The sequence below is a fragment of the Triturus cristatus genome, chromosome 10 (assembly GCF_964204655.1).
Source record: "Triturus cristatus chromosome 10, aTriCri1.1, whole genome shotgun sequence".
Classification (NCBI taxonomy): domain Eukaryota; kingdom Metazoa; phylum Chordata; class Amphibia; order Caudata; family Salamandridae; genus Triturus; species Triturus cristatus.
The window spans coordinates 1238687863-1238759778 of record NC_140593.1 but is presented as its reverse complement, the minus strand read 5'-3'; the positions used below and the strand labels follow the sequence as shown (position 1 = coordinate 1238759778).

General features: G+C 48.4%; 1 protein-coding gene across 1 annotated transcript; it reads right to left on the bottom strand.

The window, feature by feature from the left end:
• Positions 1-23244: 23244 nt before the first annotated feature.
• On the bottom strand, positions 23245-66400 carry HSD17B10 (hydroxysteroid 17-beta dehydrogenase 10). Its single transcript, XM_085629869.1, has 6 exons — positions 66244-66400; positions 63827-63991; positions 45375-45539; positions 45154-45282; positions 44375-44483; positions 23245-23786 (listed from the first exon to the last, which is right to left on the bottom strand). Exons 1-6 carry the CDS (start codon positions 66265-66267, stop codon positions 23596-23598), a joined length of 783 nt encoding a protein of 260 aa, XP_085485995.1. The 5' UTR covers positions 66268-66400; the 3' UTR covers positions 23245-23595.
• Between the last annotated feature and the right edge of the window lie 5516 nt (positions 66401-71916).

The window sequence follows — 71916 nt, the reverse complement described above, 5'->3', positions numbered from 1 at the left end:
CTCCAAGGTACTTGTATTCCTGAACCGGGTCAAGTTTTGTGCCACCAAGGAGCCAACTTTATGGAGGTTCTTTTTGTTTATTGACATTGTCCTTGTCTTGCTCAAGTTTATTGTTAAATTGTTTTCTGTGGCATAGTTCTGCATTTCTGTTAGTAGATGCTGGAGACCGACGTAAGTGTGGCTAAGCAGAACTACGTCATCGGCATACATGAGGTTGGACAATTATTTCCCTCCAATCCTCGGCAAGTTGCAGGCGTCATGAGCCTTTGGAATGTCAGCCATGTATAGGTTAAACAGCGTTGGTGCAAGCATACAACCCTGTTTTAGTCCCTTTGTCGTGGGAACTTTCGTGGAAATATGGGCCCCGCCGACTAACTTCACCTGCACCCAGGTATCTGTATGTAGAAGTTTCAGCATGTTCAGAGTAGGCTGTGGTATGCCCCATTGTGCCAATTTGCCCCACAGTCTGCTCCTTTCGACGTTATCGAAAGCAGCGCTGAAGTCAATGTAGCATAAATGCAGAGGTAGTTTTGAGGCTTCGGCTGCATCGATTAGAGAGATTGCGAGGACGTTTGTGGATGTGCTGGCCATTTTGCGAAAGCCGGTCTGGTTCAGCGGTATTATCGAGTTCGCCTGCGCCCAGTTTGTGTGCTCCTCTAGTATGGTCCCCGCAAAGTATTTTGTTTCATTGTGTTCTGAAGTCAGTGTTGCAGTCTCCCCTTCTCTTCCGTTCCCCCTTAACATCTCTTCTGATTCTTCCCAAATCTTTGTACAGCTAAACACATCGATCTGGCTTTGAATTCACATCCTGTGAAAAGAAGCAGGGAAAGCTGTTTGTTGTCACTGGGAACGAGCCGGATCCATCATGTCTGGTTGTGGTCTGAACACCAGCTGAACTAAGACTGTGGACAACGGTCAGGGCAGTGCACCTTGTGATGGGATACATGCCCCTTCCTTCGTCAAGAGAGGAGACCCGCATCGACAGCACCTGCCTGGTTAAAGGTAGTCTGGATTTCAACACACACCGCAGAGTGAAAGGTTACTATGAAGATTTTCCTCACCTAAAAAAACCCAGGACTCGCTCCCCCCGTCCAAATGCCACTGTACTGGCTAGCTGCCCCTGTGGTGTGTCCAGTACTAACCTTTTTGTTCTGGGAGCCTAAGTAAAAGAAGGCTCGGAATATTGAACGGTCTCCCTTAGAAGGATACATTCGCTCCAGCCACGACAGAGGACTTTTTTGCTGCTCAATCGGAGAACGTGAAATAGGTGGACTGGAGTTTAAAGTACCATCTTTATTAAGCCCAGTGCCCAAGCCTGGCGTTTCCGAGCACTGCAGTGAGGGCAGAAGGCTTTGACGTGCTGAGATCAGAGGCTTGAAGTCCTGCTTATTCTATTCTGTGACTTCTATGATAAGCAGTCTGATGTCCATGTGAGACTGAGGGGCATATTTACTAGTTCATTTGCGTCGGGCAGCCCAGCAAGCCCCTTTGCCGCGCTGCCCTGCATCAAAAGACAAGGGCAGGAATGAGCTGTGATTCCCCTGCACTTGGAGGCCTCGCACCATGGCGCAAGGGTGTCTGCGTTGTAGGAATGATTGTTCTTAGGCTGGAAGAGACACCTTCCTGCACAAAAACAATCAATGGTGCCGTTTTCCTCCTTGTACGTGTGCTGCAGAATGCATTATATTTTATGTGAGGACACATCTGTAAGAGCACATATGTCCCTGTGATGTCTAGTTCTATTACTAGATTTTGCAAGAGGAAAGAGGAGCCATTTTAAAGCATGTGCTGGACATTGGTGAAAAAGACTTCCCCAGCTATACGATGGCTTCACTAAGAAGAGATGTTTGGTATCAAACATCTCATAACGATAAACCCACACCGATGCCAGTGTTGCATTTATTATTACATGCACCCAGAGGGCACCTCATAGTTGCTTCCTGAAAACCGACCAGCCACTGGTGTGCTGACTGGTCCACGCCAGCCTGCCACCAGAGACACGTTTATGATCCCCAAGGGTGGGGGGCCTCCACTCTCAGGAGGTCAGAAACAAAGCCTGTTCTCACCCCCTTCCACGGTATGACCTGCTGATTAGCATTCGAAGGCGGGGGAGCTTCAAAGAAGCCACCACCTTTGATCGGAGAGTCTGGCTTCCCTCACAGGAGAGGAAGCCGACCTCCCTGGTCCAGAGCGTTTTGGCACCTGGACAGGCAGGAAAAGGAGCTAGTCAGGGAGGTGTGCCTATCCCCAGGCTAGTACCACCACTAAGGTGGGCTACCTGAAGTGGACACAACTTTTCAGAGTTGGCCATCTTGATGATGGCAAACTTAGGGATTCTGGGATAGGGTTATGCCCACTTCCCACAGGAAATGGTCATATAGAGGACATAGTGACCCCAGGGGTAAGTGACCCATTGGCTACTACCCCTCACTCCCCTTAATGCCTCGAAACTGAGTATTTAGGGCACACCCTGGTACCAGATCTTTAGATTCCATTGGACGCAAAAGAAGGAGTGGAAGAAGACGACTGCTGACCCGAGAACCATGACTGACTTGGGGTCCAGCAGCCTCTCAGACAAGATGTGGATTGTAGGTTAGGTTTCAGGGGGCGTCTCTAAGATGCCCTCTGTAGTGCTTTGTACATTAAATCCCATACTGGCATCAGTGTGGGTTTAATGTGCTGAGAAGTTTGATACCAAACTTCTCAGGCTTCAGTGTTGCCAATATGGTGCTGTGGAGTTCGTGTTTGACGAGCTCTCAGCACCATATACTCTTAAATGGCAGCACTGCACTTACAGTGCCCAGGAATGGACCCGGGTACTGTAGGGGCACAGGGCTCCTGCTCCTGTGCCCACACCATAGGCGTAATGCACCCAGCTAGAGGGGTGGCTGACAAATGCCTTGGCAGTGTAGGTGATGGGCATGGTACACAGTGATGTGTGCCATGTCGACTCTTTGTTTTGTCCTGCACCCAGACACTCAGCCTGCAAGGGCAGTGTGTGTGTGTAAGGGTACAGGGCCTCTGAGGGTGGCACAATGAGTGCTGCAGCCCTTAGAGGCCTTCCCTGGCCACAAGGCCCTGGGTACCATTTACCAGGGGCTGACATGTGGCCAGGATTTGCCAATTTGGAGTTTGTGTGGTTTAAGGAAGGAACATAGGCCCTGGGCACCTGATTGGCAGGAACCCAGGGTACACTCAATCGAAGTACATTCAGCAATTTAGCAAAAAGTGGGGGCATACCATGCAAGAAAGATGGCACTTTCTCACAGCATGGCCACCCCCGTAACATGTACAACAGCTTTAAATCACTTTAACACTGCATTATCCCATGAATGTTTCAAATACCCGCCCCCTTCAAGTAAAATGGATTTAGAAATGATTAGTGAAAGTCATGTGAATTCCAGGCAGCACCAATGTTCCCTCTAATTATTTTCCTCTGTGTGCGGCAGAGTAAGGTCTCTGTGCGCTGCAGCCAAGGCTATGTGCGCCAAGAACCTGACCACGCGTGTAGACCAAGGCTTTGAGTGGGATGAAAATACTCGGGGATCTTTCAAAGGGGCGTAACCAATGCAATTAAGGCTGTGGCTTTAAAGCAATTACGCTAAAAATATGTGCATCGCATAGTGTGCCACCCGACTGATATTTTGCTGCTTCTGTCATTGCATCCAGATATATAATACAAGTAACATGACACCTACAAGAAGCCAAGACTATTGTCTTTGTCAATGGTTGTTTTTTGCATCAAGTTGTATATAATATTGAAAATGCTTGCGCTCTTTTGGTTGGGGTTGTGGCTTAATGCTCAAGCTGTCAGTTTAGGAGAGGGGTTTTTAGTCTCGGTCAGCCTAACATCCTGTGATTCTGGGCAAATCAATTAATCTCCCCATGCATACAAAAAAAATATATAAAAAATCATGTAAAGCGCTCCAATACTTTTGGGTTCAGTTCGCACTATATAAAAACTTGCAGCATTTCTTTTCTAAATGCGGGGTAGAAACCATAACAGATGGAGAAAGAATGAGGGAAATAGAGGGAAAGAGAAAGAGAGGGCAGAAAGGAAGAATGAAATATAGGAAATATGAAAAGAAGGAAGAAACTGCGACAAGAAGGAGAGGTCAATATAAGGATGGATACAAAGGTGAAAGGTTTGAGAGATGGAAGAATAAGGTTATATTTGCATGGGTGGGTGCACGCAAGAATGGATTGAAGGATGAATGTTTGGATAGATGGATGGAAACCTGGATGGAAGGGTGAAATGGACGGATGGTGTTGGAAGGCGGACCCCGAGGAGTCGGCGAGACCACCACGGGGGGCCCTCACACTGTACGAAGTAGCCGAGCGCTGCCGAGAAGTTTCCTGAGAGATCCTTCTATCACGTACTAGCACAGTAACACCACCACACAGGACTCAAGGAGGTTGTCTCAAGACAAGCAATTCTTTATCAGCAATAAAAAGGTTACGAGGTCAATATTTACACGAAGGGATCGAGGGATCCACCAAAAGTCTCAGTGTCTCTTTGGAAGGGTAGGGGTAGCGGGACAGTCTTTGGCAGGAGTGCGGTACGAGGGTACCTGGGGCCCAGTTCTTATCCTCAAGCTGGAGGACCTCCGGATCTGGGAGGGGTCGAGCCGCGACGGCGTCAGCAGGGCTCCGGCGTACAGGTCGTGGAGAGCCGCGATCCAATCAGCAGGGCTCTCAAGATGGTTTCTGCTCAGCTCGAGCCGCGACGTCGTCAGCAGGGCTCCGAGGGAGGTTTCAGCGAGGTTGGGCCGCGTCAGCGTCAGCAGGGCTCCGATGTTCCTGGTGGCTTCAAAGTGTTCACAAGAAGGAGCCGCGACGCAGTCAGCAGGGCTAGTGATGGTTCCGACAAGAGTTCTTCTCCGTAGGGTCAGCCGCGATTCAATCAGCAGGGCTCTCGACTCCGGGATACAACTGCCGATCTGTGGCGGGGTCGCCCCAGATATAGGTCTGGAGCCCTTTGATGTCCGGACCCAGGCGCCCGGGGGGGGCGGAGAGGCCGGGTGGAGGTGGCCAGACGCCCAGCAGGAGAGGCGCCAGGCCCAAGGGAGTTGCAGGGCGATCACACCTCGAGAGGGGAGGACAGTTGGGGGTCCCATCGATACTGTCCTCCGCCGGGGGCGATGAATGGTTCCTGCGGCACCCCCTGGCCAGTTCGTGGTGCCCGATGTCGGGGCTTCGCTGGGGTCGAGGCCGGGTTGAGCGGGGTCGCGCTGGCTGGCGCACAGAGTCACGTGGATGCCAACAAGATGGCGGAGCCACGAGAGGTATGCGACCTCGTGCAGCTCAGGATGAAGGGCCTCGGTGCAGTTCAGAAGGGTGGCCCGTGAAGGCCGGGGCGGGGAACGGGCACAATCCCCGAAGGTAAGGACCACGCCACGAGGCCGGGTCCAACAGATGGATGAATGGATGGAGTGGTAAAGGATGGATGGATTAGATGAAAAGACAGACGGATGGGAGCATGAATAGACAGGTGAAATGGACGCTGGATGAAAGGCTTAAAGGGTGGAGAGATTAATAGATAGGAGGGATGAAAGGAGCTCTCCGAGGGAGGACAGAGTGTAATTTCTGATATTTATAGGTTTCCCTGGTCATCACTGCAATCTGACACCTTGGCAGCTATGTACATGGATGTTGCATGTGAATTATGTGGACATTTGTGAAAGTATTCCTGTTAATCCCAGCGCCGATCATGCACTGCAATTAACAGGAATACTTTCACAAATGGCCACAATCAGCTTCTCTCTATTGAGAAAAGACATGCATCAAGTCCAGAACCACGACGTGTGCTTTACACTCGTTGTGAGAAAGTGCCATCTTTCTTGCATGGTATGCCCCCACTTTTTGCTAAATTGCTGAATGTACTTTGACTGAGTGTACCCTGGGTTCCTGCCAATCAGGTGCCCAGGGCCTATGTTCCTTACTTAAACCACACAAACTCCAAATTGGCAAACCCTGGCCACATGTCCGCCCCTGGTAAATGGTACCCTAGGTACCCAGGGCCTTGTGGCCAGGGAAGGCCTCTAAGGGCTGCAGCACTCATTGTGCCACCCTCAGAGGCCCTGTACCCTTACACACACACACTGCCCTTGCAGGCTGAGTGTCTGGGTGCAGGACAAAACAAAGAGTCGACATGGCACACATCACTGTGTACCATGCCCATCACCTACACTGCCAAGGCATATGTCAGCCACCCCTCTAGCTGGGTGCATTACGCCTATGGTGTGGGCACAGGAGCAGGAGCCCTGTGCCCCTACAGTACCCGGGTCCATTCCTGGGCACTGTAAGTGCAGTGCTGTCATTTAAGAGTACATGGTGCTGAGAGCTCGTCAAACACGAGCTCCACAGCACCATAATGGCAACACTAAAGCCTGGGAAGTTTGGTATCAAACTTTTCAGCACATTAAACCCACACTGATGCCAGTGTGGGATTTAATGTACTAAGCCCCCTTACAGCTAACTTACAATCCACGTCTGCTCTGAGGCTGCCCAGGCTGCCACACAGCAGACACGTTGCTGGACCCCTGGGTGGGAGAGCCCCTGCTCTCCCGGGCCTGCAACAATGCACATCCTGGGTGAGGTGAGAAATCTCCTCCCCCAGGACGAGCAAAGGGAAGCTTCAAAGGCATGCCGCCATTTGGAGTTTCCCCAGACCACTGCAACCCCCCACTCTGGTGGGAAGCTTGGCCGGAAACCCCATACAAGGACAGGGGATGTGCCAGCCTGCCCAACCCACCCCTCAGGTGGGGGAGGCGAGGTGAAGCACATCTCCGGGCTCTCGCCATCTTGAAGATGGGAGGCCCTACCCTATCAGGATTAGGCTACTGCCCCCCTCCCACAGGAGAGAGGCAGGATAGGGGGTGTACCCACCCCAGGGCAAGGACCCATTGGTCCCTGGCCTTCACCTACCTGTAACGCCCCTAAATCTAGTATTTAGGGGCACCCTGAACCTTCCTTCCCGAGATTCCAGATAGAAAACTACAAGAAGAGCAAGAAGAACAAGGACCTGCCCTGCAGCTGCTAAAAAGACACCAACTGCTTTGGCCCCAGCCCTACCGGCCTGTCGACTCTCGAACCTGCACCAGCGCAGCATCTCTCGTGGCCAGCAACCTCACCAACCCCGGAGGACCTGGCTACCTTTTGGCTCTAAGCCCCTGGGACTCCCATGAGTAGAGGCTCTACTTAAGAACCCTATTTTTAACCCCTGGCAGCAGCCCGGAACCGCGGACCCAACACACTCTGCACCAGCCAAGCCTGGCCAGTGCCGGAGTGGACAAAGACCCTGAAGACGACCCCACGGCGACTGTGACCTCGAGTCCGGCACCCAAGGACCCCCCTCGACATTCCGGAAGAAGCCTGCAGCCTCAGAACAGAGTGCCACCCCAACCGCGATCAACCAGAGGGTAAGATTTCCGACATCAAAAGGCACCCCTGCACCCGGCGCCCTGCGGCCCCCTGTGCCCAATCCCGGGGTACCCACCTAACCTACAACTATCCAACTTACCTCTCGAAGTGGTGGTGGCACCTGAAGCATCCTCGTCCCCGAGCTTGCAGCCTTTTTCCAAACCGGAACATTCCCATTGATTTCCATTGAGCGCCCGAAGGCTCAAAAGCACCCTGCACCCAGCCGCCCGAGTGGCCCTGGAAGTGCACTCTCTACACTAACCTACTTCCCCACTTGCCCTGAGTAAGTGACCAGGAGCCCAGCTCCCACAGCCGCGTGGCTTGCCAGACAGCAGCCACCAACCAAGGCCCCCCTATCCCTCATAGGATAACATTGGGCCTAACTCTCTCTGCACCCAGCCGTCCTGAAACCGCTGAGGGTGAACCAACTGTACCTACCTGACACTGGGGGACCCCTGAGTCTATGCCCGGAATTTCAACTCTGCCAGTCGAGTACTTACCCTTAAATCGCTAGCTTCATTTTCCTCATAGGGTAACATTGACTGGCTTTTTCTTCAAAAATCTTCTAAGTGTGAACTTTTCAAAACTGCAAATATTCACCAAAAATCAGCCAAGTGACAAAAACGAATTTACTCACCTGCTCCTAGGTGAGCTCCCAGTGCTGGATCTTGGTGCCCAGCCCTGACTCTGAAAAGTGTCCACAACTATACTTACCTCTAACTCATTTTTCTCCCATAGGAAACCATTGTCTGCTTTTCTGTGAAATTTCTTCTAAGTGTCTACTTTTGCAAATTACTTACCTGTTTTTGATAAGGACCCCAGTCCTGGGTCTAGGTACCCAGTCCTGGATTACTAAAGTAACGATAAAGTACTCTACCTGCAATTTGAATTTCTTGCCATAGAGATCCATTGAATGTTTTCCTTGAAATATTTTCTAAGTGCTAACTTTTGAAATAGCTAAATATTATTTAAAAATCATTACAGTTATTAAGTCGACTTTCATCACTTGATTCTGAATACTGACCCAGGGCTGGATCTAGGAGCCAGACCTGGAATTCCAAAAGTAATCTGAAAAGTAATTTATTACAAATAACCTGAATTTACCATTGAGCTCAATGCATTGTTATGTTTAGGAAATAGGATTGTTTATTGCAACCAACTGTGACTGTGTACAACAATTTATTGCTCAAGACACAAGTATTGATATTCAACCTCTCATTCTGAGAAAGTATATTTTTATCCCCTTTGTGGTTCTGAAAATAAAACAAGCATATATATTATATATATAAACCATTGGCCTAGAGTTCAGTTATTGAGTGTGTGAAACCATTTGCTGACTGAGTGTGTACAATAAATGCTTTACACTGTCCTCTGGTACTGCCTTGCTGCTCGACCAAGCTACCACTTTTGAGAGTAAGGTCATACCTAACTTTGACCTCTATCAGCCTCTGGGGGACTGTGGACTCTGTACACCCTGTACCTATTGGGGAACAGTATATACAGAGCCACTTTCTCACACTCGTGCTTTTGGACTTGCTGCATTTGTAATGGATCCTGGCTGTGGCTGATTGTGGGCATAGCTAGAGCTTGTGGCGCCCGGGGCTATCCCTCAGATTGCCGCCCCTGGGAGGGGGGGTTGCTGGGGAAAAAGGACGGCAAGCACTTGAAAGAGAACCGAGAGACACGTAGGATCGCCGCTAATAGTTACCTCGATCATGCAAGTTACATACACATACATGACACGGTCCAAGGCTACACAGTTGAATACACCGGTGACTGGCAGTACAAAAGAGAACACACAGACTGCATGATCTATCTGGGGACTCAGAAAAACCGCATGTGACATCCATCAGAGAGCTGCGTGAACAATTACCTGGTAATCCCCTCAGCACAATGCAAACATGCACATACATGACACTGTTCAGGGATCCATCATCTACAGCTGACCTTAAATGACCATTCATCATGGTCCACCCATTAAAGCAGTGCACTTTGTGATCTGCATGGTACATGTTCTTTGCAGCAGGAACATTAACCCTCTGTGCTACCTTTCCACGAGTCAACCCTTCCACTAGACAAAACTGGGATCTCTCTCTAGGAAGAACATTAATCACCGAAGTTATCGTGACATTTTTATTCTTTCTGAAAATTGCTGGAGGCCAGGAAGGAGGCAGCAAGTTTTTTTTAAACCATAATATACTTGCAAACACTACGCACCCACCTGAAATAGGTACCCAGTGCAGTCACACCGTTTGCACCGCCCTAACCTGCTCAAGGTTCATGTGACCTCAGTGACAGAGTCACAGTGACTAGATCACTGTTGTTCTAGGGTGTGCTGCTTCGTAGGCCTGCCTGCAAGACTGGAGATGAACTTCAGTATGGATTGTGGCGGACAGGTCTTCAAGGTTAACTCACAATGGACACCACTAGGGTACACCTGCTTGTGCTAAGACATCAAGCCTTCTATGGTCTAGTGGGGCCTTCTAAGGTCTAGCATGGGAATGTGATCCCTCATTAGAGTGGTGTGGTGGACTGGTCATGAAGGCTGAACCCAGTTCCCCAGTTCCAAATTCGACAGCTCTGGCCATAGTGCCACATCCTCTCCCCGACTGAACACCATACTGCCCACTGAGAGAAACTTGCACTGCCTTCAGCTACAACCTAATTGTGCCCGCTATAAGACACTTGGATGTGGCTCAAATCAAATTATGCACTTGATAAGAGTAATATGCTGCCTAAAAAAAATTAAAAAAGTAAAAGCAAACACTCATAGGGAATGCAAGATTAAGTCAAGCATGTGAAATGTAAGCAGGAACAACATGGTTACCTTAACGATCTCTCACTCACTATTCAGAAATCAGCGAGTGGTTTTACCTGAAAAGTTAAAGACAAGACTACAGGGCCCTGAAGGGAACCGTTTCAATGTCCATTGCTTGTATCCTTAATAAACGTACGCAGTATGGTTTTAAGAGACCACATCCATAAACAGAGCCATGGTACACATTTTGTTTTCCCATCAACCAGGTATTGCAGCCCCTCCAGGAATGGTCCAGTAAATGGAATCCCAATCCCTGCCCTGAGGAATACTTGCCCCAGTCACATCACGGTGCACGGCAGGTTGGTATTCTCAGACCAGTATATCCCAGGTGAGACTAGACAAGTAAGGGTTGTCCTAGGGGAGGTTACCGTTAGGCCTGTGGCTTTAGTACCACTAAAGGGAGCTGGGTCCCTTAGTCGGCAGAGCGTGCTAGTCAATTCAGAGCTCACCTTTATGGTCTCCTTGGAAATGACACCCCAGCAGTTGGTCTGAGCCCAAAAGAGGCTCCAGGGCCAGTCCTCTCGCAAGGATTCTGGAGGTGCTAAACCTACTGTTAGTACAAGTAGGCCCCCCAAAGGAAGAGAATAAGGAAAAGGTGTAGGAAAGGAGGGTGACTTTTAGCCAAAGTTACAGAGAGCAGAGGAGACCCTGCTCCTGCTGGAGAGGACTCCACGGTTGGGGTTGGCACTGGTGAAGCCCTACCTGCCCCAAAAAAAGTCCTGAGTAGACAGGCAGTTATTTTGTATGGGATGGCGGATCCACAGCTAACAGAACAAGCATTTGTAATGCAATAGGTCTCGCATTTATAAGAGTTTGAGCTATTGGCATTGTAAAATTACAATGCCTTTTATTTATGTTTTGGTTTTAAAACAAATAAAAGGCATTGTCATTTACAATGTCAGTAGCATAAACTCTCATAAAAGCAGTGTGCGGCGTGCAGCAGTGTGCGGCGTGCAGCATGCAGCAGTGAGTAATGCAGCAGTGTGCAGCAGTGTGCGGCGTGCAGCAGTGTGCGGCGTGCAGCAGTGTGCGGCGTGCAGCAGTGTGCGGCGTGCAGCAGTGTGCGGCGTGCAGCAGCGTGCAGCGGCGCGAGGCGTGCAGCGGCGCGAGGCGTGCAGCGGCGCGAGGCGTGCAGCAGTGCGAGGCGTGCAGCGGCATGCAGCAGTGTGTGGCGTGCAGCAGTGTGTGGCGTGCAGCAGTGTGAGGCGTGCAGCAGTGTGAGGCGTGCAGCAGTGTGAGGCGTGCGGCAGTGTGAGGCGTGCAGCAGTGTGAGGCGTGCAGCAGTGTGAGGCGTGCAGCAGTGTGAGGCGTGCAGCAGTGTGTGGCGTGGTTTGTAAACAACAAGAAAAGCGGACATCAAAGGAAGGGTGGGAGGTTACGAGCATATGGGGTGTGAGTTATAACGAAAGTTAATTGTTGTAAGAGGGGATGCAGGAAGTGAGGCAGAGCGCGCGCTGGCGAAAGCAGTCTGCTGCTTTCAAGTCCAATGCCAGATGCCAGCTTCGCGCTTGAATGCCTCACATGCACTGGCCATAAACCGCATTCCTAAGGTCTTGTGCCCCTTACTAAATCTCTCTGAATGCGTGAGGCGGCGCACGCGCAGGAAGTAGCTGGTGGCAAATGGAATGCACGTGGTTGTGCACGTAACCGCCACCCGATCCGCCTGGGAAGCCTTTGGGAGCATTTTCTGAAGCCCCTACATAAGTCTCGCTGAGCGATCGCTTACGCGATAGCCAGGCGAGACCTAAAAAAGAGTTAAAGGAAGGTGTTTGCTACAGAATGTGGTAAACCCCCCACTCTAAGGGCTCCAGCAAGAATTGTGCTACCCTAGGTGATCCCTCACCAAGCTCGTGCAAACTGCCATTGTACCCTGTGTGTCTTGATGCAGCGAAAAGTGAAGTCAACATGTCACACATCCCTGCATGCCATGTCTACAAAGCACTGTATGCAGTATAGGTAAGTCACCCCTACAGCAGGGTGCACCATACACCATGGGCAGGCATGTCTACATGAGTGGAGATCCAAGTCAATTCTTACACACCACAAGTGCACAGGGAAGCCATAGAGAGGACATGGGCTGGATACTCACCATTACGAGGCCATGGAGAGGACATGGGCTGGACACTCGCGATTACGAGGCCATAGAGAGGACACGGGCTGGACACTCCTCATTACGAGGCCATGGAGAGGACATGGGCGGGACACTCCTCATTACGAGCTCCCCAGCTCCATGATGGGCCATAGAGAGGACATGGGCGGGACACTCGTCATGGAGAGGACATGGGCAGGACACTCGTAATTACGAGGCCATGGAGAGGACACGGGCTGGACACTCGTCATTACGAGGCCATGGGCTGGACACTCGTCATTACGAGCTCCCCTGCTCCATGATGGTTTCACTGCACCCACAGATGTTTGGTATCAAGCATCTCGTCTTAGTCAACGCACACCGATGCCAATGATGGATTTATTAGAGGTCCCCTGAAAATCTACTGACTACCAGTGCGTTGACTGACTGGTCTGGACCCGCTGGCCACCACAGATGAGTTTCTGCTCCCCCTGCGATGAGAGCCCTCGCCCTTGCATGCCAAGAACAAAGCCCGCTCTGGGCGCAGGTGTTCACACCTCCTTCAAGCAGGATCTGCATTGCAGGGCAGGAGCCTTTAAAGGCCTCAACGTCTTTGTTATGCGACCCCGCCCTCTCCCTATACTGGTAATGCCCACCCCCCTGTCCTGACACCACAGTTTGGCGACAAGCCAGACAGGAAAATTAGTAAGATTAGGAGGTGTGCCCACACCAAGCTAGCATCACCCCTAAGGTGGACTAGCTGATGTGGACACCACCTTTTCAGATTCCTCCATCTTGTTTTGAACGGAATTAGCCCTATAGGGTCAGGGTTATGCCACTTCCCACTGGAAGTGGTCATATCGAGGGTGTAGATATCCTAAAAGTAGGCAGCTCATTGGCTACTACCTGCCACTCCCTCTAAAGACCCCTAAATTGAGTACTGCGTTTATGGATGGCTATCGGCCTCCGAATAAAGTTATTGAATGGAGTATTTAGGTGGCACCCCTGAACCCAAGAACTCTGATTCGACGGATCAAGAGAAGAAGGATGAAGAAAAATCACTACCTGGCGAGAACAGCAGAAGAGCTGTGGACATTTTGGCGCAAAACCCTGCCCACTCTTAACTCTCTCTATAATCACAACAGAGTGACTTGTCCTGCAAGCTGGAGAACTACCAAAGCCTTGGCTAGCCTGCCAGAACTTTGAAAATCGCCTCCAGTCTCCATTGGAGTAGAGGTGTTACTCCTCTGTAGTCTGCAGGCACCAAAAAGCAGAGTACTGTCCACCGTCTTACAGCTCCCTGGCACGACCTATGCTGCGGACGACCAGGAAAAGTTACCCTTGCAATGGGAGTTCAGCTCTGCCTCCCCACTGAGCGTGAAGATACCAGGACAAACTGGAGCTGTGCAGCACCAATCCACGGGGTACCCGACACCCTGGACCACACAGCAATCCAGATTCCCACTGCACCATGACCGAACAGTTGTCGAGGGACGTCTGCATCACGGAGACCCACTTTGTGACTGGCCCAGCTGCCCTGATTTTGCCCATGCCAGCTGTTTGTCCCTAAACGCGAGGATCATCTTTGCGCACCCAGCCCATCCACCTAACCACTCCGCACCGAGCCACCCAGCCTGGGTACTGAAGAACCGACGGTGCCCCTGTGCTCCAAGACCCCTTGCAACTTAAGCCCCCATTTGGGAGCTCTCAGACTTGTCCCCAAGTCCCTCTTTGCAGCCTGGTTCCAGGTGGCACCCTTCTCCGTAGCGTACAGCTACCAACCTTACCAGGACCCTGCTCACGGCTAAACCCGGACCAATTTCAGAAGAACTGCTGGTTTTACTTTGACTCTTGGCCCACTACAGACTGAAAGCCAGAAGGTGAACCCCTTAACGGACTGTACTTACCGTTATGCATACGTCTTTTACTCCCATAGAATTGCATTGTGCGTAAAGGCCTACGACCTTGAAACATTTACATACCAGTAAAAATTTAGAACAACAGTACTTACTTTTGAACTAAGTTCTTGGTTTTACAACATTAAAAAAAAAAAAGTCTTATTTTCCTAATTTGGTCTCGAATTTAGTCTTTGAGTGTGTTATTATTGCCTGTGTGAGTACGACAAATGCTTAGCACTTCCCTCTGATAAGCCTAACTGCTCGCCCACACTACCACAAAAGAGCATAAATAATCTTTACTTTAGCCTCTGTAAGCCAATTGGGGACCCACTGGACTCTGCACAGTGCACTTCTTTTTAGTACGCTATATAGAGAGCCGGCTACTACAAGCGATTAGGTAAGCATGAGATTAGTAGGTTCTGATCCAGATCCATCCGGTGTAGGAAAGTGCCCCTTTTTGTATGGTTTCAACCCCCCCCCGCCCCCCAACATTTTGCCTAATTCTGATGTACTTTGACAGAGTGCGCCCTGGGTTCCTTCCAACCAGGTGCTATGTTCTTTCCCTAAACTGTGAAGTTGCAAAACTAAATTGGCAACTCTGGCCACATGTAAGCCCCTTGTAAAAGGTATCATAGGTACCCAGGGCATTGTGGCCAGGGAAGGCCTCAAAGGGCTGCAGCGCTTAATGTGCCACCCTTAGAGGCCACACACACACACACACACACACACACACACACACCCCCCCCCCCCCATCTGTTTTGGTGTAGAACAAAGTGAAGAGTCGACATGGCACATATCCTTGTGTGCCATGCCTCCAATCCACTGTTCTGGTATAGGTAAGCCACCCCTTTCGCTGGGCGCACTATACCAGTGGTGAGGATACAGGTGCATGATCCCTGTACACCTACAGTGTCTAAACCAATTCTTAGACATTGTAAGTGCAGTAATGCCGTATATGGTATAGGAGTCTGTCATTACGAACTTCACAGTACCATAATGGCCTTACTGAAAACTGGGAAGTTTGGTATCAAACTTCGCAGCACATTAAACCCACACTGATGCCAGTGTGGGATTTAATGAAAAAATGCACTCAATGGCATCTTAGATATGCCCCCTGAAAAATGACCTAACTCTAGTGTCCTGGCTGAGTGGCTGCTCGCCAGCTGCCACCAGCAGACATGTTTCTGGACCCCGGGGTCGAATGCCTGCTGCTCTCGGGGGTCTGGAACAATGCACATCCTGGGACGGGGTGCCAAGCCTTTGTGAGCTACCCCAGCCCTTTGCTGCTTTCAGCAACTGGCTCCCACCGGTTCTGACCCCCAATTTGGACGGGAGAATTGTCGGGAAAACCAAGTGAGGGAGGTGTGCCCACCTTTGCCAACCCCACCCCTCAGATGGGGGAGGCGAAGTGAAGCACAACTCAGCCCCTGCCATCTTGCAGATGGGGAGATCCAGCCAGAGTGAGGCCTATGCCCCCCTCCCACAGGAGGGTGGCATAATAGGTGTGTACCCACCCCAAGAAAGAGACCCATTGATCCCGACCTGTACCTACCTGTAACACCCCTAAATTTAGTATTTAGGGGCAACCCTGAACCTTGCCTCCTGAGAAAAGAAGAATCAAGATGGACTGAAGAGCCGTGCTGAAGAAAGAGGAGGACGCTAACTGACTAACCCAAGCCCTATCAGTCTTTCCCGGCCTCAACCTGCTCCAGCTAAATCCCAGTGTGTCCTGCAGCCAGCAGCCACCCTGAACCTGCCCTGCCTTCCCAACCAAGACTGTCTCCCGTGAGCACTGGATTTGCTCACCAACGGACTCTGGCTCCAGCCAAATCCGCAAGTCTGCACCACTCCGCACCGACTCCCATGGCCAGAGTTCGACTGGCCCAACACCACGAGGTGGTCTCCCCAGCGATCCTGACCAGGGATCTGGTGATCCCTGACCTACCACAAGTCTCCAACTGACGTCTGTAGCCCCTTTCTGGAGGATTCCCCCCCCCCTCCATCCCCCCCCACCGACTGCGACCGGAGCCAGTAAGAGAAACCAGACGCCAAAAGACTCCCATGCACCCGACATCCCACGGCCTTGGTTGGCCCAACAGATGGTGTCCCGGCATCCCAACTTATGTCTCCAATTGGTGCCCACCTCCAGAAGATCTTCGTGCCCGAGCCTAAAGTGTTGGTTGCAACCGGAGAATCCCCATTAAAAACAATAGGACACCCGATGCCAAAACAGCACCCTACACACGGCCACCCCTGTGAGTGCGCCTTGTGTGCTAACTCGGATCCCCCTTTGCCTTGAGCCTAACACCAGGAGCTTTGCTCCCATAACCTTGTGGCCTGCTCGTGAGCAGCCACCAACCGGAGGCCCCCTTTCCCCCACTGGATAACACTGGACTCGGCACTCTGCACCTGGCTGCCCTAGTGCCGCTGAGGGTGCTTTGAGAGTGCATCTCAAAGCACCCTGGGGGAACCGTTGTTCTAATCCCAGAAAACCAACTCCCAAACCTAAGTACTTACTGTTAAACCGATAACACTGTTTTTTCCTCTAGGACGGCACTGACAGCTTTCTTATGAAAACATTTCTAAGTGTGGAGTTGGTTTGTATGAAACCTTAAGAATCTGCATATGTACAAAAACTGAATTACTTACCTTTTATCTAGGAAATGTCCCAGTGTAATATCTATGCACATCACACTGAGTAGAAAAAGTAACTCAAAAAGTAATCTAAAAAGTAGCGTACAAAGTAACTGAAAAGTAATTTTGACTGTTGGCTTACCTGTAAGCAAACCAATTGCATTTTACTACATTTAAACTGTATTCGACTGCATTATTCTTGCAAAGTATTATTTCACTTACCTGCACCAGGCCTGGCTTGGTTCTAAAAATAAAATACAACTAAGGAATATGCTACTTACCAGTATGCATCTATTCTTGGCATGTAGAGCTGCAGATCTACACACTTGTGCATAGATCGCCATCTGGTGTTGGGCCCGGATGTTTGCAGTTTGTTTTTCCTCTTGGAAAGTCTTTGGAAGTCACGAGTTCGGTGACTCCTCCCTTGGATCGTATTGCGCATGGGCTTCGGCTCCATCCTCAGATTGTTTTTCGCCAGCAGGGAAAGATAGAGCGTAGTAATAACAGTGAAGAAACCCATGTGTGTTGTATCTAAATAAGATAGACTGGAACAGAGGAACAGATACAGGTAGCCGGGGAGGCGGGTGGGCGTGTGTAGATCTGCAGCTCTACATGCCCAAGAACAGATGCATACTGGTAAGTAGCATATTCCGTTCGAGGCATACGAGCTGCAGATTACACACTTGTGCATAGATTATATAGCAGTACCCATCCTTAGCGGCAGCCACCCGTATCTATTGCAGTGGATTGAAATAATGTTTTGAGTACAGCCTGGCCCACACTAGCTTGTTGCTTGGTTTGCACATCTACACAATAGTGTTTGGTGAAAGTGTGCGGTGTTGACCATGTAGCTGCTCTGTAGATATCATCTAAGGGAATGTTCCCTAAAAATGCCATTGAAGCCCCTATTTTACGTGTAGAGTGGGCTTTAGGGGGAACGGATAGCGTTCGTTTTGCTTTATTGTAGCAAATTTGAATACATTTGACAATCCACCTAGCTATCCCCGACTTGGAGATGGGGTTGCCCTTGTGTGGTGGAGAGAAAGAGACAAACAATTGTTTGGTCTTACGGAAAGGTTGTGTTCTCTCGATGTAGTAGAGTAAGGCTCGTTTGACATCTAGTGTGTGAAGCTCTTTCTGCAACGGTCAGTGGTTGCGAGAAGAATACTGGTAGTTCTACAGATTGGTTTAGGTGAAAAGGAGAAATGACTTCAGGGAGGAATTTTGGGTTGGTACAGAGAACCACCTTATTATGGTGCATTTGTAGAAAAGGTTCTTGAATAGTAAATGCTTGTATCTCACTGACCCTTCTGAGGGAAGTGATGGCTACAAGAAAAGCCGTTTTCCATGTTAAGAATTGAAGTTCACATTTGTGTAGGGGTTCAAAAGGAGGCCCCATTAGTCTGGTGAGAACGATATTTAGGTTCCACACAGGTGAGGGTGGCACTCTGGGGGAAATTATTCTTTTAAGGCCTTCCATGAAGGCTTTAATGGCAGGTACTCTAAAGAGTGAGAGATGTTGCCTGTTTTGTAGGTAAGCTGCTATGGCTGCGAGGTGTAGTTGAATGGACGTATAGGCTAGATTGCACCTTTGTAGGTGGAGTAAGTAGCCTATGATGTGTTGAATGGACACATCTAGTGGATTGATGGTGTTATGACAATAGATAACAAAACATTTCCACTTGGCAGCGTAGCACACTAGTGGTAGGGCGCCTAGCTTCTTTGATGACGTTCATACAGTCAGGGGGAAGATTTAGGTACCCGAATTCTAGGATTTCAGGAACCAGATCGCAAGGTTGAGCTGATCTGGGTCCGGGTGTCTGATCTCTCCATGGTTCTGGGTTAAGAGGTGTGGAGAGAGGCGTAATTTTTGATGCGGTACTACCGATAGTTCCAGCAGTGTGGTGTACCACGGTTGTCTGGCCCAAGTTGGCGCTACTAATATTAGTATGAGGGAGTGCTGTTGTAGTTTGTGCACTACTAGTGGAATGAGTGGGAGAGGCGGAAAAGCGTACGCAAATCTGCCTGACCAGTTCATCCATATCGCATTGCCTTTGGACAATGGGTGTGGGTATCTGGCGGCGAAGCTTGGGCATTTTTTGTTTTTGTGGGTGGCAAAGAGGTCTATCTGTGGATGCCCCCACATTTGAAAGTATGGGTGAAGAACTTGTGGGTGAAGTTCCCACTCGTGGAGTTGTTGTGTTTGTCTGCTGAGTAGATCTGCTATAGTGTTTTGTACTCCTGGGACATGTTGGGCTAGGAGAAAGATTTTCCGGAGTATGGCCCATCTCCATATGCTCATTGAGAGAGCTGTGGAGAGTGTGTGCCGCCTTGTTTTTGAATATAATACATGGCTGTCATGTTATCTGTGTGGATTAGGACTGCTTTGCCCAAAATTTGTGTCTGAAAGGATTTTAGGGCTAGGAAGATCGCTAGTAACTCCAGATGGTTGATATGGAGTAGCTTCTGTTGAGGTGTCCATGTGCCCTGCATGGTGAGATGTAATAGATGAGCTCCCCAGCCGGAGAGCGATGCGTCTGTTAGTACTATCTGTGGAACCGGGTCCAGGAACGGACGACCTTTGGAAAGGTTTGTGGTGTTCCACCACTGCAGAGAGCGATGGGTAAGACCGTCTACCAACACCAGATCTGTTAATTGACCCTGGGCCTGGTTCCATTGGTGCGCTAAGCACTCTTGGAGAAGACGCATCTGCAGTCTTGCGTGAGGTACTATGAAGATGCAAGAGGCCATCATCCCTATTAGTTGCATGAACACTCGAGCTGGAAGGGAGTGTTGTGCTATAAATTTTTCGCGTAGAGCCTGAATGCTTGCAATCCTGGCAGGATTGGGGTAGGCGAGCGCTTTTGAGGTGTCTATAGTGGCACCTAGATATTGTTTTATGTGGGATGGTTGGAGATGGGACTTTTCGTGGTTTACCGTGAAGCCCAGCTGATGAAGTAGCTGGATGGTGGTGTGTGTGTTGTACACACTGATTGTATGAACTGGCTTTTATCAACCAGTCGTCTAGGTACGGGAAGACATGAATGTGTTGTCTTCGCAGATGTGCCGCCACCACTGCTAGGCACTTGGTGAATACTCGTGGTGCGGTTGTGACTCCGAACGGGAGCACTTTTAATTGGTAGTGGTGGCCATCCACTACAAATCTGAGGTACTTCCTGTGGGCCTTGTGCACCGGAATGTGGAAGTAAGCATCTTTTAGGTCCAAAGTGGTCAGGAAGTCGTTTTGGGAAAGTAGCGGAAGTACCTGCTGAAGCGTCACCATATGAAAGTGGTCTGAGTGTATGTATGTGTTTAGGGGCCGAAGGTCTAGGATGGGCCGTAGAGTTTCGTCCCTTTTTGGTATGAGAAAATACAGGGAGTAGACCCCCATATTTTGTTGGTTGGGTGGAACGTGTACTATTGCCTCCTTGTCTAGGAGGGAGATTACCTCCTGCTTGAGTAGCCGCAGATGTTCTGGTAACATCGGGCGTTGTCTGGGTGGAATGTTTGGGGGGGTAGATGTTAGTTCTAGGCAGTAGCCTGACCGAATTATCTGTGTTACCCATTTGTCTGAGGTGATGGTAGTATGTGCTCCATAAGGAAGAGCGGCGAAAGGAGCGTCTGGGAGAGTGAGATTGTAAGGCTCCCATGGATTGTGCCGTGTCCGTGTCCTTTTTCATTTTCTCTAGGGCGTCATCCACTTTGGGGCCCAAACAGATGTTCCTGGTCAAAGGGATGGTTGAGGATGGAGGCCTGTACCTCCGGTTTAAAACCGGATATCCTTAACCAGGCATGGCGACGGAGGAGGACGCTGGTATTGATGGCCCTAGAGGCTGTGTCTGCTGCATCTAAGGTACAACGTATGGTGGTATTAGTAATTGTTTTGCCCTCCTGAATTAGCTCATTTGCCCTAGCTTTGTATTTATCAGGGAGATGGTGCATTATGGCTTCTAGCTCTTCATAATGGGCCCTGTCATACCTCGCTAGTAGTGCTTGTGTATTGGCGATACGCCATATATTGCCCGCTTGAGATGCAGTACGCTTGCCTGATGCGTCCCAAGAGTTTAGACTCTTTGTCCGGTGGTGGTGAGTCGCCTGACGCCTGGGAGTTGGCCCTTTTCCGTGCTGTGGATACTACCAAGGAATCTAGTGGCGCTGGCCGTCTGATGTAGGAGGGGTCTGTTGGGGCGGCTTTATATTTCTTCTCAATGTGCGGGTTAATGACCCTGGCCCTGACTGGGTTTTTAAAGACCTCCGGCGCATGTTTTATAACTCCCTTGAGCATAGGCAATATGGAGGTGGTCCTGTGTGCAGTGTCAAATGTATCTAGGAGGAAATCCTCCTCCACTGGGTCGGTATGTAAATCTACCCCGTGGTAGTGTGCCGCCCTTTGCAGTAAATGGTTAAACCCCAAGGAGTCTTCTGGTGGAGAAGGTCTGGAAGGGTAAAGATCGTCTTGTGGGACGTTAGGGACATCAGGGATATTATAATCGTCCCATGGGTCTGGGGATCCTGTGGGAGTGGGGTCCCCTGTAGGTATATCTTGGGGCACATCCCCTATGTCGTCATATGGATCCCCTTGATCATCACCATCCGGGAATGGAGTGGGGGAATGATGAGGTGGGGGTGGAGGAGGGGATGGTGGAGGAGGTGGGGGGGAAGGTAGTCTGAAAGGGGAGGTAGCAGAGTCCTTCCTTTTTGGAGGTGGAGGCGGAGCAGGTTTGTCTAACTGTCTCTTTTTGATCGAGAGCATTAAATGTCCAGTTTTGGGATCCTTAGTTAATGTTTTTTGTAAGGGATCCGGTGTGAATAGTTCTGGAGGGGTTGGTTGGTCCGTTGGCGCCGAAGGAGTCGGGCCCGTTGATTTTTTAGGCTTGTCGGTGCTGGTTCGTTGTTTGGAACCATGCTTGGGAAGCTCCGGTTGTTTAGTAGGCGCCGAGATGGATTTCGGCTTCGAAATGTCGGTGCCGGTGGTCTTGTGGGTTTTTGTTGGTACCGAGGAGGGGGTCGGTGCCGAGGAGCTGGGTATGGACCCCGAGTGTTACGGTGTGGGGCTCGGTGTCTAGATGGAGGCCGGTTTCTTTTTCGGTGCCGAAGGGTGTTTATCGGCTCAGACGGTGGGCTGGCTCGAGCCCGAGCCGCCTGAAGGCATAATTGGCTTCTTTACCGGCCCCGAAGGTGTGGTGTGGGAAGCAGTGTCTCTGGTCTTGCCTAGGCCCGAAGGCGTGACCGAAGCCTTTTTCGGTGTGTGTGGGGGGGGGGGGGTGGGGGGGGGTAGAGTAGTACTCACAACCCTCTGTGCCGGAGTGATGTCCTCCACATCTGAATCGTCGGCTTCGGAGGCGCTGACGAGTCCGTCGGTGTGGTGTTCTTCTGGAGCATCGACACCTTCCCTGAAGATGTCGTCCGGGATCGCCGAAGTGTGCGCCATGGTTCTTCTGGCTCTTCGGTCCCGAATCGTTTTCTTGGACCGGAAGGATTTACACGCTGGACAGTCTCGAGCCTCGTGTTCAGGGGAGAGGCAGAGGTTGCACACCTCGTGGAGATCGGTGTGGGGGAATTTTGACCCACATCGAGGACACTTTTTAAATGGAGTCCTTTCCATTAGCCAGGACCGGAGCTTGGGTAGGCCTGAAGGCTGCCGTCGACGACTGGAACCGAAGGTCTTGCCGATGAGAGGCGCGTCGAGTGGGGAGATCGCGATCGAAAACAATACCGCGAATTGGGGTGAGGATTGCGCGTAGATCGTCGAACTGGAAGCTGTTCGGAACCGGAGCGCGAAGATTACATCCGAGCCCGATGGCGGAAAAAAAACAATCTGAGGATGGAGCCGAAGCCCATGCGCAATACGATCCAAGGGAGGAGTCACCGAACTCGTGACTTCCAAAGACTTTCCAAGAGGAAAAACAAACTGCAAACATCCGGGCCCAACACCAGATGGCGATCTATGCACAAGTGTGTAATCTGCAGCTCGTATGCCTCGAACATAATATTTTTATACAAACAAATTGGTCCGAGTTCAGTCTTTGAGTGTGAGACACCCTTTCTTGCCTGAGTGTGTACAACAAATGCTTAGCACTACCCTCTGATGATGCCTTACTGCTCGCCCACACTACCACAAATAGAGAGGCAGGTGCTACCTAATTTTACCTCTGCCTACCTTTGGGGTTCCACTAGACTCTGTATATACTATACCAAAATGAGGTATATTGTGCACAGAGCCGGCTTCCTACATCCGGGGGAAAGGAAGGCACCAGTGCGGAGAAGGGGTGCATAGCATGTGTGAGGCCTCCGTGTGTGTGCGCATTACGTGTTTACAGTTTTTTATGCCCAACAAAGTTGCAGTGTGTAGCTGTATCCACACAACGCGAGCCTCAGAAATGCAGAACACAACAGCTCACAGCTCTGGCTCCACATTCAAATCTTTATTAAGAAACTCCTTAAATGATTCAATCTTCCTTCACTGGAGTAACCGGCGCTGGCATGGAATTACCAGATGAATCCTCTGTAGTCCTCAAGCTTTTAGATCAATGCTGTCCATCCAACTGGGCCAAAACCAGAAGCCCGAAGACTCTGGAGGAGAAGCGGCAAGTTCATAACTTCCATGGACGGTGGGGCAGCTTTACAAAGTTCAGTAGTCAAAGAAGTCCAGCCTCCTTTTGAATATTCGCTCCCTTCCTCATGAAGGCCTGACTGGAATGTGACTGCACAGTTTAAAGGACCCGGCTCCCTGTCCAAGAGTACCAATTTGCTTCTCAGGGCTGCATTCGGATGGCGCCATCCAGCCGGATTACCTCTCCATTCAGCATGGGGTTCTCCACAATGGCCTGGACCAGGTGAGCGTACTCTCCGGGGTCCCCGAGGCGGCTGGGGAACGGTACCTGCCTGGCCAAGAACGTCCTCACTTTCTCAGGGAGGCCAGCCATCAGAGGAGTGGCAAACAAACCTAGGGGAAAAAAAGGAAGAGGGAACAAGGTCAGCCAAGCTCATGGGTTCCCCACAGTAGAGTCCATCATCTTTCTCGCGCACCTTTCGTTTCATACACATTGAACATAACTGAGCTTTCCCCTCAACATTTCATCTGGGGCCTATTTCCCACCGTTTTCACATCTTCCTTTATTAACGAGTTACAGGTGAATACAAGGCGCACACTTTTTATTTTGGTACAGCACTGGTATTTTATAAATATTCAAGACCACTCCTTTGGATTCAGATGGTGCTTTTAATTTAGGCTTTTTAAACGAGCAAAGGCAGCATCCCAGCGCTGTGCCTTTGCGACGGACCCGCAACGTTGCGATGATTAAGGTAAAAGTCTAAGGGTGCCTGCGAATTCAAGAAAAACAGAGGACCAAGTGTACATTGCCCCAGAACTCAGACACTGGCTTTTGTGAATGAAAGTACACAGAATCCCGCTGGCATCAAATATAGGGCCTGCCTTCCACCGTCACAAAGGAGGCCACACAAGATCCAAATATTCTCCAGTAATTAAATTCACACAGCAAAATAATAAGCCCTAGATTTGAGGCCAGTTCTTATGATAAAGATGGCTGCTTTGAGAGAAAAACTGAAATTCTTAGTATCACACCAAAATAAGCACAGGCATAGCCAATAGGTCTCTCCTAGGACACCTGTAGCAAATCTATTCGTGTTGCTTATTTTGGGGGTCTTGCAACCGTTTACAGCAGAAACCATTATAGGATGGCCAGCCGTTCCGATGGCCATCTTGGAATGGTTTTTCATAGAGCAAAATAAAAACCATTCCAAGATGACTGCGCAGCAGTCTTAGAATGGTTTCAAAACAACTCAATTTTGGCCGCCTATTGATACAGCACCAGACCGTGGATGGAGCATGTGGGAGGCAAGCTGGCGCCAGGAAATAGCAACCTTTGTAGATAAAGTGACTGAGATTCGGGAAATGGGGAGGGGGGGCAATTAGAGCAAGGACACAGACCGTGGAGAGAGAAAAGAAAATAGTGCTTGATGTGGACCAGTGGGAGGACACAACTCATCCAATCAAAACAGAATGAGCCTGAAATGCTGCTTGGACAGGACAATTATAAGAATAAAGGAGGACGCTTCAAATCAGGAGCAGGGAACCATGATGGACAAGAAATCCACTGAATGCGGAGAAGGGCAGACCCAAAACCACTCTCAGCTTATATTCGATCCAATCGGTCTACTGCCAAAAGCGGACGCGGCCTGTAGGAGAGACCTAAAAAACATATTTCGGTCCAGGACCTTATACTTTCCAAGAGTTCCTAGCAGTGTTTGCATCGGACGTGTGATGGTGATTTGCACACATGCGGAAGAAGATCCTTGGGTAGGATGCTTCATTTCTGCACGCATCACACGACCCTGGCAGGGTGCCATGTCCTGCGCTTGAAAGTAAAGTCAAACATCACCAGAGGTTAGGTCCTCCTCACTCCGCGTACACAGGGATAAGTTCAAGAGAGATCTAAATCTTCATTATCACACCAGGAACCCGCTGCATAGTCTACATGGGTGGAAGAGGAAAACAGCTAGAAAAATGTGTGAGAGTAGAGCTCTGGAGCATATCTAGTGTGGGAGAAGTAGGCTCCATTTTATACTGATCCGCAGAGAAAAGGGAATTGATTAAAAGTGTGTGCTTGCATGAGAAAGAGAGTGCCCCAGATGTGTTTCATACAACTTATACAAAGTTCTAAAGTGAGCAGCTTTGAGAAGGCAGCGCAGCCACTTTACGAAGACAGGAGCGATCAAGACTGATGAGTAACTCGGACTGATGGGCAATGTGAGCAGCTGATAAAGGTGTGCAGTTCCTAGGGAAAGGAGGGGAAGGGGAAGTCTTTTTGAGAAGTGCCCTCACACACCCCGGAGGGTTTTTGTCCACACCCCCTCTGTTTTTAAACTGGTCTGACTGGGGGGCTTTTAAGATATGGGGCACTTAATACCTCCTTACCACCACGCTTCTGCCCCCCTTATTTTTAAACCACCCTGAGGGCATCATTACACCGTAAGTCTCAGCTGCTGTTCAGGGACACTCTTGACCAAGTTCACACCCAACATGGCCGCCTCTTGAACCGGACTAACCACTCACGCAGTAAAGTCCCCGCGGCCTCGTTATAAGCCGCGACCCCGGAAGCAACCTTCATGGGGTCCAGAGCCAGGGTAGGACGGATGCAAGTTGTTCTGTCTTCAGGCGTTAGTATGACAAGTATATTCTTTGCGGCAATCAGAGCGCTCTTACCAAGACGACGGTAAGATTGTTACTTGCTGATTTGTAATATATGACTACATGTCCCTCTTTTCCGCAGTAACAAGAGCAACTACGTGCTCTGCCCCTTGGTTTGGCCCCCCACCTCCCAGGGGGAGGGGGATAGTGGCTGGACCGGGGGCCTCAGTGGAGGCCACCCCCAGGGAGCAGAGCCTGAACGCCAAGGTACAGGATTGGGTAGAGATAAGGGAAGGGAGACAGGGAAGGAGCTGGACCGGCAGATAAAAGGGCTGGTCAAGCTCAGCCGTAAATCTAGGGTAGGAATTTCGTAGGGAGGCAGGGGGTATTTAAAGGTGGGCACCGGGAACAAGGCCCTCTTTCTCCTGGAAATCTCGTCAAGTGAAGACCCACCCACCCGCTTAGGAATAGGAATGGGGGGGTTGGACAATGGGGAACGTTTGTCGCAGAGGCATAGCGGACTTGCAGGAGGTCCTTTGGTGTCGGAAGTGAAGGACAACAACAGAGCTACTTACAAAGCGATCCAAGAGGAATACAAAAACAGGTTGCGAGCGGGGCACCGACCACAAACGGGACAGTCAGGACCCAGGGGGTACTGGCAAGCTCCCCAAGGCCCTTGGTTCACGTGAACCGGAAGCAAACAATTAATTACACAACGATGGGCAGAGCCTGTGGTGTGGCATGGACGAAGTTGGGTACCAGTTACAGGGCCACCTTCGAAGAGATGGGTGGGGGAACAGTCAACCCGGGGCTGGCGGGTGGGAAGCACATAGGCTTGCCCAGGTAACTAAGAGGGTACGCACCAGAAGTAAAGAGTCACCTGGTTGGGTGGGAACAAACACTTACCCGGAAGGAAATGTGTGGACACCGGAAGTGAAAGGTCACCCGGCCGGGGGGAACCAGCTGGTTACCCGGGAGTGTGTGGACACTGGATGTGAAAGGGTCATCCTGCTGGGTTGGAAGCAGACACTTACCCAAGGGAGTGTGTTGCAACCGGAAGTAAAAGGTTACCCGGTCGGGCTGGAAGCAGAAGCTTGCCCGGAGTGAAAGGGAAGGGTTGCGTCCCAAGGGGATAGGTAACCAGGTCGAAGGGAGCTGCACTGAATGTAGGGCACCGTGCATAACGTAGGGGGTAAGGACACAGGCTCACAGGACAAAATAATGGTGTGTAAAGGAACGCTTGTAAGTTGTAAATGCCTAATAAACTGCGGCCTCAATTCCTCCATAGAACACAAATTTGGTGTGGTCTGAATTTATTGGGATTCGGGTGGGGCGACCATGTGGGGGGTGCCTCTGCTGTGCTTCCTTCGTCAGTGCTTGACCTTAATTCTTTTAGTGAGTTTTACTGTTCGTGTGCCGCCCGGATATTTGGTGGCTTTCCATTAAAGTTTATTTCACTTCACATTAGCTTCAGCTGCACGGGTCATTTTTAGAGATATGCTCGGACTTGCCGTCCCTCGGCAGTGACCCCCGCACTTATCTCCGCCTCCTGTGGTTTGCATTCAAATTGGGGCAGTTTAATAATTTACCGCTACAGTTAGTTCACCATGACCCCGCAGATGCAATTTGGCAACCACTCGGTTACCTTATTGGCAGTCTACACCTTCCTTGTTCTTGGGGCAAGTGATTGGCAGAGTGTGTTTACTTGTGCGTGATTTACAGACGTAAAGAGCACAGATCTCTCACATCGTGGCATAATCAAAAACCACGCTGGATGGATCATCACCGATTGATTGCTATCAACTCCGAGCACTCAGACGTTGCTTAAAAACGCTCCAGCATGTCTGTGGCTCTTCCAGATCACGATACCGGCACCACTGGTTGCAATGCCCGAAATTCTCTAGTCAAAATGCCATCATTAGTCACTCAGCACTCCACAGGTGACTTTTTATCGCTCTCAATTACTCAAACACCTTCCCCATTAGAGATCACCTTTGCAGTATGCGGGCGTTACCATCATTGTCACACTAAGCACCATTGCTGGTCTTCACTTTGACCTACATACGAGTGATCCCACAATGATGTACTGTTTCTAACTAGCCGTTGGTTTGCTTGTGGCACTGGCTTTCACTGTGAAGGTGGCACTGGAGTGTGAGGAGCTCCCCAAGACAGGTAGTGTAAATAACTGCCACTGTGGGAAATGGATATGTAGACTAGTAGGATTGTGAGAACCAGGGGCAGGTGGACTGTGTGAAAAGCTGGCACACCTGGCAGTCTGACATGCTGGTGCCAGTGGGCACAGTGAGAAGCTGGAAGTTAAAGGAAGGCGGGGACATTGTCACATAATGTGAGGCGGACACTGAAGGGCAATGTAACAAGCTGCAGGGGGCGCTGTGGCTGTGTGAGATTCCAACAATGGTGGGTAGACTGACAACCTGGCACTGGGTAGCAGGTGAGAAGCCTAAACCGCTGTGGGGACTTACAGACAATGTGCACTCAACCGGCACATTCCATTAGCACAAAGTATCTTTTCTCCTCCCTTAGACCACTCACATGTAGGGGGGCCATTCTATCTGCCTCTTGGTACTCACAACAGAAACAGTCTAGGTACCACAAGGAGTCCCAATAACAGCGGCAGCCGGGGCCGCCCGACTCCAGCGGCAGCCGGGGCCGCCCGACTCCAGCGGCAGCCGGGGCCGCCCGACTCCAGCGGCAGCCGGGGCCGCCCGACTCCAGCGGCTCGATTCCAGCTGCAGCTGGGGCGGCTCAATTCCAGCTGGGGCGGCTCGATTCCAGTTGCATCTGGGGCAGTTCGATTCCAGTTGCATCTGGGGCAGTTAAAGGACCATACTGGAGACCATACATTGAAGGAATAAGGTTTGCCGTGCAAACGTGTCGCAACACAATTTGTTAAATTGGCACAAAAGGAAGTGGTCACAAAGAGTGGTCTAATTTGCATGTTTTTTGTTAGGTCTCGCCTGTGTTGCAGCGCATGCGCAGCTCGCTTCCGAGATCTATTGTCGGTTTTCTGTCCAGCTTCTTTGGAAGTGGGGTTGGTGCATGCCCTGTCTCCCTTAGGCCCCGCCCATCCGTCATCTGTTGCTCGTCATACGCGTGTTGTGTCCTTGCCTCACACTCGAACCTCCCTTCTCTGAGAGGCTTCCGTCGTGTCCCACCACAACAAACCGGTGCTTGTCTGGTGGGTGAGCACTATTTGGTTCTCTGGGATTCCAAGGCCTGCCTTCCCATGCACCTGTGTCGGTATCTGGTCTCTCCCCCTTTCCTCTTCTCTTTGAGTGTGTGTTTCAAACCCGTCCCCTCTACGTCTTTGCTTTTCCCAGGTCTGCATTTCCTTCTCACTGATCCCTTTCACTCTGTGCCATCTCAGCACGGCGCCCGTTTTACGAGCGCCGCACTGGTTTCGCTACTTCCCAACTCCAGAGCAGAGCTGGCAGGCGGACGAGACAGAGGGCTGTGCTGCTTGCCTCAGAGCGGGGGGCACTGCTGTTTGTGCCTGCCCTGCTCCTTGCAGCTGCCCCAGCCATGGATTGGCTCCGATATCCCTGAACAACTCGAGGTATGAGCTTTATCAGCGCGCACAGCGCTGGTTATGCTTTCGTTGCTGTGTCCCTTTCCCTGCTCCATCACCCTACTCTCTCTCCTCTCACTCCCCCCCTCCTCCTCCCTTGCAGTCAGTTTCTGGGCTCCAGCTTCCACGACGTGTTTGCCATGCCTGTCCCTGTTTTAATTGTCTCATGCTGCCGCAGTTTTAATTTGTTTTGATTGCTTTCTGCTGTCCCGTAATCAGATGAAAGCACACTACTAGACTCTGTTACTTTTTTTCCACAAAGTATTATGTGTTTGGAGCTGCACAAGTCTACACTGAAGGGTGGAAATATGGCACAATTTTTAATGATGGAACCAGGATACCAATCCCCATTTTGGCACTTGCACAAAAACTGTAAGTGCGGGACAACTGTATGCTCTCCGCCTTTTTAAACTGTACTTGCGTATTCTGTAAATGTGAATGAAAAAATTTGTATATAATGTGGACTAGTACTATTTCAGCTACGGTGCCCTTTAATTCCAATTTCTATAATCCGGTCACAATCAGGCTATACATACACCATATTGTTCATGCACACGAACTAATGTCCGAGAAGCTCTTTCTACCATCAAATGTTTGTAAACACTCCTACTCATTGGAATGAGGTTCGAGCTGTATCGTATATGTAAAATAATCTAATATTACTTCGCTCGTTCGATTCCAGTTTGGACCAGGCTCTTTCTACTGGTTTTCATCATGGATTCAAGGCAACAACAGAACATCTCCCAAAAAGCATTGCAACCGAATTAGCCAATTATATTGCAAATGTTATTTCATGATTAAAATTAAAAACGTAATATAATAACAAGAGATGCATGTAGAGTAGCAATTAACTCTTCTATGCACAAATAATACATCCCAACCTGCATGTGGGACTTGTAGTTTGATGTGGTGGGGTTGTGGTAGTGCCTCAATGTAAGCAATGTTGGTGGTACCGTAAGATTAGCCACCAGCATATTGTGCTCAGAAAAGCAGATTGAAAACTCGGGATTGGGCAAATCACGTAACCACCCCGTGCCTAGGAACAGCGCCTAGAGCCCCCCAGGAGTGATTAGCCGCCCCACAAATCCAAGAACAGAATGGAAATTGTTTTGTCCCATAACTGGGGTGAATCATGTATGCAGTCTGCTTTTGTTTGGAAAGAGGAGCAAGAAGGCCATTATAAAAAGGAGGGGGGTCGGGGGGGGAGGAGGAGTCTACGAAAGAAAAGCAGGTAGTGTTTTCCCTAAAGAGAAACAAATTAGTTTACTGGAGGACACTACAGAAGAAAGGCTAAGCATTACCTAATCTGATAATCTGCATATTTCCTGGTAAGGCTTTAAGCACACACGAAGACTGTATTTTTGTTTCATACGGAGAGCCTTTACTGAGGTGCTGGCACTACTGGACAGTGTAAACAGTTAATAGATTTACACAGCTGTACGCGTCACTTCTCGCTTCCTTTATTTCACAAAAAGCTTTATGAAGTGATAGGAGAAAATATACCCCATTTAGATCAGGTGAGCATGATGTAGAATATTCTCTGTTTATGGCCCTGCTCCATACGAAATTCAGTTGAATGACGAGTGTGAAAGGCTCAGTGGTCAGAACATCTTTGAACCCGTTGTTGTTTTGGTTCCGCTTTTTTCACTTTGATTTCTCAAGGATCTGCCGCTCTGCTTAAGACCAATGATGCATCCTTGGTTCATCAAGTGTGCAGGTATTGAATTCATGTTATGCATTCTGCAGGTAATCCGGGATTATACCCCCAGTAAGCTATGTCCGCACTTTTAAAGGTTTAAGGCCATTTTGTGTGTCTCGTTTTGCAGGCTCTGAGGCTAGGAATGTGTTTTACAGTAGTCAGGTTGTGCCAGACAAGACACTCCTACGCTCCACCCTATGGTCAGTCGGCGTCAGAGGACACCCAGCTTCTCACAGTGAGGTTAATGGAGGAGATCTGAAGCCCAGTCGAAGCGGAGTGAATTTGTCTTTTCCTACTAAAACCAGAATATTGGTTTCGGCTCTGTTCATGTCGCAGAAGCTCTCATTGATAAAGTGGAACACACAGTCTAGGCAAGAGATGATGTTAAATGTGGTCCTGTGTAGGTTTTCACATCCAGAAATAGGTTTGCTTGTTATCAGCGTACATTTGGAATTTAACCTGGTACTGCTGTAAAGGCTTAATGGGCATACAAATGTTAAACAGCAGACCTGAGAAAACAGTACTTGGCATGCGAACGGTTCGATTTACCTGGTTTGACTTATAATGGCAGTCGCATTATTCATGGTGACCGTATTGTAATTTACACATGCGCTAGGATTCATGCTCCTTCGTCCATTGACTTCTTTGGCTTGGGACTATTCTTCCAGACCTTGTCAATCACATCTCAGATCAGCCCTCACTAATATACAAGTCTTACATTCTGGGGAAAGCATTAGGGCTGCTATGACCTAAGTGAACTTAGTAGGAGACTCATCAATTTATATGAAACTCTCTTCTTGTTGGTGCACTGGACCTATAGAGTGGACCAAGGGGCCATTTAGCATGGCGCTCGAGCTCAGAGGCCGGCCTAGGATTTAGTCAATGGTTAATTTGGACTATTTAACAAGTGTTAGTATTGTGGCTAGGAGTCTGAACAGCTGGGCGTGACCGGGGCCTCCGTGGACGGCTAGCATTAGGGCACAGTGTTGTAGCCCTTGGAACCCGCAACCAAAGCAGTAAAGGAGCCCCTGCTTTGAAGCGGCCCAAACTGTAAGGGCCCTTGCCCAGCCCAACGACGCCATAAGTGTACATGGAGAAGGGTGGCTAGAAAGTAATGAATACATAAATAAAAGGCATCGTCATTTACAATGCCAATAGCTTAAATTCTCGCAAATGCGAGACCTATTGCATTGCAAATGCTTGTTTTTCTTGCATTTGTTCAGGTCCATCTTTCTACCAGAGAAGATGCTCATAATCTCCTTCTTACCGGTGGGGACGTTACCTTTCTCCTTTTGGTTACAAGGCAATGCCAGGTACATCGATGGCAGTGGCCATCAACCCATGCGTGCCTTGCGAGGAGTGATAGTTAGGAGCAACTGGCTAGGCTTCTGGTTGTAATTAAGGCTTCTGGTTGTAATTAAGGCTACTGGTTGTAATTAAGGCTACTGGTTGTAATTAAGGCTACTGGTTGTAATTAAGGCTACTGGTTGTAATTAAGGCTACTGGTTGTAATTAAGGCTAATGGTTGTAATTAAGGCTACTGGTTGTAATTAAGGCTACTGGTTGTAATTAAGGCCAGAAGTTTGGTGCCAAATTCACCCATTAACAACCCTGTTTGATCCTGGGCCCATCAGTTCGTCTCACTGTGCTTTGTTTCCTATATCAGCCAAGACTCAGAACACCTGAAGAGGAGTTCAACCCAAACACGATGCACTATAAACAGTGGACATTCACATACCGAGGTTCTCCCTACGGTACCACGGATAACCCTTACAACCCTGAAGACGAGGACTCCTGCCACAAACGGACCCTGGCGGTCCCAGAGCCGGCAGATAAAGGCATTAACAAACTAAACCTTAAGACCTTGCAGCTCAGGTCCAAGCCTGCCTCAGCCCGTCTTACATCACACATAGATTAGTGGCTATTAGAATGTCTGGAAGTAAAGCTCATAGGCGCTTCATGACGTCAATGAGTTGCTGTTTATAGAGGGGATGCATGGCAGTCTGTGACTGACTCATCCCACCGTCTCAAAGAATGCCTGACTGAGGAGAACTGTGTTATTTCTGTCAGGGTAGGGGGGTGTGCAGCTCAACCTCAGGATTGGACGTGCATTCCTTCTTTCCACAGCTGGGGTACAGTTTTGCATTTTGTTCACTTTCTGCTCAGGGTGAAGGGGACTGCCAGCAACACCGCGTGCACGCTCTCAGCGGATGCCGGAAAATGACACTATTTTTATGAAGCGTGCTACTTAGAATATATTGCACTCAAAGCGTTTGATTGTGATGTGTGTGAATTATTGGAGACAAAAACTGAGAAACCAAATACATTTTAAAGAAAGACAATTTTAAGGATTGTTTTTTGGTTTTTTTTAACCGAGAATTAAAGGAAACATTTTAAAGGAAGAATCATTTTAAGGAAAAATCCAAAATTACAATAAACTTGGGTGGCGTTTAGGACTACGGTGGGGGTTTTGGGGATCAGGAATTATTTGAGTTTGGGCAAAGAAAAGGGTTTTAATAGGGCTCCGGGATGGGTGGATTGTAGGGGTGGGGATTGGTTTTTAGGGTTCATGGATAAGTGGTGTTTAAGTGCGTGAGGTGTTTTGGGATTTCAGGGATGGGTAGAATGTACGGGTGTTGAGGGGTTTTATGGTTCATGGATGGGGGAGCTTATGACTGGTAAGAGATTTTAAGGTTCAATTATGGGTAGCGGCTGGGGTGGTTATGAATTTTTAGGGCTCAGGACGGGTTGCAGTTTAGGGTGGTGAGGTGTTTCAAAGATTCAGAGATCTGTGGAGTTTGGATGAAGAAAGGGGTTTTATAGTTTAGGAATGGATATTTTGGGGTGAGGAGTTTGTATGGGTCATGGATGGCTGGCGTTTAAGGGCGGCAAGGTTTTTAGGGTTCAAGGGTGGGTGGAGTTAGGAGTAGAGTGATTTTATGGTTCAGGGATGGTGGATTATTGGGGTAGAAAGGGCTTTTAGGCTTCACCGTTGAGTGTAGTTTAGGTGTGGCGAGGAGTTTTAGGGCCACGGATTGATGGTGTTTTGGGTTTGTGAGGTGTCCGCGATGGATGATGTTAACGGGTAGCGAGTGTTCAGCGAATTAAAAGCATCCAAAGGAAATGTTTGACAATGTAAAAGATATAATTATGAAATAATGTCCCTTGAAGTTCAGAAATAATATCTCCCACAAAAATGTTTCTGAAAGTAAGACCTGCAACCATTGCATTTACACTTAAAAAATAACCATAGAAAAGCCAATTTGGACCAAACAGACATTATACGAATTGGGTTCTATCAAAAATGTAAACGTTTTGCGTTTGTTGAACAAGCCTAACCTGAGTGGAATCAATATGTATAGTTTAACAAACTAATAAACAACCAGTTGTCCAGTGTCAGCCGCATCTTTGAAACAATGACGCACAGACGCCGCCAGCACAAGTTAATGTTTAATCTAAGACCTTCAAGGGGCTGGAGGTGAGAAACAGGTTGACTGACATGCAGCCAGGAGGAAGGGCAAGGTTTTGAAATAAGACATGACCACGCCATTCGCCTGCCCCACGAGAGTCCCAGGGTAAAGGGCACGGTGCCCGAACTATCAGTGCTGCCACTCCCTGCTGGGGTAGTCAGATGAAAAGTAGGAGTCAGTAAGAGACGAAGATAGCGAGCTCTACTTCCGCACAGCCTCTTGGCACTTCGACAAGTCTAGATGACTATTTGAAAGAGGTAACCTTCAGCTTACACTAAAAAAAGGAACTCTTTGATAGATTTCACTTCTTTTTTCAAGTACATAGTGGGGTTCGCCGATGGGCCCTTCAGCGCTGGGACTCATAAAATTAAGAAAACTCCAGAAGCCAACCCACAGGCCAATGCGAAAGTCCATGTACAGTGTTAACATGTTATCTGGGGCTCTTCATGGCTCGGCAGACAGTGCTTCAGACCACCTCGGCCGGACAGAGGCTTTCCACGAGGCGTCTTTTCAAGAACTAAAAGAAGCACTAAAAAGAAGTACACTGTGCAGAGTCCAGTGGGTCCCCAATTGGCTTACAGAGGCTAAAGTAGATAATACTAACGCTCTCTTTTGTGGTAGTGCGGGCGAGCAGTTAGGCTCATCAGAGGGGAGTGCTAAGCATTTGTTGCACTCACAGGGGCAATAAATGACACATACTCAAGGGATAAATTCGAGACCAATTTAGAATAACACTTTTTTATATATATATTTTCAAACCAGAACTACGTTCAAAGGTGAGTACTGTATTTCTTATTAATTTCACAAAGCTAGCAAATAGTTGAAAGTCGTGCGCAATGAACATACATTCCTATGGGAGGAAAAATCAGGTAGGTAAAGTACAGACAGTTTCAGGGGTTCATCTTGCGGGTTTGGAGTAGCAGGAGGCCAAGGTCCAATGTTCTACCAACAGTTCGTAAGGTGCGTCTCGAATTCCACCACGAGCAGGGTGCTGGTGGAGTGGGTATCTGGTGCACCACTGAGTAGGGGTGCCTGCTGAAGACAGGCTGCACAAGGGGACTTACAGGCAAGTACGAGAGCTCCTAATTAGGGGCAGAGGTCATGAGGGCCATTAGGGACACAGGAGCACAGCCGGTTCATCGTTACCCAGGCCGGGCAGGCTGGGTGCAGAGTAGGTTGGTTGGCTGGAGATGGTGCGTAAAGGTGCTCCTCGCAGTCAGGGTTCAACAGCTGGCAGGGGCAGATTCAGGACTGCTGGGCCACTCACGAAGTGAGTCTCAGGGGTTCTGATGTCCCTCGGTGGCTGCTGGGCTCTGGTACAGTTGGAATCCTGACTGGACTCGTAATTGTTGTTTTTGTTGCAGGGCATCTGGTACCCCTGGGAATGGTGCTGAACGGCTCCAGTAGGTCCTGGTGCCTCCACACTTGAGAGGGAGACAGATATGACCTTCCAAAACAAGAGTACCTCTTTCTGGTCAGCTGCTGCGCAGGTCGGGCTGGAGAGTTTTAAGTCGGTGGCCTGGACTCTGCGGTCTTGGTGTCTGCAGACTGCATGGGAGTAGCTCCTCTACTCCGAGGGAGTTCTTGGCTATATGCGAAGGGCTGGTGGTTCTCTGGGATTCTTAGAGGCCACACACTGGCAAGACGAGACAGTTCCCCTAGCTTGTCGAGTCTTGAAGATGCAGTGTTTCGCACCAAAAGTCCGTAGCAGGTACTTCGTTCTCGGGTTCAGCAGATCTTCTTTGTGCTCTTCAACTTTAGGACCATTGAATCTAAATTTCTGGGTCGAGGGGTGCCACCTAAATACTCAGTTTAGGGGCATTAAGAGGAGTACCAGGCAGTGGCCAATGGGCTAGCTACCTTTACGGTAACTACACCCTATATACAACCACTTCCTGGGGAAAGTGGACATAACTTTGACAGGCTAATTCTCTCCAAACAAATGTGGAGGAATCTAAAAACTGGGGTCCACATCAGTTGCACCAACTTTCGGGTGGTGCTGGCTAGGTGTTGGCACACTTCCTAATCTTACTAATGGGGTTGGCATCTTCCACTAGCTGGAGAGGCCAGGGTTGCATTTCAAAGGTGGCATGGCCTTTGAAGCTTCCCACCCAGAAAGAAACAAGGTGTGACCACCTCTGCCCAGAGCAGGCTTTATTCCCAGCCTCTGAGAGCAAAGGCTGACCCCAGGGGTTCCGAAACATGTCTCGTGATGGCAGGCTGGTTGGGACCAGTCAGCAACCACACTAGTAGTCTGTTGGTTTTCAAGGGGCACCTCCAAGGTGCCTCTGGGTGCATGTATTAATAAATACGACACGGGCATCAGTGCAGGTTTATTAAGACGAGATGTTTGGTACCAAACATCTTGGGGTATAGTGAAGCCAACATGGAGCTAGGAAACTCGTAATGATGACTGTCCAGCCCATGCACTCTTTATGGCTTCCACGTGGACTTACAATGTCTAACAAGCATTGGCATAACCAATAGGCCTCGCCTTTGGGACCATATAAGTGTTTACTTATCCAGTACAATATCCTTGGTGCAACATCATCAACTGTTGCATGGCTAAACACGTATAAGGGCCCAAAGGCGAGACCTATTGGATATGCCAATGCTGGTTTTCCTTCTTATGATCCATTTTTCTAAATCCAGCAGTGGAGAGAAAGGAGAGATTTGTGGCATCATATTTATTTGTAAAATATTTGTAAAGTGCTATAAGGTCGCAGGAACGGCAGAATGCGCTGTATAAAGCGTATTATTAACTTGCGAGGCATTCATTGTCAGAGCCTGGGAGCCAAGATAAATTTACGGGCTATGTAGGCTTTAATGTACAGTCACTAAGTCAAATTCCATCCTATGTTTAAAAAAATCCATTTACAAAAAATACAATATTTTCACCCACTGTGGCAGTTTAACAGAAACACGCCGCGCTCGTTTTTTCAGGTGACTGCGGGCCTTCACGGTGCTCAACAGGTCATTAAGTCAAATGGGCAAGAGCTACCTACCATTCACTTCATTTTACGAGGATAAATGAGTACCAGAGACCGTGCGCCAACAGTATCTATTAAACTGCAAGTTCAAATACCAACGGAAACTGCTCAGCCTTTCATTCTTCAGAGGCCCATGAAACAAGTAAGGTACAATACCATCTATTATTCAAGCACTTCAGGGCAGACCAGTTTGTAGCATTCACAGTATAAAATTGTCGTGACTTAGGAAATATGACTCATATGGACACCACGGTACATGGATAATGGGCGGGGATGGATACTCTAGGATAAAAACTGAGAAAGGAAAACACAGACACTTGGGTCTGTATCTAAATATTGACATGGGCACGATGAAACTGAATCTGGGACAGGGAATCGGTGGCAGTGACACGCGGACAGGAAGTAGATGACACTGGTTACAGCGAAACATGGGACGGAAACATTGGGACAAAGAAGCACTTATTTTAAGAGCCTCTTTAGCACAGTGTCTGGGGAGTCATTATAAAAAACAATTAAAGCTTCGAAAGATGGCGGCAGACTTTCCACGGCAAGCTGCATACGCAAAGCGGCATTTTCGTTGCTATGACAACAAGATGGCGTCGGACTGTCCACAGTCCATACGGACACGCGCATGCTGTTTGCTTTGGACAAATGGCGAGAGCAAGCAACCATCTTTGTCCATGCAGACGCGTGCATGTATGCCTTTGGCAGAATTGATTGCAAAAGGTACTCGCATGGCGAGAACAGCGCATGCGTGGCTATCGTCAGGCGAGACCTAAAAATGGACTTAGATAGTGCAGGGTCATATCTGCTTAGGCAGATATGTCCACACATGGGCTATAGTGCACCCTGCCTTCAGGCTGGAAAGCCTGCTGTAGGGGTGTCTCATGCAGTGTCTGCAGGTATGGCACACATGTGCCATGTCGACTCTTTGGTTTTGTGTGCACCAAGACACGCAGCCTCCAATGGCGGTTTGCCTGATCTTGGTGACGGGTCCCTAGGGTGGCACAATTTGTGCTGCAGCCCCAGGGGATCCTCTTCAGTCTGCCAAACCCTGGGTACCAGGGGTACCATTTAATAAGGACTTACAAGGGGGCTGAAATTGTGCCAATTGTGGAACAGTTTTTAAGGCAAGAACACTGTTACTGGGAGCCTGGTTAGCAGGAACGCAGTACACGCCGGTCAAAGGTGCATCAAATATCAGGCAAAAAGGGGTGTGTGAGGGAGGTACTGCAACAAGTAACCAACTTCCTACAGGCAACCTTTAGACAACATCCAAGAGTTGGAAGAGCGCCCCCTCGGTGCAATCAATCAATCATAGTATGTACGCGCAGGGACGGCGCACGACTTCAGAGGCTGCAGCAGTCATGAGGCATGTTTGACGAGCTCCTTCCTGCGAGGAGGGAGGCGCTGCACCGAGCCTCCGGTTTGAAGGCTGCACCTACTGTCTAATTCACAGAGACAGACAAGCATTGGCGCTTCTGTTAAGCAGATATATATATTTAAAGTTCTAAATAACCAATTTGGATCTGCCGGGTCCTGGCAAAAGTAGAGTGAAATGTAACAAGAAAAAAAAAAACAGGGTGCAGTATGGGCAGAGGCAGGAACGGACAACAAGCCAAACAGGAGTGCGAGAGACATGCACCCCTGTGGAGTGCTGAATGAAAAATAAAGAGTCCCCTCAAGGCAGCTGTAGAAGGATACAACTCATCCAATTAGAAGCAACATACTTCAGCAATGCTCCAGGGGCGGGACTAACAAGAATCAGGAGCAAAACCATTTAATCAGGAACAGAAAACTGAGCTAGACAAGAAAACCAGCCAATCACGAGGAAGGGGCTGCTCCAGAGACCACTATCTATTGTACTGTAGACAATAGGTCTTGGACAACAGCCAGGTAACGCGGTCTATATGCAAGAACTAAAGAGGGGTGCTCTCTTAAAAAGGGCATGTCCTTTTTAGAAGCTCAGGGCTCCACACTGAATTTAGTTAATTGTATAGTTAAATAAAACCATAACAAAACGACACCATGTTGGTAATATAAACAGGAGTTAAAAATAAGACACACACTATTTGAAAAAATGGAAATAAAAAGTAGGCAGATCAGTTAAAATGTCAATCACAAAAGATAATTTTTTGGTAAGTGACAACTTATATCAACATCATTATAGTACCAGAGAGAAAGTGCATAATCCAAAAGAAATCATTAGAGGGACACCCCGAAGTTAATTCAAATGTCATTAGTTGGATCCCAGCATGAAGGGGATCTATGGCAATTCTTTTTTTTATTTTTTATAATAACTTTTGACAGATGACCTTTGGATCTGTGGATTGCACGCATGCAATGGCAGCTTGCATGCAGGAGCAAATTCCCTGGTCATTAAAAAAAGTTTTCAGAAGAATAAATCTTTCTTTTATCAATCCTGAACATACACACACAATGTTTGATTAGACAGATCCATAAAACAGGGTGGAGGCTTAGCCTGCATACATCGAAATACACTCTGTATAACATTCGAAACCCTCCGCCCTCACCTCCAGTGAGTACCTATGCATCAACATCTCTAGCAATCACCGCCCAATATGCAAAGTACACACATTCTACCACCCCCTGGAGACAATCTTTCCTTCATTGAACAATTAATGGAAATAATCTCCTCCAATGGACACCCTAGTTTCCTAAATATTCCAGGAAGATTTCAACCTACACTGGTCTAACCCAAATGATCTAGCTGTCAAAGGTCTAAAATCCTTCCTATTGGAGCACGAGCGGACACAATATTGTGAAAGACCAACCCATAACAAGGGTGAAACTCTGGCCTTCATCTCCAAAGGAAAACCCATCTCAATAGCGGTCATTATCCCCGGTGATTGGTCTGACCATTACTGCATCTTCTTCATAATTAAGAAGGAGGTATCACCGAAGAGGGTCCAACCCAAGGAAAGGAAACAATGGAACGGGAACCTTAGGAATATTAACTCCATGAATCTAGCAACCAGCTGTAGAAAGGCCTTGACTCCACAGTTGGACATGTCGGATGTGCATGTCCTCACGGACTTCTAAAACACCACCATTGCTGGCATACTGGACAAAATAGCCCCTCTACAACTAAACAGCGCCTCCGTCAAAATCTCCAAACCTTGGTTCAACGACAACCTAAACTCTGAGCGCCGCAACCTAAGGGCAGCTGAAAGAAGCTGGAGATCCGTGCCCTCCACTGAACATCTAAAATACCTTCGATCGATCAGGAACACTAATAACAAAAAAATCAGAACTGCAAAGGCTGACTTTTTCCGAACACAATTCAATCAAGCCAAAAATCGCCCCCAAGAAACTATTTGAAATTGTTAAACAATCGAGCAAGACACCCAGCAACTCTGACATGGACTACGGCCTTCCATCTTGCGGCGAGTTGGCGGCCGCCTTCACCGAGAAAACGAAGAGCATCAGTATTTACCTGGAAGCAAAGAAGGCTATTCTCCCATCAGCAGGGAGGGCTGATCCAGCTCACCATGAGAAGCTCAGACCCTCCAATACTGGCACCAAGAACAACGCCTCTTGGTTCTCCTTTACTCCCCTCAGCGATGGAGTTATTTTCAAACACTCTGCGGGTTATCAACCCATATAATCATTTGACCAACCCGCTACCACCACCCATCTTCAAAGACATCAAGGATACCATCCTCCTTTTTGGACAAATATTATCAACGCCTCGCTATCACAAGGCACGATCCCCGACTGCTTAAAAGTAGCGCAGATCTCCCCCATTCTAAAAAAAAAAAAAGAATGCAGACAAAGCTGATCTCAATAACTTACGGCCTTATCTCCACCATCCCCATGCTGGCTAAGCTGCTGGAAAAATGTGTGCAGATGCAACATTGTGCACACATGGAGTATTTCCAACTTCTGGACCAACATCAATCTGGATTTAGAAAAGGTCCCAGCAGGGAATCTGCTCTCTCACATTATGGATGACATCTTGATAATGCTAGACCACAACGAAGCATGCCTCCGACTCTCCTTGACCTTTCTTCAACATTCAACACTGTTAACCACGACAATCTCTTATCCAGCCTTGAACACAGGATGGGCTTTTCAGGGCCAGTATTGTGATGGTTTACTTCCTTCCTCCATAATAGATTCCAAAAATTCAAGATAAAGCAATCCCTATCCCAACCCTCCTCAGTCTCTATAAGGGTTCCACAGGGGTCGGCACCATCACCGATACTCTTCAATTTATTCCTAGTACCTTTGGCAAATGCTTTGAATCCTGCGAACATCCTCTTCCATATGTATGCGGATGACACTCAACTTTATCTAGTAATCACCTCCCCTGAAGACTTCGTCTCACTCAACTCTACCCTTTTGGATACTCAAAACTGGCTAACTGCCAACCACCTCATGCTCAACACCTCCAAAACGGAATTCCTTCTCATTGCTCCACTGCATCACACCCCCAAGATCGACCACTGGCTGAAACATCTTACGACTTTCAACTGCACTCCCCAAATTATCAACTCTGCAAAATCCCTCGGAATCACACTGGATAAGCACCCGAGCATGCAGAATCATATTAGCAATTTAAGCAAGTGGGCTAAACACCAGATGAACACACTAAGGAATATAAAACATTTCTATCCACAGAAGGATTTCAAGATGGCGGTGGAAGCTCTGGTGCTGCCTCGGCTAGACTATGGTAATTCCACGCTTTGTGGCCCCACTAAAAGCGTTCATTAATGCAGCAGCTAGACTGCTCACTGGTTCAAAAACAAAAAAAAAAAAAAACAAGGACATCTCCTCAGCCCTCAAATCCCTAAACTGGCTGCCACATGAGGCAAGAATACAGCTAAAGATAGCCTGCATGACTCACAAAGCCCTACATCTGAAGACTCCCACGTATCTGGCTCCAAAACTACAACTATCGGGAGGTTGCAGAAATTGAAGTGCAAGTTCTTGGCTCTTAAAACCACAGATCTTCCACAACATGAGAACGAGTCACAGAGCCTTCTCAGGCACTGCCCCAAAGCTCTGGAACTCTCTTCCTCCAGAAGTCCGACAAATTTCCTCCACGACTACCTTCAAAAAGGAAGTAAAAAAAAACCTAAAGTTTAAGTTCTGGCCTTAAAACAGCTCTGGCCCACTACCCATTGAATGCCACCTGATTGACAAGGAGATTGCTGGCACCTTTGAATGCCAGCATTCTCCTGCCATTCTCATTCATGTAGCAAAGATTTGAATACTCTTCTCCATGGTTTGTATCCCACATACCTTAACTACGGTGCACGACTATCTTGTGGTATCATGTATACTCTTGTATTACCGATCCAATTGTAAAGCGCTGCGATACCCGCCTGGGTTAAGTTAGCGCTATATAAAACTTTGAAAATAATAAATAAATGTGGACAATATTCTCAGCCCCAATATTGCCAAGTCTGCAGGACGTTCTTGTAGATACTTTAGTCCATTCATTTTCTTCGCCTGGGGCTTTGCCGAAACGGTAGTGCATAAAGTCGATTTTCACTTTTCTGGACTAGCCAGACTCCAAAGATTCCAAATATGTTTTTTGTATTCATTAATTACTGACCAGGCATGGGCTCCAATGGCCAATTTCTCCTTATTTATCCTTTAAAACAGATACTTTCTTGGTTATCTTATTAATATTTTAAAAGCGGTTTGTGGAAGAGATTTTGCCCTTACTGATTGGATACCTAACTCATTTAGTTCTGTGTGTAAGAAAATGTTGGCAGGAGTTCTCTCATTCCATTACAACTCTTGCCACAAGGCTTTACACAGATGATTTTCCCGAGGCAGTTCTTATTCTATTTCACGTACGTCCCCATCCTTGCTATTGTTTTCTCAGTGAGACCGAATTCCAGTCTTATTTGTGCAGGTGACGCTTTCAGAGTTGGATGTAAAAGTGATTTGAAACCTTTGGATAGGATCAAGTTTAGGAGAGCTGTATCCCTGCCACAGAGGACATCACTACCATATGAAATCGCTGGTAACAGCCTTGCTTAAATCACTTTCAGTAATGATGCATAACTTGGACCTTCCAGAGTTCTTTGTAAAATGCAAAAAGCCTTAGTTAAGAAAGTAGCCTTTTTTTTTTATAAGATCCATTTTATGTGGTTTCAAGGTTGCTCGATGATCAAAAAGAACCCCCAGATATTTATATCTACACTGGGCCAGGGCTGTGCGACAGAGGATTGGACAAATAACCAGACACCGACAGCTGGCTGCACAATGCAGTGATCCACAGCACAAAGCAGCTAGTTTACTGCGCTCGTCATTCCAGGATTAACTCAACGTACCCATGAAAAGCTCCTCAATCTTTCTCAGTACTCACGGGCAAAATGACCACTTCCGCCCGTGCCCTGCAGTCCACCAAAGGCACCCTGGCCCATCCGCAAGCCAAGTAAAACCTTCACAAGGCAGACCGCATGGGAGGACAACACAGCTTCAGAGGACTTGGGATCCTAGGAAGCACGATGGGACCCCGCTGTGCCAGGACTCCACACTCCCCAAGACATATGAATTGATCAAGAGGAGAAATCCACTATTGGTTCTACGGGTGTCCGGAATTTTGTAGACTGTGATAAGGCAGAAGAACTGCCCAGGGGCACCATGGCTCTTACCTGGTGCAATGGTGACCACACGGATGCCCAATGGAGCCAAGTCGCGGGCAATGGGCAGAGTCATCCCCACGATCCCTCCTTTGGATGCAGAGTAGGCTGCCTGCCCCACCTGCAAACAGCAGAAGAGAAAGTAAGGTGAGAGCATAATCCACTGCTGCACTTGGGTACACACCAGTATGGACGGCGTTCCCCCAATGCATCATACTAAGCATGAAGTGATACGGCACAAGCTGCTGCGGCCTTCGGGCACATCACATGGTGCAGAGCAGCAACCACTCGAGCAGTGCTTCTGGCACGCTCCTGCTCCCACGTCCTAGTACTCACTGCTTCTGGCAACCTCCTGCTCCCACGTCCTGGTACTCACTTAGCAACCACTCGAGCAGTGCTTCTGGCACGCTCCTGCTCCCACGTCCTGGTACTCACTGCTTCTGGCACGCTCCTGCTCCCACGTCCTAGTACTCACTTAGCAACCACTCGAGCAGTGCTTCTGGCAAGCTCCTGCTCCCACGTCCTGGTACTCACTTAGCAACCACTCGAGCAGTGCTTCTGGCAAGCTCCTGCTCCCACGTCCTGGTACTCACTTAGCAACCACTCGAGCAGCGCTTCTGGCACGCTCCTGCTCCCACGTCCTGGTACTCACTGCTTCTGGCACGCTCCTGCTCCCACGTCCTGGTACTCACTTAGCAACCACTCGAGCAGTGCTTCTGGCACGCTCCTGCTCCCACGTCCTGGTACTCAGTGCTTCTGGCAAGCTCCTGCTCCCACGTCCTGGTACTCACTTGTCCATCGAATGCAGCCACGCTCGCTGTGTTGACAATGACCCCTCTGTGCCCATCTGAGTCAGGCTCGTTCTTCACCATTTCTCCGGCAGCCAGGCGGATGACATTGAAGGTACCGGCAATGTTTACCTGCAGAAAGAATGGTCAGATCACAAGGTCAGCAGTGTGCATTGGGCTGTAGCAGAGTCTCGTTGGGAAGACAGGTCCATAGCTCCACTTACCATGATCACCCTCTGGAAGTCCTCGAGGCTGTGTGGAAGATCCTTTTTGGCGTTGTAAGTCTTCACTGCCACGGCAATCCCAGCGCAATTAACAGCAATATCCAAACGCCCAAACTTCTCTCTTGTCATAGCCAGAGCATTCTTCACATCTGCTTCCGACGTCACCTGCGGGTGAGGGAATGAGAGAACACTCATGGGAACGGGGTGACTGAGGTGGAGATGCAAGAACTATCCCAGGGCTCTACTTAACAAGAATCAATGGCTCAGAAGAACGTTGCATCAACAATTAAGACTCAAAACATACTTGCAAGGTAGGAATCCATTACACACGCCAAGGGCAGATTCAGAATTGTTTATCTCAGGATGTTCCAACATAGGGCCGCACTGGCTGGACTGGGTCCATGCCTATTTTCAAGTATCCATCCAAGATAATTTTACATATAACGGCTTTAAACAGAAATTGGGTGTTTTATAGGGTGCGTTAGCGTGACCTCACTGGGTCATACACATGCCAACCTCTTCAGGACCCTCAGGCTTCGTCTGTCAAACCTTCAGCTCAATCCTGGGTTGGGGGGCTCTGAGCAGCGAGGCTCACACCAAGGAACGCCAAAACAATGGAAGAAATCAATGTTTCCGCAATATTAGGAGGGCGACCTAATGTCCTTGTTCACATCGAACTTTCCAATTCAATTTGCATGGATCTGTAATCACTCTTTATTTCAATTACTTTACGTATTTCAATTAATTTGCAGACAATGTCTTTTTCCATAAAGTTCTTTTTATCAAGTATCCAATTCCATCACACTCAAAACAGACACAGCAAACACGTTTCATTACTTATAGGGACTTCATCAGGACCTGAAACTATAAAATATATATATATATATATATATATATATATATATATATATATATATATTTTATTTTTTTTTTTATTTTAAACATGCAATCAATACTTTTCATTTACTAAAAATCAACAACTCTGGTTCTTATTTTTACATAACATTTTCAAAAATTTTCGAATCATTTTTAATCTAACATGAACCACTTCCATTTCAAGGACAGTATCTATCAAAATTGCTCTACCAACCTCTTACAGGTATACAGACTAATATATACACACCATCCCCCAAAATTACATTAATCTGTGTATTCCGTAAACCAAAAGATGCCAACTTTCTAAAGACTGATTGCAGTTACCAAGTGTGTACTACCAAACTAACACCTCTAGTGCTCCTCAAATGCGCATACAAGATGATAACTTCTTTACTTACAACATAAAACCCCGCAAGACCTTCCTCTTCGACTGCTCCCCATCCCCTCCCAGCGCCTCGAGGCCCTCACGGGTGAGTCGCATGCTTTAAAATTCCCTGATTGATTGCCATTACCCCCCTTCTTAAAGACCGCAAAATTAACAATATCATTCCCTGGCAATCTTATGCAAATTTCACTCAGTCCCTTGGAGTCACTTTAGGCGCCCAACTTGGTTGGGAGCTAGTTGGTGGGGGGGGGGGGAGTGGGGGGGGGGGGGGGGCAGGTTCTCAGAAACAGCCTCAGCAGGCGAAGCAGTCTTCAATCCATTCCAGGCACTTTTATCCTTTTTAGGGTGTTTCTATGAACGGGGTCTTGATGAAGGGGATGAATGAAGCTGAAGGTGTTCAAAGGCTGCTGGGAATGCAATGTGGCCGACAGGGGTCTTGCTGCAACTACTTATCAGTCCATGAAGGGGGGTGGGGCGCAGTCCGGGCCATAAGGTCGACGTCCCTCAAAGTCCAGTCACCACTGGATTACTAGTTGCCAGTATCACGGTCCCAGGCCAATCCTTCCAGGGTTAATAACTTGTCCCCTGGGGGTCCCAGATGCACTTTTTCCACACTCCTGGGCTCTGTGAACTCTGGTGCAACGTTGTGCGTCGGGTCTTGGTGCCAGGTGCTCCATAACTTGCTCCAGCAAGTTTCTCAGCCGTTGTGTTCCAGCGTTGGGAACAGGAGGCCAGGTCACTGCCCCTTGGAGTCTCTTGGCTTTGGCTGGGCTCTGGAGACTACTTCTGCTCAGGCAGGACACAGCAGGCACAGCCCCTCTTCTTTGCTAGCCACTAGGTGCGGACCACACCGGTGCAGACTCTTTGCTGGTTCCTCGGTGCAGCAGGGCAGTCCTCCTTCGGTCCTCTTCCAGTACAGTCAAGATTTGTGTTCAGGGTGCCCTACTTAAAACTCAGAAAATGCCCTTAGGGCAGGATGCAGTCGGTAGCCAACCTACCCAATGACCAATTCCTGTGAAGTGTGGCTTCTAGGTATCCCTGGATGCACCGTTCTGCCCACTTCCAATATGGTGTGTGAAGCTCCCTAGCCCAACCCAGAGGTGTGGCTATCAAGGGGCGACACGCCCCCTGGAAATCCAGTTTGGCAATTGGGTTCTCTTCTCCTGTCCCAAATGTCCGAACAATTTAGCAGCTCCTCACCCAAGTGTTAGCCATTTGCCCTTCAAAAGTGACTTCCTTTGAGGGAGTTATCAGGAGGAGGAGCAGGCCCCTATTGTATACTTTCCTGGGACTCGTTAGCATATCTCCCCAGGAGGGCAGAAAGCGTTCTCGGATACAGGATCCAGTGTGCGACCAGTATGGGAACAGGAAACTAAAGGCAACTAAGTGGCAATTTTACTCAAGTTGCACACTGCAACTTGTTACATTAATGACGACCTGAGAACTACGTCTGGCTTAATGTAATGAGTTTTTGATACCTTGGATGACCCACTTGGGTCGTCATCAGGGGCGGCTGGTGACATTTGAAAATGGTGTGGCGTAAAATGATTGTCATACTGCACCGCAGCGAGTGAGCCCGAACAACCTAAGGAGGGTTCAGGGAGGGGGGGGGGGGACAACCCGAAAACATTTTGAAAAAAAAGAGTGGACAAATGGTGCATTTTCAAGCAAATTTGAGAAAGCTGGAAGGTTAAAGCAATTGTGAAAGTGCAGTTATTACATTAATAAAGAGATGTCATATAACAAAGGTAGCTGCTTATTCAAGCTTTCTTTCACCCCATAGTCCATCAGGGTCTTGAGACAAGACAGATAAGAGAAAAAGCAACGTGGTCCTCTTCGACCAGGAAGACACTCATGTTTCATTGGTAAGAAGTCAAAAGATTGGTCAAATTGAAAACCTAAAATGCAATTCAACAATTTGAAAGTACATCTCATGTATGTTCAACAAGCCATGTTTTACCCATGATTGGAATTGAGAATCACCAAATAAACTGAGCCACTGCAATCAAACGCAACCAGAACTGTGGCTCGAGGTTACATATTGGCAGAAACAGTCTAAATAACTATGAAAGTGACATATAAATATTGACCATGCAACTCAAACTCAGAAGTTCCAGATCCGATTCACTGCCAGAGCCGGCCTCCCACGCGTCATTTCATGTGGGCTAAGTGCAGTCTACAATTCATGACTTGCCAAAGCAAATTAACATTCTCTCATATTTAAAAATTCCTGTCGCAGACAAAATTTTAAGTTACCCCAAAGCGGGGCAAGATTTTACATTCCAACATTCAATGGTCTGTTCCAGTGTCTGATTATAGTAGAGATAACTGTGTACGTATGCTCATAACTATATCTGTCTTACTTCCTATGTCCCTCTTTTTCGCTCTCTAGCTCAACATACTCGTTATACCCCTCTCTCTTTCTGCCACACTCTCTCATTCTGGCTCTGCTTAGCTCCATCTCTCTCTGTTTCACCCCCTCTCTCTTGTTCTCTCTAACAATCCATTGCTTCTCTCTCCCACACACTCTCTCTCATTCTGGCTGTTCATCTTTCTTTCAATTTCCTTTCATCAATCTTGCTTCACCTATCAATCTATTCTCTCTTATGTTATCAATTACATCCAGTTTAGTTTCATTACACACCAGGCATGACATTTTGGTTTACAGGTGCAAACTGTCTTTTTTCTCTTTGTTTTCCATTGACTATCTCCAAGTATCTGTTTTCTCTCTTTCTAGGCCTGTATCTCTTTGTGTTGTTTTATTTCTATCTACATCCATATTTCTTCAGGTCTGTCTTTCTCTTCTTTGCACCCTCTTTCATTCGGTCTGTCTCTTGATTTCTCTCTACTGTCTCTAGCACTCTCTTTTGTCACTCGCTTCATATCCTTTATTCCGTCCGTCAGTCGCTCCTCCCTCCTTGAGGCTATCCGTCCGTTCGTCTATCTGCATTAACTAGCTAGTCATTTATCTAACTATAGAAGCCACCCCCTCTTCTCTACCCCTCCTTCATCTATCTGTAAATCTACCCATCTCCCCTATCCCCCTACACACAGAGGTGGGTGGAAGTCTGCTTGAAGTACGCGGCAGGCCAGCTTGTTAGTTTTTTTTTGTTATTCAGCAGTAGGTATGTGTTTATTTCACTTCCACATTTTGTTCAAGTCTTGCTCTCAAATCAAATAGCAATCACATTTACATCATTTGCAATAAAGCAATGTTTGCTTTCCTAATGCGTGCAAAAGCAAATGCCTTGAGGTTACACATTATGCTTCTGCAGTGCGCTGAACGCTTCTGTTTAAGCAGGAGGTGATCGGCTGGTCACAAGTTCGAATACCAGCAAGAAACACTTGAATTTCCATCATCCCGATGAGGGTAAACCCAATACCAATAAATTTGGCAATGAAGCATGCGTTTTTTTTTTTTTAATTTTAAAATACAGACCATTTAGGCTTTCTTTCATTCCCTCTAAAGTTTAAAAAGGAAAGAGAGGCGACACTGCGGAGTGTACTTCTAGGCGCTTTCAGGCTAAACAGAGCATGACAGACAGTATTTGAGTGGTGCTGCTGTCAGAACGGCTCCACCTGTTTCAAAGCCGTGTCTTTCTTGTATAAAGTGCACAGTATCACTCGCATTTGTTTCAGAGGGCCAGCCTAAAACGAATCCAAACTCTTAAGCCACAAATCGGCAATTTAGTCACTAGGCCACTTTTGCTAACACCAATTGTGTGCACATTTAGCTCATCCCACAAGTGTAGAAATTTAGCACAAACGTTTGTGCCCATTATTTTAGAGGTGGGCCAGCCAGCAGGTTTATAGGACGAGCCGTCATTAAGGTAACCGTGGAGATCCAGTACAGAAATACACATGTGATACCTGTAAGGTGCTCTTACACTGCTCGGTCTACAGTACTCTACTTTAAATTCTCTTGATACACAAACAAGATCAACATTTTTTTTTTAAACCCGTTGCCTGCTTCTTAGAGCCACTCATACCCCTCTTAGATACAAACACATTAAACTCGTAATAAACAAAAGCATGTGTATGAAGTGCCGTTTTTTTGAATATTATTGCTCCTCCGGCACGTCTGGAACCCTTGATCATGGAGTTGGTGTAGTGTACCGCACTGCACACAGTCAGCACCGTAAAACTTCCCATACACTCGAAGACACTCCGAAACGGTGAAAGACTGAGACAGACTAGGAGCCGAGCCAACGTCTGGCGTCGCTCTAAGAGACACACATCGGGCATGTAAATTGTGCAACACAACAAACGTAAACTAAAAATATGATAGACGCTTTAAGATTAAAAAATGTGAACGTTTTCTCAAAACACACCTCCTCCAGTCTGCGAAGTGTCTCTTCAGAACGGCTGGGAGCACTGAGCACAGCAAAGCGCGGCAAGTCCAGCCTGCGGGAACGAGAGAAACTGCGCACAATCCACTTTTGAGCTTCCCGCCGCCTGCCTGCAGCCACCCTCTACCCCACCCCTTCATAGCTCATCATAGGGCAGGCACCGCCCCCCTGTGACGAACTGGGAAAGGGATTGGCTAGAGGGCAGCGATTCCCCCGCCCATTAGGAGACGGGGGGCCGGGGCTGCTGCAATGAAGCAAGCAACCCTCGGTCCCTCGCTCTCCTACGGGGAAGGCAGCGGAGTAGTAATGCGCATGATCGGGCTGGTCATTTTTTGACAATACCCAAAACGGAGCATGTGCATTGCGCACTATTACGGCGCTCCCAGACAACAACTTCCAGTCACCACCAAGTGGGCGTGCCTCGGGGTGAGGTGCTGCCGGCCCGGAACAGCCGCGCCTTGAGTTTATACAACACACACAACAATCAGATTAGATTGAACGAATGATGAATGGGCCCTGGGGGCATGTGGCATTAGTGGCAGGTGGGGCAACACCCCAGCGCCCAAATGGACGCCCCGCCCCTGGTCGTCATATTCCAGAGTTAGCACAGCTGAGGGGGATCAGCGTGTAATCCTGCACTCGCTAATTGTGCGACCAAGCTTTTCCAGAGTAAAAACGACAGTTCCACATTTTTACTATCAGAACATGTAACATTACATGTTCTGCCAGGGAAATATGTTGCACCCTGCCACATGGGTGACTTACACATATACAGGGGGCTAGGGGAGAGGGGTAGTGGTAGTTTAGCTTTGCCATTGCTTTAAATGGCCAAGTAGGGCCACCAATTAAAATTGCTCTTGCAAATGGCAGCTGGGAGTCTCGTCTTACTCGTTTCTCACCCAGGTGGCACAACTAGTGCTGCAATCCATGGGGTGACCCTCTAACTTACATGCCCTGGGTACCATCTACTAGGGACTTGCAGGTAAGTTAACTCAGCCAACTGGATAAAATCCAATTCAACATATCAGTTGAGGGTTACTGTCACATGCAATGAGGTCTCATTAGCAGGCCTCAGTGCACGTTCAGAGTAAAAAAAACACAGTAGCATAAGTCTAAAAACTTGGGGGTGACCGTACTACGAAACATGTTCTTTCAGAAATCATATGGTTAGGCAGAGGTTATGCCGAACACTTGATGTGAATCAGCTCTCACACTGGATGTCCCCGCTGTAACTCTTTCTCATCCACAGAAAAAAATATAGAAAACCACACGGAAAACCACACGGTCCAAGATCACTCGGGGCTTGTACGACCTTCTGGAAATGAAGGTCAGTGGTCTCTTGCACAAGCTTGTTGTGGTCCACAAAGATGAACAAGCCTTCAATGAACCGCAGCTCCCGGTCACCACTTGACAAACCAGTGAAATAGGAAGGCAAAGTTTCAGATTGCTACATCACTGCGTCAGTCTGCTGGACCCTTCTCCCCACATTTAAAGTCCACAAGGCCTACTGTCTAAAGACTAGGGGGGGGTGGGCGGGTGAATAAGATGCCCAAGGTATGGTCAGTTTAAGACACTCTTAGATATCTTAATGTGTGAGAAAATCATACAGCGTTGCTGTGAGAGAATGAAAGATTCTGCCTCAGGCACTCTGTGACTGTGCAAGAGATAACTAGCTCTCTAGAAACACACCTCTTTGGATCACTAATAACTTTGGTCCCACTTGATACACCAGCAGAAAATGTGCAAAAACAAGGTTAATGCATGCAGGATCTTCTAGGGAAGATTGAGTAAATTCCTCAAGGGGGCATGAAGCCTTTCCTTGGGGTCCAGGGCGCTCAGAGTTTACGGGTATTATTGGATTAGATTTACCACACTTGGAATGGGGCAGCAAACCTGTCGCGCTCCCAAGGGATGGCCAAGTAATATCTTCCAGCACTTGACTCTCTCATGGTCAAGCAGTCACAAACAAGTAACTTCAATGTCCAAACCGGTCTGAACTGTGGAAAGCAGAGGAATGCGTTCTACTCAGACAGAGATCAGCACCGTAATCCGCGAGTGCTCAGCACCTTCTGGGCCAGAGCTAGGGCTCACAATAGGTTTACACATTAGGTGTTAGGGTACGGTAGTCTGCTTTAAAACTGGTTACATGGGGTGCTGTTGTGTTGGCCATAAAACGTTGCAGGGCGCAACAGGACACAACTCAAGCCAGATCCTTAATGAATTTTGCAAAGTTACATCCAAGTCCGTATAAAGACCAAAACTAAGGGTCCTGTGGTTTTGGTTTGCAGGAAATCGGTGTTTGCACACTATGCCATTGTGCATCTGACACAAAACCAAAAAGAATCCCAAAAGATGCCTAAGGCGCCCACCACCCAAACAACTGAAGAGCTCCACCTTTAAAGTAACACATTATTTTAATCTCCTGATGACGCAAATGTGGAGGGCAGTGTCCCGTCCATGGTCGCAGAGGGTCAGTTGGCACAGTCACTGGAGTCGAATTTCAATAACTGCAGGAAGATTAGGTGGGATCCGTAGGTGGATATAGTTCTCGGTATCATAACCGTCCCTTCATGTTTCGGAAAGGCGGTGCGGTCTGTAGCTCTGGTTATACCTGTTACGGTACAGATTTTCCAGTGATTGGGGGGGGGGGGGGGGGGGTGTTCACAGGGCTAGGAACGGTACTTTGGGCACTATGGAGCCCAGTAGCTGGACTTGTGGCCAGTGCAAAGAAACCGGTCCCAGGATGCTTGTTTCCGGTCCTTGGAAAACATGGCTTGGCAGTTCAGGCTGGACTGTTCCCATGAGGCACAAGGTCAAGACTGATTTGCATATAGCTGTGTGACATGTGGTGGCGAAGTGAGCTAAGGAACGATGGTGGATTCGACCCAGATCTGTGACTAGGGGTGAGTGCCTGAAAAGTTTCAGCACGCCGTCCATCATCTCCTTGTGTTTGCCCTAAGTTGGCAGGATATGCCCAGACGTGGGTCCCTTGCTCACTTTGCCACTGGATTCAAGTTAGCCTGGCTGATGAGGGCTGATAGCCCGAAACCGGTCCCAGGTTGGCTTGGCAGTTCAGGCTGGACTGTTCCCATGAGGCATGGGGTAAAGACTGATTTGCATATAGCTGTGTCTGGGGTGGCGAAGTGAGCTAAAGAACGATGGGGGATTCAACCTAGATCTGTGACTGGGGGTGAGTGTCTGAAAAGGTTCAGCGCTCCGTCCATCATCCCCTTGTGTTTGCAGTGCAAGGGAATACCAGCCACAGCTTTAACCCTCAATAGCTCCAGAATCATAAGGGCAGGAAACAAAATTCTGATGGTTCTAGAATCAATGAGAGCAAGTCAAGTCAAGCTTCTCCGGGACTATAGAATGGGTGGAAAGTATAGCTGCTCTGGACCTATAAGTTTTGTTCTTATCTCATCAAATTTGCTGAGCATTCAAAGAATGAGATTGTATGTCAGACGCTCTTTTCAGAGGGCGCCTGTTGCGTGCCCAAACCCCCTCCACTTGCTGCTTGAGCCGTCCCCGTCACCCCCTCCTTCACCACTAATTGACCCCCCCCATACATCATTGCTTCTTTACACAGTAAAGGGTGGGTATTTCCCCCATGCGTAGCCAGCCCTGTGACGCAGCAGTCGGTGCCCTGTGCTTTCATTTGCAGTGTATATGTTCTGGATGTGCATCGGTACAAATGAATGTCAAACTCGCAAGTCAGAACAGGTAAAATGCCCGCATTACTTTGGTTCCAAGTGGTACTTGTGTGGAGGAAGCACCGTTAATTCCGCTTCAGCTGTGCCGACATGTTTTATGGGTGCATCCTACAGCTGATCACGGCCTCTGCCCTACAATTGGTTGCAATGTGCTCTTCCCCCAAAATACCAGAATTGCATAGTCTCGTTAGTACAGCGCGAGCTAGCCTGCAGCCTTCATTATGTTTGAGTGGGATGGATTTTGTTAATGTTTTTCTGTTGTTAACTTTGATTTGAAATGGCACCGCTGCCATTATCCCGCCGACATGTTTTATGGATGAATCCTACAGCTGATCGCGGCCATTGCCCTGCAATCAGTTGCCATGTGGTCCTCCCCCAAACTACCAGAACTGCATAGTGTCGTCCATACAGCACCTTGGCAGTACCTTCGATCGCACCCACCGCCTCATATTTCTGGCAACTGCAGGCAGATCAAAGCCAACAGTAACAGCAGCCACAAACCCATTTCACCAACAACATGCAGCTTTTTAAGACCAAGGGCAACAATCTCAAATATGTGCATGACAAGAGGGGCATAGCAGGGCTCGAAAAATGGTACTAGTCCTGCAGGTCTAGTGCCTTGGAAAATCCCCTCGACCTCACTTCAACCTACTTGACCTCCGTCTCCGAAAACGGAGCAAAAGTGACAAGGTAACAAGATTTAAAGGCATCTTTATTGCTCATTCCCTTTGTGAGCAATAAAAATACCTTTAAATCTTGTTATCTTTTCACTTTTGCTTCATTTTCACAGACAGAGGACAAAAGTTAGTTTCTCTTCCTACTCGCCAGAAATGGCGAATAGGACCTAAAAATAGCTCGTCCTCATCAATTCTACCTCGCAAATGCGAGCGGGCGAGTGGATTTGTCGAGCCCTGCATAGCATACCAGCAAAGCCCAGCGCCACGGCCAGGCGGTTTCCATTCTGTTTTGACTGCTGTGAGCAGCATTCAGATATGGAAGAGGAGAAGGTGAAAACAGACTCCATAAAAAGAGAAACTCTTTACTAGTGGGGCTTTCTTTGTGATCAGAGAAAGCACATGGAGGCTCTGGGGTTTACTGATCAGCACTTCCTCTGTCTCATATACAGCATGGACCGGCCTACATACAGGCTGCAGGGCCGAAACAAGAGGGTTAACTGCTCAGCACTTTCCTCTGTCTCGCCGCACACAGAGCTAGGCTACTGCTGGAGGGCCCGGTCCAAGCCCAACTGAAAACGTGTTACCGTGCATCCCGCCTTCGCCCAGCCTGCTGCTCACCCTTCTCTGCTCACCAGTTCTCCTTCCCTTCCCTCCCCTCCTCTTTCTGGTTCATTTGGCCCTTTCCCTCTAATACACTAAATCCCTCGCCACCTCGTATATCCATCTGCCCTTTCTGTCACCAAGTTCTTTTTTGATTGTTTTCTCCCCTCCTTGCTGCCTCATTTCAGTCCCATCTTCTTTCTCTCTCTTCCTCACTCTTCTCACCCAGTTTCTCTATCCTCACTTCTAGCTTCTAATCATCTTGGCTCCTTCGCTCTCTACCCCCACAGCCTCCAACTTGCTCCGTTCGTCCGTGCAAGCCCCTTCAATAAAGGCTTCAAACCTGTTTGGAACTGTGAAGCAAACATTACTCTAGGGTTTGTCTTCTGGGAGGCAAGCTGGACAAAACCGAGCCAGCATGCTGCAGACTGATTCAATCAGCATTAGTGCTGTGTTGTCCTTCCGACAGGTAGGCCAAGCTGTACAGGAGCTGTACTCAGGCGACTGGGAGTTGTGTTGCATTGAATAAGATGGGTCTGTTTCGCAAGAACCATGGACTGTCGGAGAATTGAGCCTTAAGAGGTTTTAGCAGAATTGTGTCAGCTTCCCGAGAGCTTTACCAAAATAGTTTTTTTTTGTAGTTTTATATAGCAGAACTCAACCCGAAGGTATTGGAGCACTTTACATAAGCACCAGTTACAATACCAAAGGACACATTCATTTTTGGTAGGCACAGGGCATTAAGTAATGTTCCTAAAATTACATGATGATTAAGCCGATGCGGAAACTCGAAGGCTGCAGCTCTGGCCCTTACGCCACATCTTCTAGTGAAAGTTAAAAAGTAACCCATGATATCCCAAAGGCAGGGTCGGATTGGGATCACAATTAGGTCTGGGCACTCCCAAAGCAAGCATTTGCAGTGCAATAGGTCTTGCGTTACTGAAAGTTTAAGCTATTAACGTTGCTAATAGTAATGCAATACCAATAGCTCATTTTCAGTAATGCGAAACCTATTGCATTGCAAATGCTCGTTTTAGGTGTGGTCTGAAGATGATCATGAAAGAGGTGACAGGGAAGAATTCACATAAAATATATGTTGGAATTTAATGGCTAGTTTGTAAGTTTACTGTCAAAGAAATATATGTGCTCGCTCATTAGTCAGCGGCGTCGCATCGCGTTTATAAGCTGGAGGCTGCTCTGGGTGGTGCGTTAGTTATTCATTCATTGCCTGTTCCGGGCACCGTGTCCTTTACTTCAGCGGCTGACGGGGCAATGTGTTTCATGAATGCGGGCTTGTCTGTGACGTGATATTATCTCATCAATCCTGAGGTTTTACCAGAGACCACAAAATGCGCAAAGAAAGGGGAGTAATGCAATAATCTGAGTGCCCCACAATCACCCTGCACACGGTTATGTTGCTAAAGCTCTTAATTGGTGCAAATATCATATGCTTTATAGGCAGCTTTGTATCAAAGCCAATACAATAAACCACTACTTCACTTTTTGGCACAGTACCCAAGGACAGAGAGTCTCCATAGCTGCAAATAAATTGTGTGCCTAACTGAGAAGTAGGTGCCACTAAAGAAATTAATTGGTGAAGCTCTCTCAGTACATCGTGTCCACAAAGCAGAAATAACGTGTTTACGCACCATGGTAAGAACACACGCTTTGCTAACCTTCCGGTCATTCCTCCACACCCCTTCTTTTGAGAATCAGACACACTACTCACCTCCCTAATCTGGGGAGAGGGTCGCCACAGTGTAGACCTATCCACAGTATACTTACTAACGGACCGGGGGAACTGGGGGCCCCATCCTTTGAGGCATATTTTCTAGAAGCGCAACTGCAGTGGCTCTCGCACTGGACAGCAGAACGACACATAGGAGAAACATCTTCTGAAAAGGAGCATATACCTCTTCCGGCAATCCAGCGCATGCTGCTACCCAGCACCAGACCCATGCGCACTTATCCAGTGCAGGTGTCAATAACTCGCACGTTTATGCTGAGGATACATTGCATGTCCAAGGGGAAACCCCTATATTCTCCGCTGCTCCCATTGATAGGACTCCCTAAAAATGAAAAATACTTCACAGCCCAGGCCTAACGAGTATGGACGGAGCATTCATTGACCGATATGGAATCTCTCTTTGAGGACGGACAATTACGTCCCTATAATCAACTGGTGGAGGACTATGATCTTCCGACACACTCGGTAACACACACAATATTGCATATGGGGGTGGGCAGACACCTAGTTACGTGGCTATATAAAGCCATCCGGGAACTGATCCTTAGACCACTAAACTCACTGAGACAGACATGGAAGGATGAAGTGGTCGACCTTTCAAGGACAAGGAGTAGGAGCAAGCCTTGGAATACCCCAAACAAATTGTCCAGAAACGCATGTTTTAAAAACATACGATTCAATATTATGCATAGAGCATACCCAACGCCAAAACGCCTTCAACGTTTCTACCCAGACACGCCGTTCACATGCCCCCGATGTCAGGCGCGAGGCGGACTTTAAACATATGTTCTGGGACTGCCCCACTATACAACAGTACTTGGATAACGTACATGAGCGTACGAGCAATGATGAACATTACAGATATATGCACATGGGAAGCATGCGCACTGGGGTGTTCAGGGGAGGAAAGACCGACAAGGTGCAGATTCGCTTCACGTCCCTCGCTATACTATTTATATTATTTATTAAGGAGTTTTATATAGCGCTAGCCTGATCCGAGGGTATCAGAGCGCTTCACAACAGTACCTTGAGCAAGAATCATACAATAAAACAGTATTCAACATAAAGGTTCGGAAGTCCAAGTGTGCTGAGCAGCACTGAGTTTGTCCGTGAGTCCTCAGATAACCTCATAGAGTGCATGTTGTCTTGGGGTTGAACCACTTAGATTGGGGGTAGGGGCAGTTAGGGGTCAAATAGCAGGGAGGAGGGAAGTCTTAGAGCGACAATGTCTGGGAGAGACGACGAGCAGGGATTTGCGTTTAGCTGGCGGCTATCCTTTCGGGAGGGAGCGGTTGAGGAAAAGGACTTTTAGGTGTTTTTTCAATTTTGTGAAGTATGAGATTGTCCCGATAGCGACTGGGATGGCGTGCCAGATTTTAGGCGTGTTTCCGGCGAAGGACCGTGCGGCAGTTGTTTGCGTGTTTTCATAGGGATGAGTGGTAGGGTGCTGGAGCTCCTGAGGTTCCGTGTCTGACCCGCCCTCTTGAGTTTAGCAGCCAAGTACTCAGGTTTTCCTGTGTGCAGGGCTTTGTGTGTTGAATTCGACTGGGAGCCATTTTAGTTCTCCGAGTGCTGATGAAATGTGGTCGTATTTCCTGATTCCAGTGACCATTCTAGCTGCTGCGTTGAGAGTAGTTTTGAGGGGAGCTTGGTGAAAGTTTGTTGTACCAGGGAGGGTGGCATTCCCATAGTAGAGTCTGGATAGCACCAGTGATTGGTAGCTTGTTTGAGGTCTTTGGTTGGGATGAATGGTTTTATTTTGTAAAGTAGCTTCAGGTTGACGAAGGCACTCTTTGCGGAGTTCTTGATGTGTTTGGCCATGTCGCGTTTTGAGTCTAGGGTGATTCCTAATGATTTAACGGAGTGGGTCAGAGTGCGATCGCCCTTAAGAGCATCCAAAGCTTTTAACCATTCTGAAATAAGGGGGTTCTCTTCTTTGTTGGAGTTGAGGGGGATTTCGGTTTTATCTTGGGTGAGTTTTAAGTGGTTAAGCGACAGCCAATGTTGGATTTCTTTTAGAATGGCATTTAGTTTGTGAATGTCATCTATGGAGGAGGTTTCTAGATAGATCTGGGTGTCATCTGCATAGAGGTGGAAAGGGATGTTAGCATTTTTGAGTAGGGTGGTGAGGGGTTCCATGTATATGTTGAACAGTTGAGGTGAGAGCACTGAACCCTGGGGGACGCCCATGTTGACGGGCTGTAGGTCGGAGGTAACGATTTTTTTTTGTTATCCTTTGTGAGCGGCTGTGTAAGAAGGAGGAGAAGCAGCATAGGACCACGTCAGCACCTACCCTTTCTTGCAAAGCCTTGATGAGAAGTTGGTGATCAACCGTGTCAAAGGCTGCTGACAGGTCTAGGAGAATGAGGGGGCAACGTTGGTCGGTATCGAGGGATTTGTGGTTGCCATCTGTGATGTTAAGGATCGCCGTCTCGGTGCTATAGCCTCTTCTGAAACCCGAATGGTGGGGGTCAAGAAGGTTGATGCTATCCATGTGCTGAGTCAGTTGTTGGAGGACGCATTTTTCAAGGCTTTTGGATAGGAGGGGGAGATTGAAGACTAGTCTGAAGTTATACAGTTCCTCGGAGTCAAGGCCTGGTGTTTTTAGTAGATGCGTGACTTGGCCGACTTTGAGGCATTCGGGTATGATGACGGTTCTCAGGGAGCTGTTTATGATCTTGCACCAGAACAGGGCTAAGGAGAGTTTGAGTATTTTGGTCAGTTGGGTAGGTATCGGGTCAAGGATGTGAGAGGCTGGTTTGGAGGTGGAGACCAGTTTGAGGATCTTGGTTTCCAGGATGGGGTTGAAGGACTTCCAGGTTTTTTTGGGGTGCTTGTGCGTGCTATCTACTGTCACTGGGGGCAGGCTTTTATAAACGGGGTTGACGCTGATGTCCAGTGAGAGCTCAATCTTGGTGAATTTTTTCTTCGAAGAAGTTGGCAAAGTTTTCACAAAAGTCCTTGGAGGCCTGTAGGGAGGATTATGGGGGCTTGGAAGTTTGCTGCTTGATGATTTTGAACAGTTCGTTGGGCCTGTTTTTTGCGTTGTCCAGGGCGGCGCAGAAGGAGGTGGATTTTTCGCTGCTGATGTGTTTTTTGCATTTCCTTCGGGCTGCTTTGAGTTGTTCGTGTAGGCTTGTGGAGGGGTTGTTTCTCCATAGTCTTTCTGTAGCTCTTAGTTGTCTTCTTTCGTTGTTAATGTCCGTGTGGAACCAAGATCTGGATGGGATGTTCCTGTTTTTTTTTAGTTTCAAGGGGGCTACTTGATCTCGAATGGATGTTATGTTTGTGCTGTAGTGGGAGGTGAGTTCTGTTGTGGATAGATCAACCGTGGAAGCAGTGAGGAGAGAGTTAACCCTTCCCTCTAGGTCAGTCATGTTAATCTGAGTGAAGTTTCTAGTCCATTTCGGAGGGTCTTGGGTGGGGGGGGTTTAAATGTGGTCAGCCGAGTGAGGTGGAAAAGGATTAAGTGGTGGTCAGACCAGTCCACGGGCAGGGTGCAGTCTATCGTGACAGTGTAGTGCTGGGCGATGACGGCATCTAGGATTGCTCCTTTGTTGTGGGTTTCCTCTAAGCAGTGTTGGGTAAGGTTGTTGTGAAGCAGCTCCTTCAGGTTCTGGATTAGCAGGTTGTTTTCTTCATTCCAGTGTAGTTTGAGGTCACCTAGAATAAGGTTGTTTGTGTCTCGGAGAGAGCAGTGGGCAATCAGGTCAGACAGGTGTTCGGTGAATGTGGTGGTGTTGCCTGGGGGGGGGGGGGGGGGTAGTAAATAAGGTGGCAGATAAGTATTTTGTTGTTGCTAGTGTGGATGTTGGCGGTTAGACACTCAAAGGTGTTGTAGTTGAAAAAGTCTATTTCCGTCACGAAAATATTGTTTTTGTGGATGATTTCTATGCCTCCACCTCTGATCTTTTCTATCTTTGTTGGTGATTACAAAGCCAGGGGGGACAAGAGTGTCCATGAGTGGAGATGAGGAGTCATTTATCCAGGTCTCGGTGATGAATGCTATGTATATGTCGTGGGTGAGGATGGATTCCGCTAGCTCTGTGGCATGCTTGGTGGCTGATCTGCAGTTTATGAGCATGTAGTTTTGTGTTAGTCATTTTGGAGATATTGAGTTGCGATCTGAGGATGGAGTTCCATATTTCGGGTCTTTCAGTGTGGAAGATGAGATCCATTTTTACTTGTCCTTTGGAGGCGCAGTGATAGATGTCCACGAATAGTGATTCAAGATGTTGTCTGATCAGTTTTTGTTTAAAGTTTTTTTTCGCTTTGGGTGAGAGGTTAGGGGGGAAACTGATCGAAAAGGAGATCAGGCCGTGCGGTTTTAAGAGGTTCGCAGAGGCGGGGTTAGAGTAGGCTGACATGGCAGATGGCATAGTGACTAGGTGGGATGGGGGGGGGGGGGGGGGCAGGCACCCTATAAGGAAGTGTGGGCTAGAGTTTCCAGAGCCGTCCTTTGAGGGTAAAGTGCGAGTGGTAGAGAGATTCGTGCTATTGCTCTAGGGCTGGTTGTAGACTCTCTGGAGCATAAGGCTGAGGGTGACTCCTAGGAGGCCATTGAATGGCGAGGTATCCAGGGTAAGTAGGTTATGTTTAAAAGTTTTGGAGGCATTTTTGGAGAGATAAGGGGGGTACGAGATGGAATATGAACCTGTCATGGTTATGATTAAAATTTCAGACCTTACAATTATAATCCTCTGATGTTATGTCAATCTAGTAGCAGGAGGGTGAATAAACAGGAATCTAGGCTAAAATGCTTCTGTGGTTATTGAGAGTACAGTGCCTATCTCCCTTAGATGACTTAGTAGCCAAGAGAGGAATAGCCAAGTACTGGTGGGCCTCGGCAGGACCCCCCCAGGGGTGGCCTAGGTGAGGGCGGTGAAGAAGTGGGGCGCAGCAGAGGAGGAAGTGATAAGAGATGAAGAGGTGAGAGGAAAATGCAAACACCCTATGTTCATGGAATGGGCACAGCCACTACACCAATTTAAACAGCAGACCACACAAGAGGAACCACCGGCGACATCCCAGTCCCAAATGACACACGAGTTCCCGATCAGTCCGAGGGATGAACAGAATGAGTCAGATCACACACTCCAGGAAGGCCATAGCACAGTCAACCCAGCCGCTAGAATCTCAACAATGCTCAGGAACAGCTGTTACAGTCCCCCCATACAAATATAGCCATAGCCCCTTGATTTGACATGAAAAGACACACAGAAGACCCCGCCAGCACTTACCTGCACTGACCCCCAAGAATCGCACCAGTTCAATCCTAAAGTTAGCAGTTAGAGACACAAAAACCGGCGCCAATTGGAAGGGAACGCAACCCTGTACACGAGACATTACACCACATCTACAGATATAGCTCCTCAACTAGGGGAATGTCATCTCAGTAATTTTGTGCAAAATATACTGATAAGACAAATTGAATTAATAAGCATGTAGAAACTGGAATGTAATAAAGATAATCATTGATTATGTATAATACGAACTGTTAATGCAATTATGATGACCAAATTAGGGATACACGTGCAGCTTGTAATCTGAATACAAATAAATTCAAAGTGTATATGAAATGTTAAAATTCAATAAACAAATTTAACAAAAAAAAATGGTCAGAACACACACTCAATAAGTACAATTCTGAAATAATGTGAGATGTAAACTGCTCTAATGCATACGAATTGTATGCTGCACAGAAGACAGTAAAGTACGTGTTTTTTCTTTTTATGTTTTTTTTTTTTTTTTTACTTTCATTTGCCTTTGGTGCTCTACCCAGTTGCATTTTGCTTCGGGATGTGTCTGTGTATAACTCACCTGATTGAGGAAGGAAGGACAGGAGCTCAATTTTAATGGACAAAACCACGCTCCCTCAGCGCTAGTGGTGACATTACAGCCAACACAACCTAAAGGATTGTTCGTCTGCCGAGAACCTGTATGTCAATGTCACCAGCCATAGCATCGTTCACCAATGCACTGACAACGCCTATAGCTCACAGATTGCCGAGACCTATTAGCTTAGCCAATGCTTGGTATTTCTTGGCACTCTGTGGAAAGTTTTGACTGAGCTCAATGGACAGAAAAACACAATATTGCCATACGTACATCAGCAGGGGTAAAAAGGCACTGGTTACCCAATGCTTTGGCCACATTGCTCCCCTCAGACGTGGGAAGATCCAGCACCACAGCAGAGGCTCCCTGTTGGACGAGTCGCTCCACCGTTGCCCGGCCAAGACCCGAGGCCGCTCCAGTCACGATGCCCACCATACCCTGTGAGAAAGAAGGCAAGGAATTGAAACAATACTATTCAGTGTCAGGATCTCCGACTTAGGTCTCTCTTCAAAGCATGAGGTTAGAATACGTGGTGTTCTCTAACCAAAAGGCAATGTTGTTTGGGGACCAGGAACTTCATGCTCTATAGTAAGGGAAACAAATATCAATCTCAGAGACACTCTGGAGGGGACTTGTCGTGGAGAGATGGGGGTTCTCTCTGCTCCAGTGTGAATGTGCCACTCTGCTGTGCTCAACATCAGGTTGGGGGGGGCCTACTTGCTGCTTGACAAGGTTCTAAGGCACCATCCACTTTACTACACCAGGGAACAGTCCTTTATTTTAGGGGGCACTACATATCAAGAGGAGGGGGTTACAACCGGGCCTTGGGACCCTAACCCAGGGAGTGCTTTATTTCAGGAGGCACACACTCGGGCAGGGGTGGCTTCTGTCTGCGTAATGCCAGGCATTGCCAGAAGTGCTTGTCTAAGGAGGTGATCTTACACTGGGAGGCACAACATTTACGAGGCTCTCCATCTCAGAGAGGTCAATCTCACACAGTCAGGTCAGTCTGAGTTGCAATGATGCTGAAGTGTATCAGTGGGCCTATCTTACGAGGCTTTATGCGACAAGCGACTCTCTCGGTCTCAGGGGTTCTCTGCTTTGGGGATATTATAGCTCAGGGTCTCTCTGTCTCAGGACCATCTCTTGCCTTCAGGCACCTCAGTGCCCCCCTTCTTGCACTGCATCACAACGGGACTCTTTATCTCAGAGAGAACAGTGCATTTCAGCCTCCCTCTGCGAGTACTAGGTCATGATGGGAGGTGGTCTGTATCGCAAAAGGAACTGTCTACACTTTGGGGGGGGGGCTTCCTGTACACCACGGTCTCTATTACATCTCCAGGCTCTCTCTGCATGCGGTATGTCTCAGTGGGAGGTGATGTGTATCTCAGAGAGAGCAGTGCAACCCAAGGTCTCTCTCTCACCTTCAGGCTCCTGGGGGGGCTCTTTCTATCTCAGAGGGAGAGGTGCAACCAGGGTCGCCTTTCACCTTGAGGCTCGGGGTGCTCTTTCTATCTCAGAAGGAGTGCACCCCAAGGTCTCTCCCTCACCTTCAGGCTCGGGGGGGGGGGTTCTTTCTATCTCAGAGGGAGAGGTGCACCCCAAGGTCTCTCCCTCACCTTCAGGCTCCTGAGGGGGGATCTTTCTATCTCAGAGTGAGAGGTGCAAACAGGGTCTCCTTTCACCTTAAGGCTCGGGGGGACTCTTTCTATCTCAGAGGGAGCAGTGCACCCCAAGGTCTCTCCCCCTCACCTTCAGGCTCCTGGGTGGGGGGGGGGAGGGGGTCTTTCTATCTCAGAGGGAGCAGTGCACCCCAAGGTCTATCCCTCGCCGTCAGGCTCCGGGGGGGGGGGGGCTCTTTCTATCTCAGAGGAGCAGTGCACCCCAAGGTCTATCCCTCGCCGTCAGGCTCCGGGGGGGGGCTCTTTCTATCTCAGAGGGAGCAGTGCACCCCAAGGCCTCTCCATCTTCAGGCTCCTGGGGGGCTCTTTCTATCTCAGGGGGAGCAGTACACCCCAAGGTCTCTCCTTCACCTTTAGGCTCCGGGGGGGGGGGGTCTTTCAATCTCAGAGGGAGCAGTGCACCCCAAGGTCTTTCCCTCGCCTTCAGGCTCCTGGGCGGGGGGGGGTCTTTCTATCTCAGTGGGAGCAGTGCACCCCAAGGTCTCTCCCTCGCCTTCAGGCTCCTGGGGGGGGGGCTCTTTCTATCTCAGAGGGAGCAGTGCACTCTAAGGTCTCTCCCTCGCCTTCAGGCTCCGGGGGGGGGGCTCTTTCTATCTCAGGGGGGGCAGTGCACCCCAATGTCTCTCCTTCACCTTCAGGCTCCTGGAGGGGTGGCTCTATCTCAGAGGGAGCAGTGCACCCCAATGTCTCTCCTTCACCTTCAGGCTCCTGGAGGGGTGGCTCTATCTCAGAGGGAGCAGTGCACCCCAAGGTCTCTCCTTCATCTTCAGGCTCCTGGGGTGCTCTTTCTATCTCAGGGGAGCAGTGCACCCCAAGGTTTCTCCTTCAGGCTCCGGGGGGGGGGGGGGGGGACTCTTTCTATCTCAGAGGAAGCAGTACACCCTAAGGTCTCTCCCTCACCTTCAGGCTCCTAGAGGAGGGGGGGTCTTTCTATCTCAGAGGGAGCAGTGCTGCACCCCAAGGTCTCTCCTTCACCTTCAGGGGGGCGGGGGGCTCTTTCTATCTCACCTTCAGGCTCCTGAGCGCCGCCATGCTGCTGCCTGCTGCTGCCTCGGTCCCTCCAGCAGAGGTGAGAGGCGCTGAGCCGGGCTCCGCCCCTGGGGCGGGGCACAGGGCGGCCCTGTGAGAGCTGAGCCGGCCCCCAGTAGGGTGGACATGTTTGGGAGGTAAGGAGGCGGCCATGTCAGAGCGGGGCCGGTCACAGGTAGAGTCCTGGGGTAGGAGCTTTACACGGGCTAGTGGCCCCAGAATCGGGCCCCCGGGTCCCTTACTAGGCCTCCGGAGCACAGACCCCTAATACCCGTCCACCTTTTGTCTTTCTACGAGCAGCTCCCTTTACTGCACGGAGGGCTTAGAACTCATTAATAAATAAATACAAGGCCCTGGGGGGGGGCAGGAGAAACAGCTGCTCTCCCCGCGGCCTCGGGGGCTCCGCGCGGGCACCCAGGGCCGGTGCCCGCTACCAGACGTCACACGGTCCACCGACCCTAGAAACAGGCCGTACTGCTGCTGACCCGGAACTGGTGACCCGGAAGTTACACCTCCTCCACGTCTGGGCCGACCGCTGTTGCTTTCAAAGATGTTATGAGCGACCCTTTCTCGCGAGCAAAATCAAGCAAGAAGACGAGGAAAACATATAAGTGTCAGAAAATTAACCAATTTGAGCAAAAGGAAGTCCCAAAATATCCCGACACTGCTTCAAAACCCCCTGAAATGGAAGGTGAAGATACAAAACTATTATCTGCCCAGAAGAGATTAAAGTAAACCAATCATCATAAAACGTCCCCCACCCCTTGCCATTGCACTTTATTGCGCCCCAACGGCTAAGCACAGGCTGCAGAGATGAAATGCACAGAGGGATGATGTTTTGTTGTTCCAGCAGGCACAAAAACAATCACCTAAAGCTGGTAAATCTATTTTTTTATCTGTACATACTTCAAAGAACAAATATAAATAAAAAGCACTTTTTCATTCATTCAAATCTTTATTTCGGTCACTATGGACCATAAAAGATACAAAGAGATACAATGTCAATTTAACAATAAAACATGAACAATAATAGTTTCATGATGAAATAAACACTTTTAAGCTGTAATATTAGCTAACATAGCTAAACAATGAATACCTCGTAAAAACAGTCATAAAAACATTTAAAATGGGGTTTTATCTGGAAATGAGGCGATTGCGAATAAACCATGCTGAGGTTAAAAATTTAGCTACGGCACATACAGTAGGGGCAGACAGGTCGGATTTTAGGATTCTGTATGCAGGACGGTATTCCTTAAAGCCTAAGTTCCTGAGGAGGGGCACAAGCCAGTATTTACGTGGTTTGTTATATGCAGGACAAAAAAAGATCATATGTAAGTCGTCTTCTCTCGTGAGAGGGCAAGCCTGGCAGTTAGGTGTAATCTGCGTGTTAAGCCAGTGCTCTGTGTATGCCCTCAACGGGAGTGATCCATAGCGCCACTGTAAGTACAATTTGCGTGTTAATGGTGGACCAACATCATCAAGGACCAGTTCCAGATGGTAATGGTCCTTGAGAGCAATAAAATGTGTGGACAACGAGTCTTGACGAAGTGATTGGAATGCTGCCTGTAACTTGTGCTCGCGGTAAGCGTCGGCCAATGATCTACGAGAGATCCTTGGACAGGCGCTCCGTGGGTCAAGCCACAACTCTGATTTCCCCATCATTTCAAAGGTGTTCTTGATATATTTAAACCAAGGTATATGCAACACCTTGGGGAAGCGCAGAATTTCTTCTAGTTCTGCTCTATAACTGGATAACTCGAGTGAACTCCAGACTCTGCGCCAGTACATCAAGGGCCTCAGTCCTAATTCTTCAGAAATTGGTCTTAGGCCAAGATCCAATCTCAACGGGAGGAGCGGGGTGCTTGATGGTAAGGCAGTCAGTTGTCGGATAAAGTTGTTCTCGGTTATCTGCAACTTCTGACATGCTACATGTCCCCATATCTCACCCCGTAGGTTACTGCCCCTCTAGCCTGTGTTTTGTAGATATGAAGAGGTGGGCCGAGAGGCTTGTAGGAGGATCTTGAGATCAGCCTAGTTATACCACCTGCGAGTTGGGCAAGTTTCAAGTTTGCTCTGGTAATATGCGTATCCCAGGTCAAAGATTGATTCAAGGTAACACCTAGATATTCAAATGTAGAGACCCGGGCCAAACTTTCTTGTCCGATCGAGGGGTTTGGGCGGGTTGTAAGGGGTGGGTTGAAGGTCATAAATTTAGTTTTGGTCGCATTCACCTCCAGACCACGAAGCTCACAAAAATTAATGAATCCATCCAAGATTCTCTGGAGGCCCATTGGTGATTTTGAGAGCAGGAGGGTATCATCCGCAAACATGATTGCGGGTACCCTCCTGCCATTCAGCACTGGAGCGTCAATATAGCTTAGCCCTGTCAGGAAGTCTATAACACCGTTCACGAAGAGGCAGAACAGGGTCGGTGCGAGCACACAGCCCTGTCTGACCCCCGTGTCCACGGGAAAGTTCTCTGTTAGTGCACCTCCCTTGCCACATCTGACTTTAGCATAGTTGCCCTGGTGGAGCCTCATCAGCATAGTTAAGATATCGCCAGGAACATCTAAATCTTTTAGTACCATCCATAATTTTGCACGGGGGACCAAGTCGAATGCTGCCCGCAGGTCGACAAAGACCGTATACAGCGTGCCTCTGCCCGCAGTCACAGTTTTCCAGTATAAGTAATTGAATCGGAAAATCTGGTCTATTGTAGAGACGCCTTCCCTGAACCCAGCCTGAAAAGGGCTCAATATATCCCTCTCTACAATCCAAGTTTGGAGACGATTCAATAGTAGTCTACCAAACAACTTTTGTGTGACGTCTATTAGGCTGATTGGTCTATAATTGGAAGGGAGCAGAGGGGATCCCTTTTTGAATATTGGGACAATCTCTGCTCCCAACCAAGTATTTGGGACCTCCATGCCGGCCAAAATGGAATTAAATAAGCACAGTAGGTATGGCGCCCAGACAGCTGGTTCATTTTTAAATAAGTCACCAGGCAGTCCATCAAGTCCCGGTGCCTTGCCTGGTGCTAATCTGTCTATCGCATCATGTACCTCCCTTAGAGTAAAAAAGTGCCCTCTGGTATTATCAATAATAAAATTGGACGTCTCCGATTGATTTAGTGTACTATATAGGGACTTAAAATGATCGCGCCATGCATCAGCTGAGATATTAGGTTCAGTTGCATCGGGAGGTGTATCTGTCCCTGTGTTTACAGCACGCCAAAATAAGCGGGAATCACCTTTTGCTAATGTCAATTTTAGTTTCTCCCACCTATTGTGTTCCCATTCCTTTTGGGCAGCGCCAATCATGCGTTTGTAAACTAAACGCCTAGCCCTGATAACCTCTATCCCCAAACCCTCTTTCAGTGCAGCCAGGAGGTTTGATTTAGCCTTCCGGCATGAGGAGTTATACCATCTAGGAGTGTGTGGGCATTTAATGGGTCCTCCCTGCGTTGTAAAAAGAATGTTAGATAGTGCCAGGGTTAGGTCTGTATGAAGAGTCCCCCACTCATTCCAGTTATCGGGGCAATCATTTCGATCAATGACTTCCAGAGCCTTAGTAAAAATAGGAATCGCCCGGGCATAAAGACTGGGGAGATTGTCTGGGTTAAGAAGTAATCTTTCCCATCTCACTCTCCGTCGGTTGTTGGTAATTGTTAGGCCCGCCCGAAGTGACGTGGTCTGCTCCCTCATGACCACGCGGTCAGGCAAAATGTATTCTGCTTCAAGAGCGCGGTGGTCACTATCCACACCTGGCAAAACCCTAAAGTCTTTGATGGAAGACCAGGATGCTAAGGGGACAAGAATGTAGTCCAATTTTGATTCCCTCCCACCCCTGCTAAATGTGTATTTTGGTGGGATATCGGATTTTTTCCGGCCATTACATGCCCGTAAACCGAATTTTACGGTGAGTGTTGTGAGTTGGACCGCGAGAGGTGTCCATGCTTTTGGTCTGGGTGCCTCGAGAGGAGGTATGGACCAGAGCGCATCCTCTTCTTCGGCCAGGCCATCTAAGAGGTCAGAAAGGGGCTCGTAGTGACAATTGAAATCGCCGCCAATTAGGTAGGGCGTATCCACAGGAATTTCGCTTAGAACTAGAGCAAGTTCCTCAATGGTACGGGATTCCGACCCGTGGGTTACTGGGCGGGAGTAAACATTTACCAACATGAGTCTGTTGGAATTGGGCCATTCCAATAGTACCACAAGAATATCCTCTGTGGAAAGTGAATGTAGGACAGCACTGCTTCCCAGGTCAGCTGCTAGCCATATTGCCAATCCACCCGAGGGTCGTCCTTTTCCTCCCCATTTTGCTTTCATGGTGAATGAAGCGTATCCTTGATACGTCACCTCATCACATGCCCAGGTTTTCTGGAACATGCAGATGTCCTTGCTCCTGATAAATGTGTTCCATTCTGGGCAGTGTAGCTCGTTTACAAGGCCCGCCACATTCCACGATAGCACTTTGATAACGTGGGGGTTAGTAGTGCCATTGGATTCATCTGTAAGTAGGGTACTACCCAGATCATTTGCTGGAGATATACACATGTCAGGGACAGGGGCTACGGTAAACACCGCCTCATCTAGCTGGATATCCAAGATTGAAAAATTGTAGTTTACCAGGTTCCTGGGCTCAGCCTCCGATAGGTTGTGTTCCTTTGTTAGGGCAAGTGGGACACTTTCCTCTTTATTGCTCGTCCTAGTCAGTCAGTCCACCCAATCTAAACTCCCAAATCTATTCTGTGTGGGGAAGTAGTCAAGGTGTGTTTTGTCGTTCGTAGAGGGGATGCCCCTATTCTCATAGCTCTGCCTATGGCCTCTACATCGTACAAGTTCCCAGTCGCCCTCTCCCTGCACTTGTACTAGAGGTGGGTAAAAGAAAGATAATGGTAGAGCTTGAATTGTGGTTCCCCTGTCACGGTAGGGCCAGTTAGATATATGGGAGACTGTCCTGGGGTCTCTAAAATTGACCAAGACACAGTCTCCCTGTATAGATTTCTTCAGCACTTTTAAATATGTTCTAGTGCTGATCCATGGCTAGTAATTAAAGTAAACAAGTACAGAAATGGCATGCTACAAATGTATACATGCGATTTTGTTTCCAATTTGTCAGGGTCTAGCCCTCGCGCCTGCCGAACGAACTACATTTCCCATGATTCCGGGGGCTGGAACTACTACTCCCATCAGCCGTTGCGATAGGACCGGATATAGGAGACGCTAACAGAAACGTAAGCGTTCGTGATTTTGTGGAACCAAGGGAGCAGCAGCTACCATTCGAAGTTCCGGTAGTTTTTTCCTTGTTTGGAGTGGTCGCGGTTAAATCCGACCGTGGACTTGGCGGAGTGCTGACGTGCGGTCGACTGACTTCCCGAAGACGCACTTGACCAGACATTCGAATACCAGGCTATAACGGTGAGAGTAACCAGAGCCACACGGCTGTGTGGTGAATCGGGGAACAGCCAAGAGGCGCTGCCTTCGTGCTAGCGTCCAGCATTCATACAAGTGGCGGAGTGCGAGGGGCAGGTATACTCTGCATTGCCATCACGAAGATAGCCATAGTGGATTACAGGTGCCAACGCGGGCGGCGGTAGTTGATCCCTACGCCCCTCCGTGGTTGGAGGAATCCCAGAGTGGGGATAAAGCT

Bases quoted from the DNA above. Each gene is read 5' to 3' on its own strand.
- HSD17B10 (XM_085629869.1), bottom strand. From the start codon at position 66,267: ATGGCGGCGCTCAGGAGCCTGAAG. The intron at 63,992-66,243 runs GTGAGATAGAAA...TCTTTCTCACAG, and splicing joins CGGCGCTCAGGAGCCTGAAG to GGTATGGTGGGCATCGTGAC. The intron at 45,540-63,826 runs GTACGTATGGCA...CCTCACCCGCAG, and splicing joins GCCTTTTTACCCCTGCTGAT to GTGACGTCGGAAGCAGATGT.